Genomic DNA, 72089 nt, shown 5'->3' on the forward strand with positions numbered 1-72089 from the left:
TTTTTGCATAGCTTATTAGCATTTGACTTCGCTTTTCTTAGCACCGACATTTCGTGTCTAATAAAAACAGAACTAAGGGCATCTAGCGCCTTGGCTTTGCACAAGTCAATAGGTAACACGGAAAACCCCCCTCCTTGTCCGAAGTAAGCAATTAAAGCGAATGTTCTTTCAAATACTTCACCGCTCGTCCTACAGGCAGGCTTCTGTTGGGCAGTCGGCAGCGTGCGACCACGTCCACTCCGTCTGAGACGCACCTGGAACTTTCGGACTCCGGTGCAGCCCGCGCAACTCGTCGTGCCATGGCCAGAAGTTCCGGTGCGGTTTTCTTCGGCTCGACGGCGAACTTCGGCCCGTGGCGTAAAACTTCTAGGACTGACTGAGGCAGGCTTTTGACTCCGCTGTGAAAGCGTTTTTCACTGTGAAAATGCACAAACCTGAGTGGCCCCTAAGGATTATAGTTTCTGAGAATAGGCCTGCACGGGTAGGCCACGGATGACCATTGTGGACAAGAGGGCATTGAAATTGCCCTCGTCGGTCACGTTCACGGCCACTACGTTGCGGCGCGGGTTCACACGCACTGCTAGCACGCCAGGACGAGCATGAAGCTCCTCCGCCAGGTCCCAGCCTTGTTCTTTGGTGAGCCCAGTACCGCGGACTGCTGGGCGGAAAAGCACAGTCTTGTGTTGCCGCGCGGTGGGGCCACCACAGCAGACGCAGCCCTAAGAGGGCCGCCTGACGGCGCCGCTGGGCCTTGGTTGTCTTCATTGCCACGGCGGCACGGACGTAGCAATATCACCGAACGTTACCTTACTTGTGCAGGCGTTCGCTGGCTGCTTGCTCTTCGCTTTCGGTGAGCAGACATCGTTCCCTGCTGAGGGATGCTGCCTGCAGCTTGACGAAATCAACACGGCGCAATGGCTCCATGGGTACAGCTTGGTCTGCGCATCTTCATCCGACGACATTATGCTCTATCTTCGGCACGTGGACAAGGACTACGGCGCATCATCTTCGGGCACGCTGACGTCAACAAGCCATCACGGGACAGCTACACCGGTGGATTTAAGAGGCGCTCCTGCAAGTTCCTGCTTCAGTGGACACGGCGGCACGGCCGTGGCAATGTCACCGAACGTACCCCTACTTGTGCAGGTTGGTGACGAAAAGTATGGCTTCCTTTGCGACTATCTTTGTATAATAGTGCTGCAATGTGTCTGTGACTGTTCTTCAATGGCACTCTTATTACTTAAGCTGGCTGGAGACGTTGAATCTTATCCAGGCCCTGTTACTGAACAAATGTGGTATGAAATTATTAGCACACAGAAATAAATATTGTCCAAAATCTTACAAATTCAGCAAAACCAAACATCATGTGACGCACGCATTTTAGAAATACAAACCAGGCTTCAGACTATCAAAAACAAATTTCAGAGTCTTGACGGAACTCACAAAAGGCTTGCTGACTTGAAACTGTTGTTGAGGGTCACGTCATCAACATGGATAGTATCTCCAAGCAGCTTGATAATCTTGAAAACCGATCCCGTCGAAACAATCTCATAATTAGGGGTGTAAAAGAGGAAGGGCGCGAAACTGAAGAGACTTTGCTGAAGAAGGTGAATGATGATATATTTGGAGAAAAACGCGGACAGAAACTGAATTCTATTGAAAGAATTCATAGATTAGGAAAGAAAACATTGGTTAAGGACTGTCCTGTTATTTTGAAGTTATCAGGTTTTAGAGATACAATGAAATTTATGCGCAATGGTCACAACCTCAAGGGCACTGAAACGAGCAAATCAGAAGACTATTCTAACAGAGTTGTTGAGATCCGTAAAAAGTTTTGGGATTCGTCAGTCGTGGAGAGCAGCAATGGCGCGAAAGTTAAATTAATCTTCGATAAGATTAAAATTAGCGATGTCCTATACGTGTGGTTGAAGTCACAGGTGAAAGAGTGAGGTGTAATGCTCCAGCAGAAAGCGAGCATGTGTGACTCAATAATTTTTTTAATGAATCTCTTAAGATTATAAACATAAACGCCAGAAGCATGGTTAAAAAAGTAGCCGCCATTGAAAGTATTATCTTAGAGCACGAACTGCATATTTTGGTAATAACTGAAACTTGGCTTCATCAGAACGTTTCAATTGCGGAGGTCACGCCCCCAAACTATACAATAATAAGAAAAGATAGAATAGAAAGAGGTGGTGGAGTGGCAATTATGGTTAAAAGCGATAAAATACTTTTTGTGTTAGACGTTCCAACTAATATAGAATAAGTATGGATTAAAATTAAGTTGTACAACAGCTCGGTGTCTGTCGGTGATGTTTATAGAGCCCCAGACTCCTCTCTAGATATGCTTGTGAATCTGAGACATTTCATGGACACAAAGTTAAATCATGATAACCCAATCCTGCTTTTAGGGGATTTTAACTTGGCAGATATCGATTGGAATGCTCTCTCCTTTAGTGCAACGGATAAACCTAGCTGTGAGCATTTAGTAGAACTTGCTTTCTGTTATAACCTAACCCAAGTTGTAGAAGGTTATACCAGAATATGTGAAACGACATCATCACTCCTTGACCTAGTTTTTGTATCCTCCGTACTGCTACCATATCTACGTACATGTGAACTCCCCGAGGGTATATCGGATCATAAAATGGTAATGATGGAGTTAGACAGGATACCAGATTATTCCCACAACATTCGTAAGACGGTTCTAAACTTTGCGGCCGCTGATGATGTTGCTGTCTTGGACTACCTCGAGCGTTCATTTGATAATTTTATGTGTCTTGTCGAAAGCGGAACTACAGTTGACGAGCTATGGTTTTACTTCTCAAACGTGGTAGAACACTGTATTAAGCAATTTATTCCCAAGCGCCTAAAATGTACAAGAAAGAGGTCTCCCTGTATCACGAGAGAAATCATACATGCGAAACGAAAACTAAAGCGTAAACGGAGGGCAAACAAGAATAGGTCTGACCCTAATCGGAGTAGTGTCATTAGCCAAATGAGTAAGGAACATAAACGTCTGGTCAAAGTGGCTAAGGATAAGTTTTATAATGTAACACTCAAAACTTTTTTAACTGAGGCACCTAGCACATTTTGGCGATATGTTAATAAAGCGAAAACTCAAACTGTGGGAGATAACGTTAGTCAAGAACGTACCGAAAGCCTTATTTCTTCTTTCTCTTCAGTTTTCACTTCTGACGAAGGTTTGTCACCAAATTTAGTAGACTCACCTGTCTGCCCACCAATTCAAGACATATATATCACAGAGCAAGGAGTTCAAAACTTGCTTCTTCAACTGTCAGTAAAGAAAAGCCCAGGCCCTGCTGAAATCCCAAACGAATTTTTGTTCAGATATGCAAAATGGGTTGCCAAATACCTCACGAAAGTTTTTAAAATATCTATTACCACAGGGTCTTTCCCGTCTGCTTGGAAGCATGCCAAAGTTATTCCGATCCATAAGAGTGGTTCTTCATCTGGTGTCAATAATTTCCGACCAATCTCTCTTCTTTGTACATGTTCTAAGTTGCTTGAACACATTGTATTTAAACAGCTTATGGCGTACCTTGTAAATAACAACATGCTTCATTCTTCTCAACATTGGTTCCGAAAAGGCCTTTCTACAATTACTCAGCTTATAGAAACCGTTCATGATCTTTCCGTAGGAATAAATTGCCATGGCCAAACTGACGTAATATTCCTGGATTTTGCAAACGCATTCGATAAGGTATCCCATCCAAAGTTGCTGCTTAAAATTAACGCCATATTCAGAAACCCCAAAATAACAAGCTGGTTTTCTTCCTTCCTCACCTCCCGAAAACAGTTCCCATATCTAGGAGATTATAAATCGACTTCTTCCCTAGTGCTTTCAGGTGTGCCGCAGGGAAGTGTCTTGGGCCCCCATTTATTCTTGGTTTCTATAAATGATCTTCCAAAATCAATCACTGTTCCGGTCAGACTGTTCGCTGATGATTGTCTGATGTACAAAGCAATCAAATCGCAAGTGACCAAAAAGAACTGAGCACTAACCTACAAGAAATTGAAAACTGGGGCGCTAAATGGCAAATGGTACTCAACCCTGATAAATCTGTAATCATGTCTGTTACCAGGAAGAAATATGTTATGATATTTCCTTACTACATTGCAGGTAACCAAGTTAATAGGGTACAACAGCACATGTATCTTGGTTTGACCTTCAGTTCTGGCCTACGCTGGAATACGCACATAAATAATGTATGCACTAAAGCATACAGGGTAATATGGGGGCTAAGTCGTAATATCAGCAGCGCAACTCCCGATATAAAAATACTCACTTATAGGACCTTGGTAAGACCAGTACTTGAATACGGGAAAATTGTGCGGGACCCCTACACCGCATCTAACAAAACAAAAATTGAAAAAGTCCAAACACTTGCTTCCCGTTTTATCTACAATAAATACCGAAGAACCAATTCACACACCGAATTGTGCAAATCAGCTAACCTCGAAAAACTAGAATGCCGCACTAAGATAGAAAGGCTGAAATATCTCTTTCTTCTAATCCATGGTCACTAAGATTTTTGCAATACACCCCGATGAGTTATCAGGAAATCGGCATAGTATGGACATTCCTGTGCCGCTTTCTCATAATGATTGTTTTAAATACAGCTTTTTTCCTCGTGTGATTAAAGAGTAGAACATGCTGCCTGATTGCATTGTAAAACAATACTCTAGGTGCCTTTCTTGAAAGCCTAAAAACATACTTTGAACATAACGCGCCTATATAAAAGTTGTCCCTCTGCATAATGTTTCCCTTTGTTTCTTTTGCTGTATTATTTGACGTTCTGTTTTACGTCCACTGTATTTGCTTGTATTTTTGTGTCGGACGTTAGTAGTTGCTGAAATGTACTCCTTTGTTTTTTGTGAATTTTGTTTATTTCCACTCCTGTAATAGCCTGCATAGGCTGACAGTACTAATAAATGAAATGAATGATTGTGCAGGGCACCAGGTTGGTGCGGTCAACTGCTGCCTGAACAGGAGCGCTCAGCAGCTGCCGTTTTATGCTGGTCTCCGCCGTTAAACAGGTGCTGGAGGCTGCCGGTCACTCCTGCAGCACCAAAGGCATCGGTCCTGCAGCCAGGATACTGTGCATACCCATGACTAGAGCTGCTTCCCCTGGCGCTGCAGTTCCCTCCGGTGGGGTAAAGCGGTAGAAAGGGACAGGGGGCCGGTGGGCTTCCTTCTTGCCTCCGGCTACCTCTACGCTGTCAGTGTCGCTTCGTCTGGGGCTATGCGAACGCCGCCTCTTGCGCAACACGGAAGTATCCATTCAGGACCCCGCGTCTTCGTCTTCGGACGCCATTTTGTGTACTGGAGTGGGAACTACTGCGTCTGGTAGTGCCTTTCCTGTTTCTGGCACGCCAGGCGAGGCTTGCTCTTGGGCGCATACACTGAGCTCGTCTCACGTTGCGAAAGCAGATGTGATGCCGGGCGAGCACAAAGAGCGGAGTGCGTTCTTGGCGGCCTCTGCTGACTGCGTAGTCAGCATCATTCGTTGTGCAGCGACGAGGAACTGCTGAAGGAGACCTGAACATTCCTCGATCGCCGGGCGGCATGAGCTCAGGGCTCTCCTGGCTGTGGTGATTTCAGCCTTGCTTTTGCGAGCCCTGCCGCGAGACGCCCGGGGAAGCTTCATTCATCATCATCATCAGCCTGACTGTACCCACTGCAGGGCGAAGGCCTCTCCCATATTTCTCCACTTAACCCGGCTCTGTGCTAGCTGCATCCACTTGACCCCTGCGAACTTCTCAATCTCATCCGCCCACCTAACTTTCAGCCGCACCCTGCTACGCTTTCCTTCCCTTGGAATCCAGTTTGTTACCCTCAGCGACCATCGGTTATCCTCTCTTCGCACTACACGTCCTGCCCATGTCCATTTCTTCTTCTTAATTTCCACTAGAATGTCGGTAACTTGAGGTATTTCTCTGACCCACTCTGCACGCTTCCTATCTCTTAATGTTACCCCTACCATTTTTCGTTCCATAGTCCACTGGGTTATCCTCAACTTAAGTAGAACTCTCTCGGTTAGCCTCCACGTTTCAGCCCCATAGGTGAGTACAGGCAAGATGCAACTGTTGTATACTTTCCTCTTGAGCGATACCGGTAAGCTGCTAGTCATAATCTGTGAGTGCTTGCCAAATGCGCTCCATCCCAATCTTATTCTTCTTGTTATTTTTTTTTCATGGTCCGGATCAGCGGTTACTACCTGTCCTAAGTAAACATATTCGCCTACTACTTCCAGTACTTCGCTACCTAATGTAAACTGCTGTTCCTTCCTGAGGCTGCTGAACATTACCTTAGTCTTCTGCATATTGATTTTTAAGCCTACCGTTCTACATATCCTGTCTCGTTCATCAATCATTATTTACAGTTGATCCTCCGAGTTACTTAGCAAGGCAATGTCAGCAAATCGGAGATTACTGAGGAATTCTCCATCTACCCTTATTCCTAACTGCTCCCATTCCAAGTCTTTGAATACTTCCTCTAAGCAAGCTGTGAATAGTACTGGGGAGATTGTGTCTCCTTGCCTAACACCTTTCTTTATGGGAATTTTGTTACTAATTTTTGCAGAACTATGGTTTCTGTGCAGCCACTATATATATCTTCCAGCACTTTCATGTACGGCTCGTCTACCCCCTGATTTCGCAATGCCTGCATCACCGCCTAGGTTTCAACTGAGTCAAATGCTTTTTCGTAATCAATGAATGCTATGTATAAGGGCTGGTTATATTCAGAGCGTTTTTCTATCACCTGATTGATGGTAGGGATATGATTGATAGTAGAGTACCGTTTGCGAAACCATGCTTGATTCTTTGCTTGATTGCAGACTAAGGTTGTCCTGATTCTATTAGCGATTAACTTAGTAAATACCCTATACATAACAGACAGTAAGCTGATTGCTCTGTAATTTTTAAGATCTTTAGAGTCCCCTTTCATATGAATGAGGATAATGTTTGCATTCTTCCATGGTTCCGGTACCTTCGATGACACCAGGCACTGCGCATACAGGGTGGCCAGTTTTTCTAGTACGATATCCCCCCCGTCCTTCAGCAAATCTGTTCTTATCTGATCCTCTCCAGCTGATTTCTTCCTTTTCATAGTTTCTAGTGCTTTCTTGACCTGACGTCTGACTGTTTTTCCCTACCGCTAATCTCATTACGGCTTCATTACCGATGTTAAAAGGCTGGCTTTGAGCGAACGCTGCTCATCTTTCCGCGAACGCCACGCCGCGCCTCCGCGGACGCTACCCTGCGTCTCTACGGCTGTTAGGGTTAGGACTTGTCCCATGTTTTCGAGGAGTCAACAGGCTCAGCGCCGAAGAATAGTCACTCACACGCTCGCTGGAGGTTCAGAGTGATGCCGAGCGCTGAAGGGAGCCCGCTGATTGTGGATATCTGATAATGCACTGCTCTAATCCGCCACAGCAGAAAATTTCAACGGTGTTATGCATCACACGTCCGCTCATGACGACGCTGGAGGCGCTCTCGTTTCCCTGCTGCATTAGAGAGTTTTAGCTGAGCGTTTTTACGGCCAGCGGGGCTTAGCTGGCGAACGGATACACCAGCGGAGAGGCGCGCGAAAAGAGTTTTAGCCGGGTGGATCGCCCATCTTCTCGAGCGGAATAGAGTCGCTTGCTCTGCTGCTCAAACTCTCGGTCACAATTCGAGTTATAATGAAAAGAATGACAATTGAGCCATCTAACAATGCGCTGAAACGGTTTAGTAAAGGTTTATTCTGTGTTTTTAGTTAATTATTTGGTACGTGTTTTGTTTTAAATGTACAAAAGCGCATTCTTTTAAACAAAATATGTTCGCCAGTGCTAGTGAAGTCAAGCCGAAACAAAAGTCAGCTCTTCTCGCGCGCATTTGTGAATTGGCGGCTGCTACTTCTGTTTTAATCATGCTGGTCTGGTTCGCAGCCCACCTCAAACCGTCGCGGACTTCATCAATGAAGCTACCCTCATTGAGCGAGCTCTGCAGCAACGATGCCGGCGCACTGAGTCTGCCTGTGGTCAGCCCTTCAGCAGTGTGGCCACATTGTACGGGTCTGCTGAAAATCACTCTCTGCGGGAGCTGATCCGCGAGGTAGTTCGCGAGGAGCTCCTTAAGCTTAATCTTGGATCGCCTAACCCGACTGCCGCTGCTGTCACCGAAGCCGTACGTGAAGAAATCCGTCAAACATTTTCACCGCCTGAGTCGCTGTCGGAGCCACGTTCTATGAGCTACGCAGCGGCTCTTCGTAGGCCTGCCGTGCCTCCAGCGCAAGAGCTTCGTTTCGAATCACAGCCGCCGCCTCCTCTGCAGCCACCATTCCACCAACCTTCCTACCAACCACCATCCCACCAGAGCATCGTCATGCAGCCGTCCGCTCCTCAGCCACTATACTACCAGTCTTCCTACCAGCTGCCATCCCAGGAGAGCCCCGTCATGCAGCCACCGGTTCGGAAGGCAGACGTCTGGCGCACTCCTCGCCAACGGCCGCTGTGCTACCACTGTGGAGGACCCGGCCACTTGTACCGTCGTTGTCCATACCTTGAGCTCGGTCTTCGGGGTTTTTCTCGTGATTCCCCGCGTCCCCGGGTCGGCGAACGCCCTCCAGAAATCGAGAATACCCCCCAACCCGTGCAACCTCTTCGAGCGACCGTACAGTCTTCTCCCGCGCGCTACTCGTCACCTAGTAGCAGTGATTTTAATGATGCGCCGAGGCGCCGGTCGCCAAGCCCACACCGGGGAAACTGAAGGCGGCGACCTCAGGGGGGCAGGTTGCTGATGAACGGAATTGATGTCCCGAAGACCCCCCCGTGACGACTCAGCCCGATGCTGTGACTACGATGCCGCCGCCGCCGCCGCCACATGAACTCGAAACTCCCAATCAACCTCAAGCCGATCACGTTGTTAGCGCCGACCTTTCCGTTCTCGTCGACGGACACCCAGTAACCGCTTTGTTAGACACCGGAGCAGACTTCTCAATAATAAGCAAGAATTTCGCAGATCGGCTCTCTAAGGTGAAGACTGAATGGCTGGGGCCGCAAATTCGTACTGCTAACGATCACTTTATGACGCCGATCGGACGATGCACTGCCCGAGTAACCATCGCCGATTCAGCCTTTGTAGCCGTTTTTGTTATCCTGCCACACTACTGCAAGGATCTCATACTCGGCATGGACGTTTTACGTGAGCTTGGGGCCATTATTAATGTTCTTCGCCGTACTGTAACGTTTTCAATGCCTGCAACGATGACCGCTGACTCCGAACGACGCCACGCACCTTTACGCATCATTGGCGCGGATGTATCCATGCTGCCACGTTCGTCTGCTCTCGTCACAGTCAGGTGCGACGACCAGTCCTGTGCTGCCGGCGTTGCCGAACAGAACACAGAGCTTCTGTTACATCATGGAGTCTGTGTTGCACACGGTATAGTTCATCTGACGAATGGTCTAGCTCACGTGCTGATTACGAACTTCGGGAACGAACGGCAACGCATCGCTAAAGGCACCACGGTAGCTTACTTTGAAGGTGTCGCAGAAGCAGCCCACGACTGCTTTGTTCTTGAGACCAACACGTCTGCCAGCCAAACGCCCAACTTCGACCCTGATGTGAATCCCGCTCTATCACCGACAGAGAAGGACAGACTCGTCGGGTTACTCTTTCAGTTTCAAGACTGCTTCTCATCCACCTCCGCGGTTAAAAAGACGCCCTTGACCAAGCACCGCATAATAACCGACGACCGCACCCGACCAGTCCGACAGAACCCCTACCGAGCGTTACCGCGGGAACGCGAAGTCATTGCTCAACATGTAGACAAGATGTTAAATGACGGTGTCATACAGCCGTCGAGGAGTGCCTGGGCTTCGTCTGTTGTCCTCGTTAAGCTGAAAGACGGAAGTTTAAGGTTCTGTGTGGACTACCGTAAGCTCAATCAGGCCACAAAAAAAGACGTCTACACGCTGCCGCACATTGATGACTCGTTAGACCGGCTGCGCCACGCGTGCTACTTTTCATCGCTTGATCTTAGGAGCGGTTACTGGCAGATCGAAGTCGATGAACGTGATCGCGAGAAGACAGCGTTTGTCACGCCCGATGGACTTTATGAATTCAAGGTCCTACCTTTGGGATTGTGCTCCGCTCCAGCGACATTTCAGCGAATGATGGACACAGTTCTATCTGGTCTTAAATGGTAGATGTGTCTAGTCTACCTGGACGACGTTGTTGTGTTTTCACCAACGTTTGAGGAACACCTCCAACGTCTCTCCGCTGTGCTACGGGCTATCAGATCTGCCGGCCTCACGTTAAAACCACAAAAGAGTCACTTTGGCCATGAAGAGCTCCTGTTCTTGGGCCACGTCGTCAGCCATCGAGGAGTTCGTCCCGATCCGGCTAAAACAACTGCCGCCACCAAATTCCCTACTCCATGTAACAAGAAGACAGTTCGCCGTTTCTTGGGCCTCTGCGCCTATTACCGCAGGTTTATTGAAAACTTTTCACGCATTGCCGCTCCGTTGACACGTCTCACCCGGGATGATGTCACCTTCACCTGGACGGACGAAGAGCAAAAGGCATTCGACGGGTTACGGCACCGCTTGCACACAACACCTGTGCTTGCCCATTTCGATGCGAATGCCGAGACTCTGGTCCACACAGATGCCAGCAACGTGGGTCTGGGCGCTGTACTCGTCCAGTGGCAAGATGGTGCCGAGCGAGTTATCGCATACGCCAGCCGGACTTTGTCACGTGCCGAATCGAGCTATTCCACCACCGCAAAAGAATATCTGGCTGTTGTAAGGGCGTTGATGAAATTTCGACCCTATCTTTATGGCCGGCCCTTTCGGGTTGTGAGTGACCACCACTCTCTGTGCTGGTTAACGAACTTGCGAGACCCCTCCGGACGCCTTGAACGATGGTGCTTACGGCTACAGGAGTTCGACATGACCATCGTGCATACGTCTGGACGTCAGCAAAACGACGCTGGCTGCTTGTCCCGTTCACCTGTCGAGGCTGCGCGGGAAGACGAAGAACCAGACTTCCCACTTATCGCAGCCGTCGACGCGCTCACTTTTTCGCAGTAGCAGCGTAACAATCCGGCTCTCGCACCACTTATCGATTTTCTGGAAGCGCGCACTACAGAAGTTCCCCGTCTCTTCGCCAGAACGCATTCGTCGTTTTGCATGCGAAGCAATGTTTTATACAAGATCAACTTCGCTCCGACGGAAAGAGGTTATCTCCTCGTCGTACCAGAGTCTCTAAGCGAAGACATCTTACAGGGATATCATGACGAGCCCACCGCGGGTCACCTGGAGTATGCTCGAACTTTGGCCCGAATTAAGAAGAGTTATTACTGGCCAAACCTTGCGGCCGCAGTACTACATTACGTGAGAACGTGCCATGATTGCCAGCGACGGAAAACACCGCCTGTGAAGCCGGCCGGTTTACTACATCCTGTTCAAGTGCCAAGATACCCATCCGAACAAGTTGGCATGGATCTGTTGGGTCCTTTTCCAAATTCTGATTCCGGCAACAGGTGGATCACTGTCGCTACAGATTACCTCACGCGTTACGCTGAAACGAAGGCCCTCCAGCATGGTAGGGCAATCGAGGCAGCGAAATTTTTCATCGAACGCATAGTCCTGAGGCACGGCGCCCCGACAGTTATAATAACGGACCGAGGCACTGCTTTCACTGCCAAGCTACTGGAATCTGTCATGCAGCTAAGCGGTACTACACATCGCAGGTCAACCGCCTACTATCCACAAACTAATGGCTTGACAGAACGTCTGAACAAAACTCTCGCCGACATGATGGCCATGTACGTGGATGTTGAACATCGGTCTTAGGATGACGTCCTCCCGTACGTCACGTTTGCGTACAACACGGCGCAGCAGGAAACAACGCAAATGACGCCGTTCTCCTTATTGTATGGCCGCGAAGTTTCGACAATGCTCGAAGCCATGTTGCCCCACGACGGCCGTGACCTCGAAGTTGGCGCTGAGGAGTTCACTCAACGCGCAGAAGAAGCGCGACAGCTGGCGAGGGCACGCATCCGGAACCAGCAAGGCCGAGACGCCCAGCGTTACGATCACCGCCACAGTGTAGCGACCTTCGAACCGGGCGACAGAGTGTGGCTCTGGACTCCGATTCGACGTCGGGGACCATCCGAAAAACTTCTGAAGCAGTACTTTGGCGGCCCATACAAAGTGGTCCGTCAGCTGAGCGAGGTCACGTACGAAATGCTTTCGAACGGCTTTTCTTCTACTCGTCGCCAGCAGAAATCCGAGGTTGTCCATGTCGTGCGCATGAAGCCGTACTTTTCGCGAGAAAATTAACGCACCGCCTAAAGCATGTTTCTTGCTTTATTTTTTTTCTCTCTGCTTTTGAATTCGTCAAGTTGACATTTATTTTTTTTAGAGAGGGGGGTAATGTAGCGTGTGCAACAGCAGCCGCTAAGCGGCTGCTCATCGAGAGTCACGAGCGCGGACTCGAAGAAGTGGCCCCGTGGCGTTCGAGAAGAAGCTAGGTCAACCTCCTATTAAAACCAACATTCTGGTTACGGGCCTAAACGGCTACGTGACAATATTCAGATGTGATATACAATTCCGAGGGGGTGGAGTTGCTATTGTAGTTAGGGAAACATTACTGTGACAATTTTGCAAACTATTCCTAGTCACGAAAGCGCCTTTTGTAAAATTAATTTTTGCGGTAATTCCATTGCCTTTGAGTTGTATACCGCCCTCCTACAGCAGATCTCACATTTCTTAAGCAAATATACAATTATGTACAGCGTTTCCGGGGTGAGCACGTGAAGTTTGTCTTAGCCGGGGACTTTAATTTACCGAACATTGATTGGTCAACCATGAATACGATGGGCATGAACGCTAGACACTCGGAGATTCTTTTGAAGATTGCATTTTCATGTAATCTAGCTGAGATCGTTACTGGCCCTACCAGAGTCACTGAAACTGCAAGACATATTCTTGATTTGTTGTTTATAAGTTCCGCTATGAAATGTGACACGGTTGATGTCATGAATGGGCTCTCTGATCACAACTTACTATTTAGCACATTTTCCTTCAAGAGGTGTTCTGGCAAAACAAGTCTGTGATTGTTGTGAAGGATTTCAACAGGGCAGATGATGAGAGCATCCTAGACTACTTAGAAATGAATTTGGACGATTTTAATGTTGACGAAAATGTGAATGTTTTGTGGTGTAAATTCAAACAAATTTGTATTCATTGTATTGCCATGTTTATTCCTGATAGGGTTAAGAAAAAGAAACAGAACCGGTGGATTACGAGACAGATGATCACCATGAAAAGAAAGCTTAAGAGAATGAGACACTCAGGCAGACCTCGACACCCTGCTATCAACACTCTAAGCGCAGCGCTGAAAACTGAGGTTAAACAAGCTAAGGAAAGCTTTTTCACTATCACTTTAGGCAATTTTCTCAAAGAAGCGCCAGGGAAATTTTAGAGATATATAGGTGGCAACAAACCCAATAGTATTTCGTTAATGCTTGATGGTTCCCCATTCTCAGAGGCAAAGGCAGTTGTCGATATATTCAACAGCTACTTTCGATCCGTATACACCAGGAAAGATAATAATCTTGTTACAAAGCCTGAAGGGTACATTTCTCCTATGCCTGATGTTATTGTGTCCCAGGAAGGTATTTTAAACTTACTGCTTAATCTTGACGCTAAAAATGCCGACGGATCCGATAGTATACCTACAGTTTTCTTGCGCCGGTACGCGGAATGGATTTCGCACTACTTGTTCCTCATTTTTAACGCGTCACTAGCTCAGTGTTCTCTTCCGGCAGACTGGATAGGTGCCCTTATGATACCCATATTCAAGTAAACTGATCGCCTTTGTGTACCCAATTATCGCCCAATCTCCTTGACCTCAACAAGTTGCAAAATATTATAACATATAATCTGTCGACACTTGACCGTATTTCTTGACGAAAACAAACTGTTATCAGACGCACAGCACGGCTTTCGGCGTGGCTTGTCGACTGTGACGCAGCTCCTTAGTGCATGCCATGATTTTGCTCTCGCGATTAATAACAAGGAATAGATCGACGCTATATTTTTGGACTATGCGAAAGCTTTTGATTAAGTGCCTGATAATAAACTAATACCGAAACTTTACGAGATTGGAATAAATAGCAGACGTATCGAATTCATTAGGGCTTATCTAGAAAACAGGTACCAGTACGTCCAAGTTTACAAGTACTGCTCGGAGACACTGCAGGTAACATCAGGGGTACCGCAAGGATCGGTTCTGGGACCAATTTTATTCCTCATTTATGTTATTGATATCGTGAAAGTCATACACGGTGATGTTAAGATAAAGCTTTTCGCAGACGACTGCGTTCTTTATACCCCAGTTAAACGTGTAGCTGACCAAATTAACCGAACAAATCACTCGCTGATGTTCCAGGCTGGTGCACAAATTGGGATATGTTTTTAAATGCTTACAAATGCTTAGTCCTCCGTTTATCTAGGAACAAAACCGTTTTAAAACATTTTTATTCTGTGGATGGCATCACACTTAAGGAATCACCTGCTGTTAAATACCTCGGAGTTACTATTACACACAATCTCAGTTGGGATCTTTACATTAATACAACTTGCACCAAAGCCTTTAAATCTCTCTTTTTTTATTCGACGCAAGCTCTCAAAAGCACCAATACATGTGAAACTAGCAGCATATAAAGCATTAGTCCGGCCATGTCTGAGGTATACTTCGTGTCTCTGGGACCTTTATACGGCGAAAAGTATTCACAAAGTAGAAAGAGTTCAAAGAACAGCGGCCAGATTTATTTGCAACTAATATAAACGCACTGATAGCATGACAGAAATGCTTGATTATCTTGGTCTCGATACACTTCAAGCGAGACGTTCTGAATGCAGGTTAAAATACATGTATTTAATATATAACAACATAATATAAATCAACAATCGCAATTTTAGTACCCCCCCCCCCCCCCCAGTCTGCGCACAAGCTCGAATTTTGATAACGGGAAAATGATTGAGGAATATACCCTCCTGAGCAATACTTTCAAGTATACATTTTTTCCTAGAACCATACACGCTTTGAATAAATTACCTAGGAATATTTTGGACAGTACCAGTGCCGAACAGTTCGTCGCAAATTTAAAAATGCTTGGGTGAAGTTGTACTTGTATTCCTGCATTGTTATTTGTTGTTGTTGTTGTTTGATATGTTTCATGCTTTGACTTTCTGTAATTGATTGTGATTGCCTTTGTTTATGTATTCTTGCAATGTAGTTTTTATTTGTGTCCACCCCTGCTTGAAGTCAAGCGACTCTGCAGTATTTTTAAATGAATAAATAAATAAAAGATATACTGTTTTTCATTCTTAGAACAGGCATTTTAGTGAAAGCATGTTTATTCCCAGCCAAGTTTCCCCACTGCATATTGAAGGCCATAAGAGTGGCATTTCGCATGGGAGGTTAAAGTAACTAAATAATTGAGTAGCTGAAGGCTTACGCCAATATGTTTTGCGTAAAAACGCTGCAAATAGGTACCAGGGCCGTTTTTTCCTTTTGCAAAAACATTGATCAAAGGTAGTTGCTTGTGCATGTGCCAGCTCTCACTTTATCCATCCAAAAAATAGCGCGAACAAACGGGAACGAAAGGAAGAAACCACAGGAACAAGCGTTGACTCTCACCTGAAGTTTAATCGCAGGAAACACGTTCATATATGTATTAACACACGACTCCGAGAACATCTCAACGAAGTTCCTCACGGAAAACCATTTACATGAGTTTATATAATATGCCTTATGGCAAGTTTGCGTACAAAAAAAAAATTTGAATCTAATCGCTCCACTAACCTACTTGATCATTGCCGTGAGTGTCAATCCTCTTTTCCGTCCTTGCATTTTACTGACATTTTGTACTAACACCCCGACCAGTTGACCAGGGAAATATCGAGGCGTATAATATGGCTAAGAAAGAAAGATTGTGTGTCAGCAAACCTTCCCTACTCCTGCGTGACTGTGAGGTTGCATATCTGGATATCACATAGTAACACGTGCGTTCTGGTTTTAGTGCGTTATTGTTTCTGTTCCTTGTATAAACGTGTTTCCTGCGATTAAACTTCAGTTGAGAGTCAGCGCTTGTTTCTGTAGTTTCTTTCTTTCGTCCCCGTTTGTTCGCGCTGTTTTTTGGATGATGTGTCACTAACTCGCCCGCTTAACTATCCTGTTGAATTTCTTACTTTATGCTTGTCCAACACGAACTGTAAAGTATCCAGTTGACTACGTTGTGCCTGTTTGGCTATGCGCATGCGGTCTAGGGCAAGTCAACTGGCGGGGAAGAAAACCGGGGGGCTTGGGTGGTCCGGATGTAGTGCACAGTGGTGGGCTACACATCGTGTGGCAAAGCGCTAGAGCGCAACAAATCGGGAAATTCGGAGAGACGGAGTGGTACGATGAGTGATTTTCAACACCGAGTACTTTGGTGCTTGGCTGGTGGGTAGTCGCTGTCGCGTCGATGATACGGTATTGGCGCCAGTCCGGAAGTAGGTTGTAGAGCGCCAAAAGTCTGGGCTGATGGTTGGTTCGATGTCGTCGGCGATGACAAAGTTCCAATGAAGGCCACGGCATAGATTTTTAAACTGGACGTGCGGGCGGAGCGGGCCCTAAGTCTTGATTGTGGACCGGTTTGCCGCGCTCAGCTCGAACGACGTAGGAAGACTGGTACCTTCAAGGTGGGCTAGTGAGTAGCAGCAGATGTCGGCACCGCTGTCGACAAGGAACCGCTGCTTTGTAATTTGTTCGGTGACGAAGATGCGACGGTCACGAGGTTGGCAGCTCGCAGCCGTGTCGACGAGCCGCCTTTATGTGCAGCGGAGCAGGGTGGTCGACATTGTCGTGCTCTGTCCCCGAAGCGTCGATGTAAGTAGCACCGGCCGTCGTCACCAAATTGCTGTGACGGGGTCAAGTGTTGATCCAGACGGCGTTGAAGGGAGCTAAGCTGCTGGCTGATATCGTCGATACGGCACGCAAGCTCTGTGGTGTCCAGCGGGGCGGTGCAGCCTGGATGGTGGGCGCAATTGTGGCAAAGAGATCTCGATGACGCATCAGTGATCCCGGAAAGTTGGTCAAGAGGTAGCGCAAGCTGAGCCTGCAGAATTTCCTGGACGTACGGTGGAAGTCGTTGAAGCCAAAGTGCTCGCAGTAAGGAATCCTGGACTTCCATGCTGGCCGCGAGAGCACTCATGTGGCAGAGGAGCTGCGAACGGTTGCGCTCGGCAAGTTCTGCGGGCGGTAGTTGTCGCATCTTCTGGTCTTCTGAGAGTGACAGGCTGCGGCTGAGTTCAGTCTTGAGGTGTTCGTAAAGGTTGCCGTTGGTAGGTTCACAATAATATCCCGGCCACGTTGGCACAGCGGGCATCGAGGTGGGTGACGAGATAATCGTAGCGGGTCCGTCTTGAGTGATGTGTGGAAGGGAGAACGCCGGAAGCTTGACAGCGACACGCCAGACGTCATGTGGGGCAGCGTGCGAGATACCGTCTGCAGGGGTTCTGACATCCTCGGCAGAGCCGGCAGGATGCTGCTGCACGGAAGCGTTGAGTTGGCCGTGCCGTTCGTGAAGTTGTTGCTCTTGCTCGTTCATGTCGATGCGTATTATCTTGTGTTCGGTCACCAGATGTGGGATGTCATTTCTGAGGAAAGACGAATCCCAACATAAAAACGTAACAACTGTTTATTCGATTAACAGTGGCAGCAGACGAGCATAGGTAACTTGCAATGAAGTTTGCTGTGTCGATGGGCGCGCCGTAACGCACATCCTAGCGAGAACAGCAAATACTTCTGAGGCAGCTTTTTAGGACGTTTTCACGCCACCTGTATGACCCAAGTAGCACAAAGTGGGCTATGAAGGGTGGGCCCCGGTGGGTCCGATGTAGCAATTGCAAGAAAGCGCCGGTCGGCTGAATATGGGTGCCGCAAGAGGGGCCAACGTAGGCATTAAGGGGGCTGTCGACAAAGCCCCGATGGGCCCCACTAGGGACCGATGCAGGCAGCCCTTGCGGGGCTGCCCACATTTTTCCGACATTGCCAAAAGGGCGCATCCCACCAACTCTCCCCGATGGTCCTACTTTGGACAGATTTGGGCAGCCGCTCTGGATGAACATTGTTTTTTTATTTCGGTTTGCCCCTCAGTTAATAGAGAGTTCTAGAATAGCGGAACCCAAGGCTTGGGGCCCCCAAGAAAATAGCGTGCCGTGGCGCAACGTTCGAGCCGACCGGCGAGTTTTAGAATAGGGTTTTACCGACGCAGCGGAGCGGGGCTTGCGTTTGTCGATTGCAGCGCCCAGACGGTAAACCGTGAAAAGCATATAAATATATAAAAGCCAGCCAATGCTACTTTGTTAAAAAGAAACTACTGTCATTGTAAAAAACTATCTTAAAAATACCAGTTATAAAAACTATTTTCTTCAGACTAGACGAAATCGGCCATTCTTTACCAATCCAGGCTGAGCTGGGAAACCTCATTTGAACCTTCCGCGCTCTCCAACGCCTGGTCCCCATGGCAACCAATCGAGGCGAACTCGCTAAGCCTAGCGGCTCGGTAAATCCGGAAGCAATAAGAAACTATGGGGCGTTTTATCGCTTAAATTTGGTGGTGCGGGCATCATGAGACATAGAACAAGCTTCGTTGGCCTTTCGTTTGTCGTGAACGCGTGGCACCATGGAGCGCGAACGACGAATGTGTGCCGAGGCGAGCGGCCGCCGCTTGGCCGGACGCCGCCATGTTCCTCGACCCCATCCGGCGATAGGGTCCACGCTATTTCGCCGAGATAGGGTGACCGTCGTCCGCTGACCCAAAACCCCAAAGCACGATTGGGTTCTGCGCATGCGCACTCGTGCCCCGCTATTACGCTATCTCCCTAACCGATAGGGTCCCACTATTCTAAAACTCCCTAATGACATAGGAACGATGCGGGATCAATAGCGCAAGCCGCTCGCGGGCTTGCCCACATTATTCTCATAGGGGTCCGAGCAGGAAATTGATGGAAAGCTCCACTCCAAGTTTTCCCAATCAATATTTATGCACATAATTAGGCATTATTTTATACATGTCTGCACTTTCTAAATTGCCACAATATTAAATTTTACAATAATTCATAGCATTATTCTGGCCTAAATGACTTCATGTACATCTTGTTCAGGCTATACAGATGTGTGTTCTGAACAGTAATATTGCGCTGAGAGTTGCAGGCTGTCCAATGCAACCACATATAAGGAGCAACAGTTAGCAATCAGTATGTTTTAGTATTTTAGCTTAATTTGCATAAGCGCGAGAACTAAAGCCATGAAATATTTCTAACCGATTAAACATGGCAACAACTGTTATACAAATCATCTATAATAGTAATTTAGGGACACATCTAATACAAACAAAGGTTGGAAACAATGATTACGCAATTGCACGCACGCCTAGCCCCATTACGGCCGATGTGGGACCTACAGCGGTTTTCTGTGGGCAGCCCCATTTGGGCTAGATTTTGGTTTTGAACCTAAAGCCCACTTGCTGTTGCACGTGCCTTCAAATTCCCCACAAGGGGCCGATTTCGGTTCATGCGGGCCCTCCCGCCTTCCAGCCCCATTACGGCCTATGTGAAATATAAAGCAGTTTTATGTGGGCAGCCGCAATTGGGTTGTGTGTTGTTTTTGAACCTAGAGCCCACCTGCTGTTGCACGTGCCTTCAAAGTCCCCACAACAGACCGATTTTGGTACCATGCGGGCACGCGCGCCTTTCAGCCCCATTACAGCCTGTGTGGGACCTAAAGCGGTTTAGCTAAGGCTGCCTCATTTGGGCTTCACGAGGGCTTGCCCAAATTGAGCTCTTATTCATATTTCACCTGCCCTCAAGTAACCTACAAGGGGGCGATTGGGGCAGCATGTGGGTGTGTCCGTTTTCTTGCCCCACTACGGCCGACGTTGGTCCCACAAAGATTTAATGGGGGCGGCCTCATTTTGGATCTATGAGGGCTTTCCCATAAAAAGCCCACATTTAGGTTGGATAGCCCTCAAATATCCGACAAGGGACCTTTGTGGTCTGGATGCAGGAATATGCTCTCCATTAGCCCGACCAATGCCGCTATGGGACCCATGCAGGAGGAACAGGGGCAAACCCAAATAGGGCTTGCCCACTTTTGCCCCATCGGGGACCGATGCAAGTTTTATAATGGTTGCCCCAGCTCCTTTTGCCTACATCGGACCTACTGGGGCCCCACATTCTGTGCTACCAGGGGAGTTTACATGGTTCAGATTGCACGCTCTGTCGAAGCTATGCGTGGCGTGTGACAGATAACTCGGCTTCATGGAGAGCGCCTTGTAAAGCTGTTATCTGCCACACGCGTATCTATGATGCTGCTGTACATGGTCGATCGTTTATTGCGAACCAAGCGGCTAACAACAGCATTTTTAAGTCACGTTCGGGGCAATTGCAGAGCTACCTATGCAGTGCAGGTTGCCTATACCAAATCGACACTCATCTCAGAAGCGGAATGAAAAAGGCACCGTCGGTGACGCATGCGTCGGGTGACGCAGCGGGGCACTGTTTTATCGATAACGCAGTCGAGCGTGTTACTCTGGGACGGATGCTAGCAAAGCAAAAACTGCGCGGATATAGTTTGTGTCGCCACAGCAACATCACTGTAAAAGGTGGCATACTTATTGATTACGGCTTTGTGTAACTATTTTTCTAAGTTGGGGTGCGTTTGAGGGATTTCCACGCGGAAAACAAACAGTTCTCGCGATATTTGCAGCATGAAACCAACAATAAATGTATTCCATAAAAAACAGCATATGTTTCTGAAACTATTACGCAACGTTTAGAGCAAGTGTTCGGTCATAAGTCATCTGCTTCATCTTCGTTATTTAACACAGCATCATTTCGAAAATAATCTTATAAGCCAAGAGGCTACCAAGACAGCTCCTCTCGCAGAAGCTCATAGAACCCTTTGTATTTTTTTAAAAGCCTGGCACAATTTAGCTGAACACCTGATGAGCATGTGAGCAGCAGGGAATAATCTGCAGGAAAAGAATACCGCTGCTTGCCCATAAATGAAGCAAATAGTTCCAAATCACATGGAAGTGTGAAACTATATAAGAACCACATAAATCTTTCCAAAATCCACAAAACGAACGCGCTGGTGCACTTACCTTGCCAGCCCCCTGCCGCATCATTCAATCATCAGTTTTCACGCATAGACATCATTACAGCAGCAAAAAGAAAAAAAAAAGCACCTGCCACATAAATATTGTACTCAGGCCCAGCATAGAGCCTCAGCTTGGCAGCAGCGATGGCGCTTGTGCAGCTTCTGAACGCTCTTATGACGAGCGGGCTGCAATATTTATATCAGTCACACTGGAGTATTCTAGTTCACTATAGTGATACCATTTAACAGGATTGCATGATTCTAATTGATGTGAGTCGGATAATGTTCAGTGCCCTGTTTAATGTCGAGCTTGCCTAACAAACTTAGCGCTGATACCTGCCCGACAAGTGTACCGTCATTAAGAAGTGAAAGGCAAGCGTTTTGGTGTAGAGGAGACCAAGGACTTGACTTGAACGAAACGAGCTTCCGAGCCCGTTTCGAGATCGGCTGAGGTCGTCTTCCTGCGCACGGCGCCCACACCAATTATAAGAAATGCATTTATAGTAACAAAATACGCATATCTGAAAACAATACATAATTAGTTGCAGTACATTGTTGCATCGAATAAAACCTGCGCAAATTTGGCTTACCTGATCGGTATAGGGTAGAGGGGATAAAATGGGACATAGGCCAAAAGAGGTGGATAGATGGATGTATAGAATATAGGAGCGTCCCCTTTGAAACGGGGTGGTAGCAGTAGCTATCATGCTCATTTTCCTCCCTATATCTTAATTATTGTTTTAGATTGGTTAACTATACCATCATTCTATTTATTGAATTTTTGTTTCTACATTACTATCATTATGTCACTTTTCTTCGTTTAAGCAATGAATCTTTCATTCGTGTTTTGGCTAGTTTCCACAGCAGGTTCATTTACCTGGCCACTGGTATCTCTAAACCCCAGAGCTTCAGGAAGAGTGACTGCTCCTGCATCGACTTCCAGATGGATACCATTACATTCCAGTATAATATGGTTAATTGTTTCTGTGGATGTACCACATATTGCACATGTGTCATCTTTTTAAATATTTTTTATAGCTGCGTGTTCTAAGGCACCCTGATCTAGCATCAAAAAATAGGCGCTACCTCTAGAGTTATCCAAGAAAGCTTCCTTCCTGATCTGCCTTTTCCACTTTCGGTATAATTCTACACTCTGTTTCTTTCTCATGGAATTTATCAAATTTTTACCTTCAGTATTTTTCACCTGTTGCTTAACGCCCTTTATTTCTTCGTCCTTGTTACCAACATACTTACTGGTTAGTTCCATAGTTCTTTTCCTCCATTGTGAGTGAACGCTTTTTAGGTATAGGTATTTATATACTTTAGCTGAACATCTGCTACTAACCAATTTCCTCAGGCGTTCCTCATAATATTTTACACTGAGCTTCCCGTACTTCGAAAGATGCGCAGCCCATATCTGTACCGCCTCATTTGTTGTTTTGCCGTGGGCACCCAGTGCTAATCGTCCGACGGCTCTCAGACTTATTTCTAATGTCGACTGTACCTCTGGTTTTAGGCACAAAATCGCATTTCCGAAAGCAAACCCGGGCACCATAATTCCTTTCCAGATATCCCTCAACACTTCATACCTGCTATATCCCCACAATGTCCTATGATTCATTATGCCGGCATTTCTTCGCCGTTTTGCATTAGTGATTGCTCCTGCTTTTCAATGTATGCCAATTATTCGTTTACCCATACCCCGAGATATTTAATTCTGAGACATGTCTCGAGGCATGAGACATGTCTCGTCTAGCGACACCTAGCGTAAAATCTTTCAGATTAAGTAGGTTTCTTAAACCACCATTAGCTGCCGTTAAGTGTCTACTAAATGTGTTAAAAACGGCGGGAATCTTGCGTTGTCAACTTCCAGAAAAACTTCCCGAGCGACTTTCGTGGAGTGGCTGTCCCGCCAAAAAGGTGAGAAATTCCGACGTTCCGTTTCTTTGGATCTTTACAGCAGCGTAGCCGTGAACTACTGCGACAAGGTACGTATTTGTTTTGTTACTCCATCTCATTTTGATTCAGTAGGAGCCTGTGGAAGAGGCAAAACGCGGCAGATCGTCGCAAAGCGCGTGGTTTAGTACTTTTTTTGTCTCGTTTTTTGGAATGACCCGAACGTGCAAACGAAAGACAACAAGGGCTGCAGGGAGCGAGGTCAATACTGTCACGGAGTGGTGACAAGGCCGTAGACACCAAAAGAAGACACACGCTTGATGGTACCGAAATTAACCCTTTATTGAGCTGACTTGCACCCGCAAGAGAACTAAGCAACTCGGCGGCGGCGATAGCAACAAACGCGCTCGTGGATCGTCTAAAAAAGAATGCCCGTCAAAATCGTCAACGCTCAATTTAAAAGCTGCTCAAGGCAATCCAGATACGCAAACTGCTACTAGCACAACCTGGAACATTGCAGAAACATACGCCAGTGATCGGAATATTCGAGACAGATCTCGGCGCATCGTTCGCGACAAAGAAAATAATAACGCGTTGTATCGCGACAGCGAGCATGAACAAACACGGGGTACGAAATTGATACGCGTACCAGGATCACAGTGATAAGGCCGCATGCCGGCGGCTTTAAAGAAACAACACAGTTTTGAAGGTTTCACGGCATTACGCCTCCCTTAAAAAAACCGCCTCGATGTTGCAAAATAAACAAAGAAACCTAAATAGAAATATTACAAAGTTTAAACACCACGGATTCTTTACTGCGCGTAAGAAGGCTTCAGACGAACATGTACGATTTCTGGGCGCGTGAGTCGTCGTTGTGATGCTGTCGTACCGTCGGGAATGACTTCATAGTCCAGTGGTCCGACGCGCGAAGGATTTTGTATGGCCCAAAGTATCGATGCAACAACTTTTCACTTAGTCCGCGACGACGAATTGGTGTCCAAATCCGCACTTGGTCTCCTGATTGTACTCTGCGTGGCATTGTCGTATGTTGTATCGTCGGGTGTCGGTGCGCTGTCGGCCTTTAATACGCAGCCGCGCGAGTCGTCGGGCTTCCTCTGCACGCTGCAGGTAGGCGGCGACGTCATAGTTGTCCTCGTTATTTAGGTGCGGAAGCATTGCGTCGAGCGTCGTCGTGGGCTCCCTGCCGTACACAAGCTTGAAGGGGGTCGCTCTGGTCGTCTCCTGGAGTGCTGTGTTATACGCGAAGATCTCGTATGGCAAGATGGCGTCCCAAGTTTTCGCTTTATGCCACTGAAATCGCTTTACATTGTTGTCTAGGTTGGCCTGGAGACAGCCAAGGCTCTGCAGACTGCATATACAGGTGATGTGCTTTAGTAGTGTGTGTGTGGGGGGGGGGGGGGGAGGCAAGGACTGCATAGCACACCTCGCGCAGAAAAGAGGTCCCAATAACACTAATTATGATGCAGGAAAAGAGTAAAAAAGGCTCAGCGTGCCCTCAAGCTTGAGATATGCTCGCAGGTGGCCAGAAGGAGAGAAGCTGAGGGGAACTGTGGGAAAAAAGAAGAGTAAAAGAAAAGACAAACGACATAAAAAAAGATTTGGTTTATGAGGTTTAACTGTCCAAAGCGATTTCGCCTATGAGAGATGCCGTAGTGGAGGGCTCCGGAATTTCGCCCACCTGGGGTTCTTTAACTTGCCCTGACACCGAACAGCGGCCATCGAGGCTGGAATTCAATCCCACAGCCTTGGCCACAGTGTTCGAATGCCCTAAGCACTGCGCCAGCCCAGCGGGGCCAATGTAAAAAGGAGATGGAAGGCAAACGCACCGAAAAACCTAGAACGAGACAAGGAAAAATGTGGGCCAAACAAAAGAAAACCAGAAAAATAACAAGCAGGGACATAGGAAACGATGCGTAACCAGTAAAACAGAAGAAAACAAAAAAACGGAAAGGCGTCATGGCAGGGGCAAGAAAAAGGCACGAAACAGCAAGAAAACAAAGAATGGAAACTAACAACTAAGAGCTATTTGTTCTAAATATATTAGGCATAAGAATGAAAACAAAAATGACTACGATTACACGCAGGACAAGAAAGCGTAAGACCTAATGTCCACATGGCAGGGGCAGGGCCGCGGCCGACCTAGATCGGCTTTACGGTGCCCCCGAGCACATACGACATGTAGGAGACTGGCACGTAGGCCTTTGAACCATCGGGTGGGTTTGGACGCCATTTACAGGTGGGAGTAAAGATGAAGCGCCAAAGCAATGCCAATAGGCCATGCAGGAGAACAAGCAGAGGATAGAAAAATGGGAAGTGTTAAAGGGGAAACAAAGATTCAATAGCCGGGAAGCAGCGCCGTGATGTGCACGGTGAGTGAACAGGTGCTTGGAAAAGGAAGTCACCCACATCAGTGCCTGAACCGAAAGGGGAAGAGCAAAGTGTAAAACTATAATTGTTGAAATCAGCATCAAAAAACGGGACCCGAACCTGTAAAATGTGAATCAACTAAAGGTTTTATATTTTTCTGCCCCTGAGGATGAATCCCGGATTACAAGCGTTCTTGGCCACACAGCCCTTGTCCCCTCTTTCTCCGCCACTCTCATCGTCCAGAGAGGGTGTTGCTACAACGTATCGGCAATATTTGTGGATCTCTCCAGGTTGCTAGTTGAAGAGGGGTGACTCGTGCAGGACGGTGTCCACTGTCTGGGTTCTACAGCTCCACAAGTTGCGTCCCAACTGGTCTTGGCGACACGCCCTTTTTTAGGATTGACAAGAGCCTCATGTGTTCCAAAACAAGCTCACTAGCAAGCCTTGATGGAAGTCAGGCTTGAATGGGTGCGATCGCCGTGTGGTGAAGCAAGCCTCTACTTCACCACCTTCTGGCCAAACAGACATGACTCCCACCACGAATCGTACGGCCGAGTCACAAGAAAGTGCTCCCATGAGTCAAGGGGATGTGAGAGCAAAAGCGCTGAAGCATGCCCTCATAACTGTTACAACCATCAGTCTCGAAGATGCCGACTTAAACTTTGGCGGTCTACTGGTAGTGGCGATGGCAACCTCACGAGTCGCTCCGGTTATCACCTGTTCCACCACTAGCCTCCCAGACCCCGCGGCAAAAGTGTCACGCTTTTGCGGCGGCTCTGATTGGTCGAGACGGGATGATGTCATGGAGGTATCGACCAATCACAGAACACCACCACAGTATGCGCGAATGCCTGCCTTATATGGCTATATTCCAATCAATAATGAATTACTAATTAATGCCTGATTAATTACTATGGATTTATGTATTACTGATTGATTGCCAACTACCAATAATGGCTAATTCATTACTAATTAATGCTATGCACCCAGTAAAATCAACCACACAACAGTAAACGCAGAACAACTGCGAAGATAAATGGAATGCGAACTCGTCACTGCCAATTAGAATTCACTGAATAAATGCACTCGCAGAATCTGAATGAGTAGTCGCTTGCTTTACTCGTAGCAGCACTCATCGCTACATGCGCAACAGTTTGCGTAGCAGAATGCAGCCCTCAAGCTTTCGCCTTTCATCAAAATGTCCTCGAATTTTCAGTTATAGAAAACGCATCTTTCGGTTTGTGCACTTGCCGAATGGGCACGCTGTAGCTTTTATTTTGCAAATAATTCTGTTTCCAGCCAGCAGGAAGTTGGAACATTGCCACACGTATAATCCCTTTGTGATGATTGGGTGCTAAGTCTGTCTCCCGACTGGACCTTTTACTTAGGTTCACCATAATTGGCCTTCCCTTTTGTATCTAAATAAGAAGCTTTTGGCGGGAAAGTTATGTAGCAGTTGTGATATTTTATTCATCGGGACTCATTTCGCAACTAATGGCTCCTGAAGCTCCCTGGACACACGTTTGCATTGCTTTCAAATTTAGTAAAGATGAGACTTCGTGGGAGCCAACAGAAATCAGTCTGAAGCCAGAATTTTGGTAATGACGGCGATTAAAATGACCCGGAGAACCCACGATACCTACCCACAATATTTCAGCAGCTTACAGATGGGTACGGGAGGAACATCTAAACAGTAACGAAGGTAAATTAATTTTGGCGGTTTTCCAGAATTTAATTTCATCCTGGGTAATGTAAATTAGGTAATTGCATGGGACAAATTTTCAAATGAAGCGTTTCACCTGTTACAGATGAGGCAAAAATGCTGTGATGCCAGCCTCAAAAAAAAAAAAAAACAGGCATTTGAAACGCAAAGTTTACCATGAAAGTTGAAGTCAAACAATCACTGAATGCCTTGCAGCTTTGTTTTTCCATACCAAGCGCGACTTGCGATATGTACAAGCTATGCGCATAGGCATCGCTAATCATTGGGGTAAATATTTAGACTTCGGCGATAGGCCACGAAAACTTAAGAAGGTACTTCTGAGCAGCCGTAGTAGCCGCACTCGCTTCTTAAGCTTACATTCAAAAGCAGTTACAGATAGTGCCATAAATTGTGTGTAGTTTCATTTGCCGTGGTGGCGGTTCAATTATGGAGAGCTCTCAACTACAGTATCTAACAGAGCTCGAGAGAGGACAGCATGCGAGGAGGTAGTCGCACCAAAAACTTGCGATACTTAAAATAGTCATGGTTTGAGCTTTAACTATGTGCTCTCGCTATTTCAACGTCGCGTTAAAGCCGTGTCGAATTCAATAAATGTGATGAAAATTGTTTCCGATTAGTTCAGCATGTGTTACTGTACACATGCTGAACATCCTGTCAAAGCGCCTGTTCCGCTCACCTCTAGACGGCCGCTTGATCGGGCACGCAAAATAGCCTCCTGTTGCACTCCAGCTGCTAACTGACTTATCTAACCGACGTTATTAAAACTAACTGACTTATCAGTTTTTCTGAAGCACAGTGCAAACATGGGTATTTTTTAAAATGCGAAAAGAGGGATGGTGTTCATGATAAGCTTTATGACGTAGCGCGTATTTGTGACTTGTTTGCGGCAAGCATATCGCGTGAACACGGATCAGGTTTTCCCACTTCGAGCAAAAGTCCGACTGCGACTTTGGACAGAAGTCCACTTAGGGGCAATTCAATTCATTTTCGAACGCTGGGGCCGTGAAAATAACTGCCATGCACCCGCACAAACGGCACATCATATGTGCGAACTTCTGCCGCGCTTGCTGCAGCAATGGGGTAGCCGGGGACTGCACCCCGCCTGTGGTTCCCGCAGCCGCCGGTAGACGGCTTTCAGTGGCGCCCCTACAAGTGGTGCGCGGGAGGTATAGGTAGTGCCTACTCTCCAGAAGAAGGTCTCGCTGTGGACGAGAGTGGAATGAAATTTCGTGGTTGTCTCAAAACGAGCTCGTCTCAAAACGAGCTCCCTCAAAACGAGCTCGTTTTGGTGCAAAGTTCCACAAGTTGTGTGCATTTGCAACTGGCTACTGCCTGAACTCGGAAGTTTTGCATTTACAGTAATCATCAACCCTTAGTAGGTCTTTTGGGGCATGACAATCCGATTCCCGCCATGTCAGGGGCCAGTTTTCAGCAATGGGCATTGTTGCTGGCAGCCCACAACTACTGGTGGGGTTATCGGAAGTCTAGAGAGATTGCAAACGCTGGCGCACTGTCGCGGCTGCCATTGACAACCCAAACTAACGAACCTGACAGAGTTCATTTTTTTTTCTGAAGTACCTCTCTCTGCTAAGGAAATAAAACTGCAAACTCGCAAGGACAAGATTTTATCAAAGGTGCTCTATTATACACAAACTGGTTGGCTTTCGAGCGCCACAGATGATCTCATCATCATCAGCCTGATTATACCCACTGCAGGGCGAAGGCCTCTCCCATATTTCTCCACTTAACCCGGTTCTGTGCAAGCTGTATCCACTTGACCCCTGCGAACTTCTTAATCTCATCCGCCCACCTAACTTTCTGCCGCCCCCTGCTACGCTTTCCTTCCCTTGGAATGCAGTTTGTTACCCTCAGCGACCATCGATTATCCTCTCTTCGCACTACATGTCCTGCCCATGTCCATTTCTTCTTCTTAGTTTCTCCTAGAATGTCGGTAACTTGAGTTATTTCTCTAACCCACTCTGCACGCTTTCTATCTCTTAATGTTACCCCGACCATTTTTCGTTCCATAGCCCTCTGGGTTGTTCTCAACTTAAGTAGAACTCTCTTGGTTAGCCTCCACGTTTCAGCCCCATAGGTGAGTACAGGCAAGATGCAACTGTTGTATACTTTCCTCTTGAGCGATAGCGGTAAGCTGCTAGTCATAATCTGCGAGTGCTTGCCGAATGCGCTCCATCCCAATCTTATTCTTCTTGTTATTTCCTTTTCATGGTCCGGATCTGCGGTTACTACCTGTCCTAAGTAGACATATTCGTCCACTACTTCCAGTCTTTCGCTACCTAATCCAAACTGCTGTTCCTTCCCAAGGCTGTTGAACATTACCTTAGTCTTCTGCATATTGATTTTCAAGCCTACCTTTCTACTTTTCGTGTCTAGGTCATCAACCATTATTTGCAGTTCATCCCCCGAGTTGCTTAGCAAGCAAATGTCATCAGCAAATCGCAGATTACTGAGGTATTCTCCATCTACCCTTATCCCTAACTGCTCCCATTCCAAGTCTCTGAATACTTCCTCTAAACAAGCCATGAATAGTACTGGAGAGATTGTGTCTCCTTGCCTAACACCTTTCTTTATGGGAATTTTGTTACTTTCTTTATGCAGAACTATGTTTGCTGTGCAGCCACTATATATATCTTCCAGCACTTTCACGTACGGCTCGTCTACCCCCTGATTTCGCAATGCCTGCATCACCGCCGAGGTTTCAACTGAGTCAAATGCGTTTTCGTAATCAATGAATGCTATGTATAAGGGCTGGTTATATTCCGAGCATTTTTCTATCACCTGATTGATGGTATGGATATGATCGATAGTAGAGTACCGTTTCCGAAACCCTGCTTGATCCTTTGCTTGATTGCAGTCTCGCACCGTATTTTGTTCGCCGCCACAAACGTTTTATCAACCAAGATTGTGTCTCTTGTGGAAACTGCGTAATAGTGCCAGTGTGCCTGCGTACACAAGTGCTGTCAATGTTACAGGAAGGCACCCAGGAATGACCCAAATGAAAATGCTGTCGCGTAACCACATGTGGTGGCCGAGATTAACTCAGGACATAGAATAAATAGTGAAAGAGTGGGCCATATGCCAGTTATCGAGAACGCGGCACAGTATTCCCTTGCCATCCTGCAGCTGGCCTACGCGTAGGTGGGAAAGAGTGCACCTACACTTTGCGTATTTTGATGGAGAGTGGTTTTTAGTGCTTGTTGACGCGCATTCTAAGTGGGTGGAAGTGTCTGTGATGAGCTCGATGGACCAGTGAAACGACTGTGGAAAAACTGCGGGGTGTGTCTGCAGCAAATGGGTTACCAGAAGAGGTAGTGACCGACAACGACCTGCAGTTTTCTTCTGCATATTTTGAGAACTTCTTGACCAGGAATGGCGTTCGGCACAGCAAATCTCCTCCTTATCATCCTGCTTCAATGGCTGGCAGTGCGGAGCGCTGTGTGCAGACAGTGAAAATTGACTTCTGCAAGCAGGTCCAGGGCGAGCACCGGAAAGGAGAAACGATGTCTATGCAACACCGTATTGATCAATTTTTTCTCAGATACAGAAACACCCCAGCGGGAACCACAGAGGAAACACCAGCGCAGAGATTCCTGTCGTGTTCGCCCCGAAACCGACTGAGCCTGCTGCACCCTGACTTGAAGCAAAGAATGAGAAGCAAATTGCATGTTAAAAAGCATTCTGCAAACTGAACCCGCGGATACTGGAGAGAGTTCGAGGAGGCTGATCACGTCCTGGTAAAGGGTCTCTGACTTTTGGTTAAAATTAGATAGCAGAGATAATCCGCCGGCGGGTGAGCGTCTACACGTACTTAGTTCTTATCGGGAGCGAAGAACAATACGTTCATGCTGATGACCTCCGACTGTGTACATTTCAGAACAAGGTGACATCTAACCAAACTACCGAGGTTATCCAAGCATCCATCTGCATATGACTCCGCCCGAGGGTACGGGGCTGTGCACCTCGAACAACACGGCAACAACCGAAGGAAACACTTCAGCACCAGAATTCTCGCAATCGGCTCTGAGCCTGCACCACAGCCTTATCCTCGACCTCCACCTGATCCTTAGCTAGATCCTCAATTGCCACCTGATCCCCAGCCTGGTCCTCAAGCGCAATCTACTCCGCAACCGCCACTTCATCGTAGCACTCTTAAGACAAAGGCCCCAGACCACTATCGGCCATAATAACGACAAACACTGTATAGGGGAAGGAGTGATGTGTCATTACTCTCACAGCATGCTTGTGTGACGTCATGGTCAGGTGATAGCGGCTTTAAAAGCAGCTGCACTTTATCTTGGTTTTCTTCATATGCCAGACAGTGTCTGAACAAACCCAGGAATATATCGTGCTCTCTTGTCAAGTGTGCTACTTGGTGAAGACAACACACAGATGAAATGTGGTTCTGCATCCCGCGCTACCCTCTACCTGTGCCATTGCACAGAACACAGAAGAGCAGCTGTTCACGTTGTTGAAAAAAAACAGGTACAACCCTCGAGCCTCTAGATGACGCCGCCTGCACAACTGCGTCAGTAGTAGGCTCTGTGCCTCTATTGTTCTACCTCAACATGATGCAAACAGCCACCCCCTTTTCCTTTTTTCTTTTTTCCTTCGGATAGTGTCAAATGACAGCTAGCAGGATGCGAGCAGCGGTGCTGGCAGAGCTTCGTTTTCCCTTAACCGAATTTACTACTGTAGCCGTCTACCTGCGAAGGTAGGATCCGGGATTCAGTGCTCTGCGTTGGCGGTAACGTCGTTTCATGACGCCATCAGTCTGCGTTTCTGCTGGCAAGAATTCATTGGCGACCTTGGCGTTGTGAAGTGAGACTGCATGACTCGGCGTGCATAATGCTGCGGAGTGTGGAAGGCTGCAGACGAGGGAGGTTGAGGGGGACACGTACGGGGGGTGAGTATTGTGGACAATTGTTTGCGAATTGTTTGCGCATTGGGAGGGAAGGATGAATTGTGTGCAGCTTGGTTTAAAACTGCGCACTGAATCCGCTGTCCCGTAGGAACACGAGCAGCAGTTTTAGGACGTGTTGCGCTCTGTAAAAAAGAAAAAAAAAACGTCCATCCATACACTTCGTAATTGCCATGTTAAATATAAACTGGGCCAAAAATATCTTCTAGTTAAGAAAAACTAAATTACCGTAACGTGTGAAACATTCGCAGCAGGAAAAAAAAAGGGCGGGGGAAAGGGGGACGAAGAAACACACACGACAGGAAGATGTGCCATTTATCAATGTAGAAGAAGAAGAATGCTGGGTTTTGCTTTTTTTTCCTGTTGCTAGCATTTTACAAGACTGATGTATAGCAGCGGGCCCAAACATCTGTGTTGCACTGTAAATTGTTTGGGCCCTTACATGCACATGCATTACCCAAGCCACGAAAACTCTATATTATTTATTCTCTCTGCTCCAACCCATACAGAAAGAAGAGGATGTAGGCCAAACTTGCCGCAATTTATAATGCGGAGTTTGGAAGCAATCTGCCTTCCTTGCAAGTCGAAAACAAATGAAAGTCGCTAGAGCGTCGGTGCAGGAAAACAAAAATAAAAACAATTGGGGCACTCGAGAGCGAACTGCGATTATGAGCAGTAAGTAGCATACAATGTCTTCTTTGCCTGTAGGTTATAACTTGTAACACCTGGGTTAAACTTTCAAGCGAATTGTCGGAGGTGCTTGAAAAGCAGCATCACATCACTGTGACTGTGTTGCTGACGCAGGGAAGAGTCGTAAGTCAGCACGCTCTGAAACAAGATGACACTGGCTCAGGGTAAGTTGCTTTTATTTGTTATTGCATAACAGAAGCTCATTCTAATGCAATTTTCAGTGAAGAAGACATGCAGTGAGAGCCTGCTGATCCTCAGCCACTGCCAAGCGTCAGCAGAAGGCACCGCCGCAAGGACACTTCACTGGAGTCGGCTTCAGATAATGAGAGACGCAGAGGCTGTAAGGGAGAGACGCCACAAAGACAGAGTGGCCCTGCTGCGGGAGCTAATAGCTGTCATTCGCGACAATAAAGAGAAGGCGTAAACACCACACTACTATGGCTACTGCTTCATTGTGCAACTAGGCCGTTTTCAGCACTGGTGACGAGCAATCATTTGCCTTCGGCTCTCACAGCACGCTGGCGAAATTATCCCGATATCTTCATTGTCGTTTCCTATGTCACCAAGATGAGGTAGGTCCGGAAACTCAACTATGAAATCTCTTTCGGCATTACACAAATTGTGCAGCACACAGGTGCCCAGTACAATTTTGCAGCACTGGAGAATTCTTTTGCATCGACTAAATACAGCCACCTGAAGCGCTGTTTCACAAGCCCGAACTTGTTCTCTATGACGAGCCTCTGCTGGCTATGACTCTTGTTAAACTTCTTTTCGCACGATGGAAAGCTTGCTCTGTTATCCCTGTAGGGAGTCAGCAGCCATGGGAGATAATGGGTATGCGGAATTGCGCATCTCCACAATTACCGGCGGCCTTTGAGAAAAAGGGGCTTTCCGTCAGCACGCGGGCGTCGTCCGCAGAGCCGGGAAACCTTACGAACACATCAAGGAGTTCGTTGATTTCGTGCAGATTTCCTGCAGAATGATCGGTGGCCACTTTTTCCTATTGATATAGTGGGAAGCAGTGGATTCTTCAGACTTGCAGATTTCCACGTGACTCCCATCAATACAGCCGACAGTGTTAGGAGTGCCTTTCCCACCACTCTTGCCAGAAAACATGCCTTGCTACAGGCCATCTCAGCATCGCCTGGCCAAGCGATCACATCGTCGCTGATATCGAAAAGGATGTGCAGCACTCTCCGGAGACAGAACAACAAATAACTCTGTAACGTCAAATCAATCTGCCACGGAGTTCATGCTAGTCTAGCTCCAGAGATAACTGAGGGCGGTTGTCACAGAACAGGCGGCATCCATTAATTTGCCCATGTTGCATTTATACACACGCTGAAGTGTTGTTCTGTGATCCCCATATGTTCACGCGACCTGTTTATGTGAACGTCGGTCGGGCGTGCAAGAACGCGTACGTGCACATTGCCTCGGAACAGTATAGCTTTTCCTGTGTTAGCTCCAGCTCTCTCCATCTCGAGCAGAAGAGTATACGTGCTGTCTGTGTCGTACTTTCCCCACTCAAAGTCACCCCTACTACGTCCAATGTATAGAGCTTCTTTTGTATATCCGTATATTCTTTTTTCCTGTAATGTGACCCCCAGAAGAACCGAAGTTGGGGCGTACGTGACTGTTGTTTATGTTGTGCGTTATTTTTTCAAACCTAACATGGCGGCCATGCAGTGCTGAAGTGTGGTGTGTCTACGTGAGCTCTCCTCTGTGAGTGAACTACTTTGTGGGCTATAAGTGCGTGTTTTGTTTCGGACTCCTACCCTGCGCACAACGAATCGTCGACAAGGGTGTAAAAAGAAGCCACCGAGGCCCCAAAATCAGTCCGCCCAGTTCGCTCCCGAAGAAAAAAACCCGAGCTACCGCCTACTCCCGGGGGGTACCCGAGCCGCTGCCGCCGGCACCACATTCACAGACCGCAAGCTGCACCGGAAGGATCGTCGCCTTCGAATGCCGCCCGTCTGCGTCGTCCCGATGACGGACTGCCGCCGTGTTCTTCGGTCAACTGTATGTTCGAAACTGCTATGAACTTTCTTTCCCTTGCTTTTACTTGAATTGTTACTTCCATCCCAGAAAAGCAGGACCCTGTACACGTAATTCGAAGTATTTAATTCGATGGTTTCTTCACTCGTGTCGTTGCCTTTTAGAATGTTAATTACTGCCCTCTAAATGTTTTGAGTATTCCTCGTTCTGAGCCTATACACATCTTCATATTGTTGTTTCAAGTCAACGCGTCTTCGTCGCATTCTCCAAGTTTGCTTACCGGCTACGTCGGGCATCGAACGACCACCCTCCTTTTGTCATGTCTCGATGGTGACCTCTGGTGATTACTGAGCGCGTGACAGTGATCAAGATAGTCTCTTCGGCAGAAATTTGTTGTCGTCTGCTCACAGCCTTCGTATATTAGAAAGAGCCCTTTAAGCGTTCGCACACAGCGTCAAAAGTCTCTCGGGACAATCTAAAGAATTTTTTGAACTTGAAGTCAGTACCTCGAGGTAATTTTTTGAAATAACCACTGATTCGATTGCAGTCCACACGAAGAAGCTTGCACGCTGCGAGAACAAATGCAGCTTCGAACTCGGCGTCGAACTCGTCGTCCTCCACAAGTTTCATGGCTAATTGAACAACGTCACCCATGTTCATCCACGAATTATGCAAGTCGCAAACGCAAAGTCACTAATCCAAGAGATCCGATGCAAACAAAAAAAAGTGGCACGGCGCCAGCGTTCGACTCGGACCCAGCAGGCGACAAGGTTTGCACAGCTGCACTTGTGCACTCGATGTGGCCGTGCCATAAAGAGTGCTAGTGTCGCACTGCACTTGCACTCCTGATACCTGCATGACAGTTGCGTGAACAGCTAGTGAACTACGTGCAGAAAGTGTAGCCAAACCGAGGAGACCTATCATTTGGACTCTACTCTTATGACCGGACATGGGTAAGATGGGAGGCTATTTCTAGGGCCAAGTGCATTTCATTGAGTTGTAGACAGCGTTCTGAAATAACCAACTCAGTTTTTTCTACCAATGCGCCTCCTACATGACCATATCGTCCAGCATTTCAAGGAGGCCTACAAAATACAAAAAATACCACACGACTGCGCTTCTATGCATTTTGAATTAACGAAATGTGCACGCTCACCGTCTCAATATCAGTGGCTGCAGCACTATCAACATAGTCTTGAAACTTATTAAGTGCATCAGCACATTGTGTCCGAGCATAGAACATGTGAGCAGCAATCAGTGGTGAGTTATAGGTAGGCCACCAACAGACAGAAGCTTTAATCAAGCTGTCACACTGACACAGGAACAATGGGAAGAAAAGCACTGAAGTTGCTTAAATTAAAGTAGGGTCCCCTTTCTTTGTATCATTGTGCAGCCCATCAAAATGAGTCGCAGCTGCTCACTTGACTAAGGTCAGCGGGCACATTTCGTTCGTCCCAAATACTGTTTGGAGCACTGCAGTATCGTAGGATATTGGCGTGTCTCAGGTTCTTTTTTCATATTTTGCTGGCTTTACAGAGATGCCAGAAAAAGCAGCCATGTTAGATGTAGTTTGATAGAAAAACCTGCTTAGGTTGATTTTGAACCCCCTGCAAACTGATGAAACGCACTTGGCTCCCAGCTGAATATTTATTATTTTACAAAAATAATCTTAGTACATTCAATAATAGAGCAGAACATAATTATATATTGAGGAATGCTACATGACGGAAAACAATATGTCATTGGCAGGCGTCTCGCCAGAAAACTCCAAAATTCAATTCAGCGGATAATTCATTTCATTGCGATTTTATTTGGTAATATATTGCGTCGTTTTTGTTTTATTAGCAGAAATTGAGAGCCAAAGCACTGGTCGTAGTAACCTGTCTTGGCACGTCACTGCAGAACACTGCCTTAGTGCTACTCCTACTTCTCTGTGTCCTCAATTCACATGCTGGGGCATTGCTCATCCACTTTGACGCAGCTGGCATGACCTTATTCTCGCGTACTGTGTTTACAAGATCAATGATAGGCGAGGATGGAATGAAGTGACTTGAGGGACTTGCAGATATGTTTGGCTTGGGGCATGCGCAGTCTCACCACTGAGTCTCTTCTTTCTATTTTAATCACAGCTTGGTGGGCTGCTGATATATATATATATAGCCCATACCACAGGCCGCCACAACAGTTCTGATGATTCTATCCAACTAGTTTGCCATTCGTTGTGTGGACCTCTCTGGATCTGCTAAATGCCAAACTCAAATACATATTTAGGCATCATCAGCCATGATGCCCATCACAATCTACAAGCAGAAAAAACCAAACTCTCAAGCTTTTCAATGCAATCTTGCAGCAAAAAGACGCACAGAAACATAGCTTTAAATGCCACCAGAAGCCAGGCATGCAACTTGGTTGCGTCACTTAAAGGTCTCCCCCCCCTCACTGTTTGGCCCACGGCCAGATACTACAGTGGGAACATATATGTGCGTGCTCTTTGGCAAGACGGGTGATGAGTTAAATATATGCTTACACCATGAGTTTGCTGCTTTCATTGAAATATGTAATAGTCTACCCGATTTAAGCCTGCGCTTGGATGTTTGAAAATGGGATGAAGATGCTGACAACACGAGTACTGCTGGCAACTGAAAGTTGCAAGGGACCATATTTAGGGAGCGCTCAGACACAAAAGTGACATAGATAGAAATTGCCAAAAACAAGTACAATTTGTAGGTCGAGGTGATTTGCGTGCTATGTATACCAGGTGTTTCAGTGAACAGTGTAAATATTTTTAAAAGATGTATTTAAGTGCTTTTTGTCAGACATCATTCTCATTATTATTTTATTTATTGAGTTCTCGTGAACAACAGATGTCAGTCACAGCCAGTGCAGCCACAATTTAGCCCACAGCAATAAAAAAACGCCCATACTCTTTCATTTTGCCTAACTGCTAAACATAGCGCAGCGACCCGAATGTTTTTGAAGATCCCTTTGTCTATTATTCTGCCGACAGCAGAGCGGCGAGCTGCCACGAGATTGCCTGAAACATTTTCCGTAAGTTGGTTGACTCCTACTTTCTGCGGGAAGCTTAAAACAATGGGCAGGAACTGGGGCATTCAACTTGATTTTAGTAAGAAACTTGCCCTCACAGAACATTAATATGAAGCTCGTAAGAATGCTCAGACCTTGCAGAACGGTGTCACAACATCTAATTGCAGCATTCCACCTGCGATCAATATGTTAGGGGTCAAAGACAGGCTGCATGCAACAAACACAAAGGTGGATGGCAACAGGCTGATATCGTGGTAACATAATAGGGCTCTTTGCTTGCCATGTAGACAGTACATGCTGTGCAATGAACCGGTTTTGGGTGGAGCTTTAGGGAGTCAGATCACAGGGCTATCTCTGTCTCCCTGCTTGCACTGTGGCGGCAGTTCACAAGCGTCGACTGGTGCGGCATTCTGGCCGCGCTTTCACATGTGTGCCCTGCCTAATAAGCGGAGCAATTTCTTCGAAAACATGCGTGTAATTTGGCAGGGCACGTTCAGCCGTTACAGTATTTTTATTGGTCACAACAGAGTGAAGGCTCTGTCTCGTGAAAGCAGAGTAGAGGCAGTTTTATTGCCGTGAGCTTAATTTGTGGCTTCATGTCTGTTACTAGTCCTTCTGTTCACGACACCCCGGCAAACAAAACAAACGATACCAAAATGACGTTTCTCAGAATTTTCGAAAACGCACTTTAGTGCACCTTTAAAGAGCTCAAAATGAAAAATACATATGTCTTTAGGAGCAGGCTCTCAACTGCACCAGAGATAATTTAGTGCAAACACTATTTTAATTTCATAGTTAATGAACTAATATTTGTACCTTATAATATTGACACATATATAAGGTACAAAGAGAGGGGTGTGGCCAAATGCGAAATCCACAGCGCAAATGAGCAATGTGTGAGTGCACCCTCCCTGTGCTTGTCGCAAAAAGAATTGGAATTTCTCAGAGGCAGGGTAAGTGTTTAACTTTTTTCTTGAATGCCCCTCTCCGCTACTGTTGTTAATCACCTTGTGCCACGATTTTAGTCCCGTGTTTTTTTACCGTTATATTTTATATCTTTTACTTGCCGTTTTGGCTATGTATATATCTGGTTTTACCGGTTTTGCCTTCCGTCCCGGCCTCTTACACCGTGGTTTTTATCGCTTTTAGTCTTTTCGGTTTTTCACCTTTTTATCGTTTTTTACTCTTGGACGTGACTACACTGTTTCGGTGATTGTGCAGGATCGCATTCGGCCACACCCCTCTCTTTGTAGCTTATATATGTGTCCTGCTTCGGAATAAAATTACAGTGGTTAGTCAGCGCCTGTGTCTTTGTCTCCTTTCCTTCGTGTTTCGTCCCGTTCCTTGCGCTGTTTTATTTCATTATGCAGTACCAACTAGCCCGGCATCTTGCACTTCTGTACCAGTCAGTTGCCCGTTGCTGTGCAGTTCTTGCCTCAAAGTATGAGTTAACAGTTTTTACTTCGCACACCACAAGTATGCAGTGCTCCTTAGCGCACATACCCATTAGCAATTCTCTTCTTGAAAGTGATCACATGGCCTCTAGCTACCATGCACTTATTTTTCTATTCCAAGGACAGACATGGCATTTTGTAGAGGACCTGAAATCCTACCAAATGCTTGGAACGCATATGTACTAAGCATGCTGGAAGAGGGTCGATGGAGGCCTATTACAGGCATTGGGTACTTTTTTTTTAGAATATCCTTCACAAAAGACACAGCCGAGCCCTGCTAAGCGTGACGACAGCAGTCGTGGACAAAAACAGCAGCGTACGCGTGAGCTCTGTGCTTGGTTGGGTGATTTCTCTTTTAAGTACAGACATCTTTAGTTTGTGTTTTGTTCAACGAGAGAACAAATTTGTTACGCTTGTTTACTATCATTAGAGTGTGCTCGAAAAAACTATTTCCACCTCGTCTAATCCAGTCACTGAAAGAGTTACGAGGAAAAGTAATTTTCCCTGCTGCTAGGATTACCACGCGAAATGGGTTCTGAAGCAAACCTGAAATAAAATCATTTTGGTATTTTGAAATGCAGAACTGCACATAAGGGACGGGACAAGAAAGAAGACAGGACAGAACTGTATTTTTTGGGCATCATGCCGCCCGCAAACTTGTAACTGCATTATAAAGTTACAAAACAATTTTTGTATCGCATAATAGTATTTATTCAGGGTGTACAAATATTCAAAAGTGGACTTCAATGATGGCAATAAAAAAATTTTACGATTGGGACACAACTGCCTTTGAACACATTATACAGTAGAAACCCGCTATAGTAAACTCGGATACAGTAAAGTGAAACTGAAGTCCCAGTCCGTCTTCCATAGACAACTGTACATTTCTCACGCTTTGTAGAAAAGACATTTCTTGTAAAAATTAGTTATACTAAAGTGCGCCTGCATGTGGCGGACGACTCCCACAATATGACATTGCTGCCCGCGCACTACCTATAATTCCGAGGAAAGATTTTTTCTATTGGAAAAAAAAATGACATCGAGTGTCCTTTTTGAGTGGCTTTACCACCATGCTCAGCAGCATTCTGGAGAAGGCTACTTTACGAAGGCATTGGAGTCGTGCATAAGAAAAAAAAAGCTGTCAACAAATATGGAAAGTAGTCGGCAGGGTCCGTTTAGAAAGCAGAGAGTAAAAGTTATGCAAGAAATAGGAAAGGGGAAGAAACGGGAGAACATTCACATCACTGTGCAGCACGAAGCATGAGGCAGCGGAGGCAAGAAGTGGAGGTTGTATACGTATTTCCCTCAAGGAACTTATTGAGGGAAATAGGTATACAACCGAAGGAATACTGGGACACGACAGAGAAAATGAGAGTGGAAGTCCGGAAACGAATTCATATCCCCCCCATTACCAAAGAACATGCACCCTGAATATAATAAGCAAAGACGAGAGAAAAGGGCCGAAACACAGACACGGAGATTCGAGACGGAAAATTCAGGTAGAATTGCATATGTAGACGCTGCATACTGCGGCAAAGGAAAAATGAATGCAATCGTACTCAATGGCAAGCGATAAATGGTTACAGCACTGTCTATAAAAACAAAATCGATACAGACAGCGGAAGAGGCTGCAATAGCACTGGCTCTTGCTCAGACCGAGGCAAACTACATAGTCAGTGACAGCAAAAGTGCAAGCAGGAGCTACACCGCTGGAGTAATAGCAAAGATCGCGGGTAGAATCCTCGATCAAAAGCGAATAGAAAGAGACGTCACCCTTGTTTGGACGCCAGCCCACGCAGGCGTGCCCGGAAACGAGGCGGCACACAAACTAGCCCGAGATCTCACACACCGGACTGGAGGAGTGCCACCGGAGCAAGGCAAACAAGAGGACCTGATTAACAATAGCGAAATAACAATGCACTACAGACTGAGCAGGAGGGTTCTACCACCACCAGACCCACGTTAGGCAAAGAGGAAGCAGTAGCATGGAGAAAGCTACGGACAAATACATACCCGAACCCAATTCTTGTCAATCATATATGGCCACAAATACGATCAGACCTATGTTCATTATGTAATGAAAGGGGATCTCTAGCTAACATAATATAGGAATGTGCGAAGTCGCCAGGCCGGGCTGAAAATATAACTAAAAACACCTGGGAGACCCTTATGCGAAGCTCAGACACAAGAACCCAAAGAGAAATTGTTCGACTGGCCGAAGATGCCGCCGGAGTCCAAGAACTGCCGGCGTGCAACTAAGGCGATTGTCCCACCTTCCAGGTCTAACCCCCGAAGAGCGGGACAGTCACTCTGTTGGGTGAACAAAAGTTCTCTTTCTCTCTCTCTCTCTCGTGCAGATGGATGCCCTAGGTGCCCTGCTTTCAAACATCTTGTGCGTGCTTTGCTTCGCGACTGAGCTGACAGTTCAAGGAGGCACCGAACTTGGACTAGCAATTTAACTTCAGATGGTGTGTCTGCATTGTGGTGTTATATCAAGTGTCTGGAACTCTGCACACCAGAACAAAGGGATGGCATTTGATGTGAATATCAGAGCCATAATGGCAATGAAGCAAATAGGAAAGGGCCAAACAGCCCCCAACGACTTTTGGGCCGCAATGAACGGGTCCCAAAGAGTCCTTTACAATCGGACCTTTCAAAAGCACCTGAAGAAGACCGTCAGAGACCGGAGGCCCAGTGTATGGAAAAGTTTCATGCTGAATCAGCAAGTGCAGTAAAGGAAGTATACAAACAGATGAACCCAAGCTTTTCCAGGGACATCACTGTCATTTATGACGGGACCTGGCTCAAGCGGGGCCACAGTCCCACATTGGAGTTGGGGCAGTCATAGAATATCATACATACCTCATCCTCGATGCACTGCTTTTATCTACCCCGTGCTTTGGTTGTCAGATGGGACCTAAACCTTGCGACTTGGAATACGCAAGTTGGCATGAGCATCATGTGTGCCAAAAGAACACTGATGCCGAGTCTGAGAGGATGTAGGTGGAGGCAGCACTAACTCTCTTTGGACGTTCTGTGACAAAGCACTACCTGAGCTACACAACACTTGTGTCTGATGATGACAGTGACACCGTCTCCGCGCTGGTACAGGAGAATGCTTATGGGCTAGTTCCCATTGCAAAAGAAGAATGCCTAAACCATGTAGAAAATAGAATGGGAACTGCATTACGCAACCTTCTGCAGAAAAGTGAGAAGCCCTTAGGAGGGAAGGGCAGGCTGTCAAAGGCCCTCATTGACAACCTCACAGACTATTATGGTTGAGCCCTGCAAAATAATTGCAAGGATATGGCTGCAGTGCAGCGTGCAGTGATGGCATCATATCATACGTTAACAGACACGGAGCCTCGGCATAAATTTTGCCCCGAGGGTGCCGACACGTGGTGTCGCCACGAAGCTGCCGAGGCAAAAGGAGCAGCGCACCCAATGCACAAGTACAACCTCCCAGGCTATGTGCTGAGTCTATGCTCCCTATATATGAGCGCCTTTCGCAAGGTTCGCTTCTTCAACGCTACCTAGGTGCAAAGACCCAAAGCGCATCGGAGTCTTTTCACTCAGTGTTGTGGTCCTTGATGCCCAAGGAGCCACATGCATCTTTAATTTGTGTGGAGACAGCACTCCATGATGCAGTGATAAAGTACCGTTGTTGCCAAAAGTAACCAGACAGCATGTTTTGCTTCTCACTTGTATTATAAAGCCAGTAAGGATTCCCACATTACTAGAACTAGCTAAGAAGTGAGGACTAGTGCACACCTTTACATTGTAAAGATTTTGAGAATCAGAAGTTGTATGAATCTGCTACCACATGGCTCAGAAGCAGATCCTGCAGCCTGGTTACTTTTGGCAACGACGGTACAATGCTTGTTTGCCACAGGGCTACCAAAGAAGTCTCAATGTCAGTCGGATTCACACCTGACCACCTGGCCATCCAGCGAGCTACTTGGAAAGATGCCTTGAGCATGGCCAAGGCCATGAAACGGAATCAGGAAAAAACTGGGGCGGCGAACAAAAACGTGCTCAAAGACATTTCAATCTGCTGTGCAGGGTAATTTTAGACCCAGAAGTGTCAAAACTGTTCAGGGCCATTTTCTGGGAATTGTCTTGTATGGCTGCGCATCTCAGTATATCAGGAACTGCTTGTCAGATTTGCATGGGGTTTCTTTTATACCCTACCTGAATGAATTTTTGAGGGCTAAGTAAGCCCATGTATTCAAAATAATATGTTCGGAATTTTTCATAATTAATTTGAATACTAAATATAGGTGTAATTGATAACAAAAAATCCAGTGCTATGCTACAATGTTTCAGCAAGGAAATTTGAAAAAGGACTTTGCCTTGCCTCGATAAACCTATCCTGGAATCAGCATGACATATTTCACAATGCTAGTGCTTTTCACAATTTCTTCAGGCCTGGTATAAAGGACCTATCCTAACCAATTTGATATGCTTCTATGACTTGAGAACTAGCTTGCGAAATTCTATGAAACTTTGTCGTTTTTCATTTGTTAATGTTGTGAGCCTGCCCTGATATTTTCATCATGATAACTTAAGAAACAAAAAAGTTTTTGCTGTCTCAACCTTCGAAAGCAGTTTTCTGAAAATCAACATTTTTTGCACGGTGTAGCTGCTAGGGAAAGCCATATCTCAGGAACCGCTTATCGGATTTTTATGAGTTTTTTTTTACATACCTAAGTAGAGTTTTGAGGGTATGGCTGTTCATTTTTTTTTTCAAAAATTTCATGTGTATTTAGGGGTAGTCAATTAAGGTATCGTTAAGTGTAAATTTTAACACTAAATTTCGGGCTGTACTAAAATTTTCCAGAGACTCAATTTGGAAAAAAGTAATTGTCTTTCACTGGGGTAACTATCCAGGAAAGACCATAACAAATTGCGCACTGCTAGCACATTTTGAAATTTCTCCAGGCCTGCCCCAAGGGACCCCTATAAACTATCTTCTATAAGCAGCCAGAAATTTGCCAGCGGTCGGCGAAGATTTGGCCTGAAGGGCCCCTACCAGGATTCAGTTGACTGCAGCCGTAAGGTAGGAAGTTGGGCGAGTTGGTATAGACCCATATTTGAAATTTTGTCACGGAATACTAGCCCCTTTGTGTGTAATATTAATCACAAATCACGGTATGCCCCCGCATGTGTGCGGTTGTATATGAGTTCCCTTTATCTTGCGGTAAGGAGTATGCTCGTCAGACAGGCCTTTGTATAAATGTGCGTCTGAAGGAACATTTGGGGGCCTTGTCATTCGACTCTTACTCGCACGTCGCTGTACGTTGCAGGAAATGAAGAGAAAGAAAAATAAGAAAGGTAAAAAGAATGGGGAACAAGCTCGCTACTCGCTGTTTTCACAAGCATTCTTTTCCGTCATCGAGAAGAGTCAACATAATAAGTTAAGGAGGTCTACTTTATTAGATAAAAGGTGATAGGTGCATCAGCCAGCCTTTCGTCTCTCTTGCAGACTGAATTTTTATATCTAAATAAAACATGGAATGTAATGCCGAGGTCTTTTTTTACTTCCTTGCAGTTTTCGCGCAGGTGCATCTATTTGTGGCTTACTGGTTATTCTGCACATATTTCTTCTGTTTATTCAAATAAACTTAGTTGCGAGTCTGCGCAATTGTCCTGTTCTTTACGTGTTTAGTCTTCGTTTTTTGAAGTGCAGTGCGTTTTTTCAATCACGACTGCGGCCATTATTAATCAAACCTGACGGGGAACATTTGCAGCACAATGCAGCGGTGAAAAGATGTGAAGGTGCGGCATATGCAGTTTTGTTGCGTTTGCCTGCCGCGTGCGTTTCTCATATATTGCCTCCTAAATGACAAACAATAGAAGACACCGTGTTCATGCAAGGCATTGGTTTTCATATGAGACTGAACTCGGCCGTAATCGAATCACGTTGCATGCATGTTAAAGAGGTACTTCCATAAGATGTAAACAAAAAGTCTTATACCTGAGAAAAAACTCCACAGAACCAATGAGAGCATGATGGGAGGTATTTTGGACTGTTTTCTTCATAAAGTAACGAGATGCACTTAGTGAGCAGCCATTTAGTTGTACAAGAACGGCTAATTGGGCGAGTTGGTGAACCATGTTGGACACTAATATAAGTGCGCAACAAAGACGAGACAAAGAGGAGAAGTGGACAATGACGGCTCAGAACTCACAACTGATTTTATGGAAGAACGGAAGAGTATATATGTACACACACTTGATGTACCCACATGATTGATGAATAAGACGATGATGAATAAGATTGGCAAGGTAGGTGCAGCAGTTCAAAGAAAGCTGGGGGCACAAGAAGTAAGAACAGATGCCAGGTTAATCACGCAAAGAGTTTTATTAGTTCTAGCATGGGTGTAGTATATCAAATACCATTGTCCTGTGGCCGTACGTATATTGGGCAGACAGGCCGTTGCATCAACATTAGGCTGATGGAGAATGCGCAGTGCTTAAAAAAGAATGAAACAAACTTAGCAAAACATTGTAACGCGTGTGAGAGTGTACCTTTTTTTGTTGATACTAATATACTGTTTCTTCATAAAGACCGGACTACTCGAGAAATCGCCGAGGCTTTCCATATTAACCGGAAGCAAAATGTTTGTGTCAGTAAAACGTCCTTCGCATTGACAGAAAAAGAGATGGCCATGCTGCACAATCCATAGTGCGTCGGCAGTTTTCACCACGTGCGTGTGGTGGGGGGCGTTTTACATGTGCTGATATATTTTTATAAATTTTGACTATGCGCATGTGGGTACATCAAGTGTGTGTACATATATGCTCTTCCGTTCTTCCATTAAATCAGTTATCAGTTCTGCGCCGTCGTTGTCCAATTCTCCTCTTTGTCTCGTCTTTGTTGCGCGCCATTTAGTTACCCAATAGCATCTTCAGGGCCATGTCATCACCAAGAACTGATAGAGGGAAAATTTTTGCCAGTCGAAGTGGCTTTACTATAAAGGAGTTATACTATTATTACTGAAACATTGTGGTCTCCACGAAAACTGTCCATAATTTGTCTCATACTAATATCGCATCAGTATATCTATTAATATTCATTCCTGCATTCTCTTGCCAACAATTAACAAATTATATAGCTGTAGTTTAATTTAAAAAAAAAACAATCTTGTATGCCACACAATAACAGGCTATTTGAGCCAGTAAGAAAGGACAAACAGTAGCAGCACACTCTTACCTTTGAATACGGCTTTGATCATAATTAGAATCGCTAAAGTATATCATCCTTAATAAATTGCTGTTAGAGACCTTTGCATTGGATGACGAGGATGTCGAAACGCCTCCTGCTGGGCTTTGCAAACCAGCTCCACTGCAGTTTCCTGCGTGTTCGCGTCACAGGTACACAGGAACGGCCCAGCGTACCAATATGGCGACTCCCACAGAGCCCTCGTTAAAAAAGTCTAAAGCTAGAAAAGGAAAGACACGACTTTGTAGCTTACATTCTAGATAGAGAAAACATGCAGTGCTAGAATCATGTTTGCATATTTATGGCAAAATCCCCAAATCAGATTTGGAAACGCTGAAAATCCAAAACACCAACCATGGACAGCGGTAGCTCCAAAATATGAATGTTTTTGAGAGAAAAAATAGCCAAGATAACATTATAGTTTTATTTTATGAAAAGCTCATATTAACACATTCGGAATACCTTTATGTTAAACATCAAGTTTGGCACTTCGACATGCTTTTATGCTCAACCCCATGTGAGGCAAAATCTTGCACAACTGAGTGACCGCGAACGAGTGTGTTGGAAAAGCACATATGTTGAAGCAATTGCCTTTTGGTCACAGCCTCTAACACAGTGCAACAAACCATCAGTGGAATACAACACTGCTCTGCTTGCATTTCTGAGACACATTGGGCTAGTAGCAATAAGCATTCTTGTTAATACACTGCGGCCAACGCTCCCAGCACTTCAAACCATTTCAATGCTCAGGACAATCGATCTTTACAGTGGTACACACACAGGGCTATCAGAACACAGTGAGCTGTTCTGCATTAATTGTCCGAACTGGCACAACAGGACGTTTTAATGCACCAAACGTGGCCTCTATATTAAAGCAAAAGCCAAAAGAAACTGAACAAGGCTTCAGGGGGCGCCTCAGTCTACTAACCGGCATTTGGGCAATTGGACTTGGCTTCGCCTGGGCAGCACTATCACGCAAAATCCGCATGTAAGCCGACAATTGTGTCCTATACAGCACCATCCATTCCTTTGAGTGACTGCAGGCCGCGGGGTCAACAAGTTTATCTTATGTGCACTTGTAAGATTTATACATTGTTATGTGAGAACGTATTTGGTAGCTTAATGCCCAAAAATGAAAAAAAAAGATGTTTAAAAAAAAATCAGTCAGTTTGAGCACACTGAAATGTGAATAAATTACAAGGAAGATGTGCCGATAAAGTTACTTGTTCATGCAGAACCTAACGATGCAGTTAGGTTTATTCATGTCCTGTGTACAAAGAGAGAAAGTTAGGAATAGATAATAATCATTTACCATCATTTTTTCTCAAAGTAAATCAGCTCGAAAAGCTTCACATTAGATAACATAAATTCAAAAATACATGCCAATATTGTTCAGCATTTTTTTAATCCATTACTGTACAGCACATAGGTGAAGTGACACCTGAGACAAATGAAATACAGCCAAATTGCTGCTGTGCTTAAAGTCCGTTTACTGATTTCAGCCTAACAGCTGAACATGCGCATGAAAAGTGAGTGTCTGAATCTAGGTTTCTAGCTTACATATGAGTATTTATATAGTACCGTACTCATTATTTTCGCGATGTTGCATACAATAAGTTTATGTGTCATTGTTTCTCACTTCAGAGCTCTTCTTAAGATGGTTCAGAACGGCCAGAAACCAATTACGAGCAGGCACGGCCTGGCTCCCACGTCCTGTGTTTGAGATACATCTCTTCTCTTTACAATAAGCAAGATAGAAGGTTTTAGAAACAAAGAGACGAAGTCCAAAAACGTGTGGTGATCTAATTAAATCATCACTAAAATAGGGATTGGCTATTTCAAGAAGTGCAGAATGCCGCAAGAGAGGCAGAAGTTGGTCTAGCTCGTAGCTGTTGGGTCCATGAAGGTCCGAGTAGTAGTTGGCAATTATAGAAAACTGCTAGTTTTAGAATCCTTTACTTATTGTTCATTTATTATTTTATTTTTATACATGCTTCATGTGCAATGTACTACCTGCAATTTCTAAAGCGTAGACTGTTATCCATCGCCCCTCAGTAATGCTTTACTAACGCGCTGCGAGTAATAAATAAATTAGCCTAAGAAGAAAGCACTACATTCACAGATATTCCAGACGTTTTGTAATCACGACTGTCTCGGAAATAGTTAAGTAAAATCATTCAGGCATTCAAACTGTTACAAAGCAATATGCCAGAATTAAAACTTGGCAGACTGAGTTGTTCAACATTATGCATAACTTAGTGAAAAAAGAAGCTTTAGTAAATGCCGAAACTAACTTCGACCAAGCTGCTGTTTGCATTGGAAAAGCCGAAGCGAAATTTCTGTACACTGTACTATACATTGCTTCAGTTTAGTATTTCTTGGTCACAGGTCTCTTCTCTATGCTGTACCATGCATTGTGTTGCAATTTGCTCTTTTTTCCTCACAGGTCTGCTCTGAACTAATTTGTTACACGCTGTAGAAAATGAATTGCAAAACGTCTGCAAGAAGGTTATAATCAGGTGTTATTGCCCATACTATGAGAAGGGCTTACCATTAACAGCGCTGAAAATTTTCTCTTTCACAGTGGTATAATAAAGCTGCATGTGTCAAAAGGTTACAATTTGCTAATTTCTTTTTTTCTTATGCCCAATTTTGTTTCTCTTGTGTGGCCTGTAACAAAGCTGTGCAGCAAGCTTTAAAACATACCTTCTTTAATACAGGTATTCCTTAGAAAAAACTACAAGAAAAGCTCACCTTTTGTCTAGCTGTTCGTAATTAACTGTTTTAGCTTGAACACACAGTGTACAATGCACAGGCTATCCATTTTCCACATTTCTGCATGTGTACATCAGTAGCCAAGGTGCCATCCATTAGAGGCATCTGTGTTTGGCTGGTGATTCTGGTTTAACCAGGCTCTGAGCATAAAATACATAACAGCAGAATGGGTACATACTTTCCTCTATATTGATCGGAAGCAGCTGCAGGAGTTTTAGGTTCAGAAGCTTTCAGAGGTTTCAAGGGGTGTTATAAAAACAAAGCATTTGCTTTATTAAGGCAAAAGCCTTTATTGCCTCACCGTTGTTGTCAGCAAGCGTCCCGCTTTTGCGGCGACTTTGATTGGTGGAGACGAGATCACGTCATGGAGGTCTCGACTAATCACAGAGCATCACCACAGTATGCGTGAATGCTTGCCTTATGTGGCATTATGCAAATCAATGATCAGTTAATGATTGATTACTAATAATTATTTGATGATTATTTAATGACAAATTAATAGCAAGCCTTGATTATTGAGATGTGCATAATTATTTATTACTAATTATTGCAACATTATATGGCCATATGACAATTAATGATCAACTATTACTTAACTAATAATTGCCTGAATAATGAATAATTAAATGTTTATTATTTAGTAACTAGTTAATAATACTAAGTTCCAATTGTGTGGATAATTCATTACTAATAATGCCACACACCCGGTAAATTGCGTAGCAAAACGCAGCACTCAGGCTTTTTTGCCTTTCATCACTTTAGTCGCCAAAGTGTCCTCGAATTTTTTTACTTTCTTTTCAACACAATGAAGCAATAAGTACTGTGAAATCAAGCATGGGATTTCCTAGCATGAAGAGCTCCAGCAGTTGTATGTATATGGTCTGATATATACCGCATAACCTGCTTGGTTAATTTTGTCTCTAAGCAGGGTTCTCTTGCATGCACCAAAGCCTCGGCAAGTGAATGCCTTTCATACTGCTGGATTACCTATTCCAAGCCAGGACAGGAACAGCTAGTCCCTCTAGGCCCTTGGCACACATTAGTGCAGCTTTTCAACCATTTACTATTCGTATAATGCATACGTCCACTCGGAATATACATTTAGACTTGCAAACAATGCAGCATATATATGATGCAGTTGCATTTTTAGTACAGCTGAATTAAAATTCCATTGCATGAGACTTATTTCTTTTACAATACTGACAAACCTCTTATTTACTGACAGTATAATGTTCACAATGATAAGCTGATAGACAGGCCAGCTTCTGCAAGTATTTATTGATTAAACTATTCAATAATGCAGCTGAGCTATCAAGGCATGAAGCTGAAGTTGTGTTCAATTCTAAGGACCTAGAACCTCGGAACGAGAAGCTTGATGCACCGTTAAGAACGGCATGTCCCGGTTTAAGCTGAGCTAAAATGCAGTGTGTACCTTGCAAGCTGAGACAAAAAAAAAACCCTTGCCACTCCTGTTCAGTGCAACGTATGCAACACATGAAAGTGTTTTAAATACAGAAAAAAAAGGCAGGTACACAACTCATCTTGGGATTTGTATGTGCCCAGCTCTTCGCACACGCTGCCGCAAATCGTATTGCAGTCCTTGTATGTAATTGTAGGCTACGGCTGCTATAGCGGCCTGGACATTCAGCTCCTAGTAATGCAGAACCAGCAGAGTATGTTTAATCTAATATATATTAGACACACATCTAGCGGCTGCACGATAAAAGCACCAACCAACGAACATTTAACATGTGATTGAAGCATATGCTAAACTTGACCGCAAACAGACGATACTGCTGAAACGGTCAAACTTACGCCATTCCCCTGTTTTTCAAGTAGACAATCATGCTGACCTTTTTATAGACTTCATTAGTGCTTAAAACCTAAATTAAAGGGTGAATTCAAGCTTGACCGTGCCGTGTTTCAAGCACAGCACCCTAGATGCGCTCATTGCCGAGTGGCCCGAAAGTCTGAGTACTCAGCATACTTTATGCTTCATTCTTTTTGACCACCAAATATTTCTTGACTAAAATTATGAAAAAAGGCAGTTTTCCCGCATTTTATTAGGATGGGCATGGATTTCACGAAAAATATTTCAGAATGTTTGTCAAATAGTGTCAAACACTTCGACCTGCATTAAACCCTTCAATGCAGTTCTATGCTACATAATTCTCGGCTTGTCGGAGTATGAGCAGTGCAATGCTACAACCAGTTGCAACTTCAAGTGCAATTAAATGATGAAGCCTCAGTGCAGCTCAAGGAGCAGTGTGACACTTCGTCACACAGTTGAAAAAACAGTTGCATGCAACTCACCCTGCATGCAATATAGGTGACATTTAAGCTTCCACTTATGCTCTCCTTACAACAATTAATAAATGTGTTTGCAAGTGTAGGTTACATTAAAATTCAAATATACAGTTTATGGCACCAACATCCCAAACGGTGCACTTAAATTGCAAAGGCATTTTGAAACCCTTTATTGCTCGGCACTTTTTCTTACTGCACTGTATATTTGCATATACAGTGGGGCCAAAAGCTTTTACCAACTGCTCAACTTTTCTTTTTCAGCGAAAGAGAAAATGTGCCCCCCCCCCCCTTCCCCAAGTGCTGAATTATGCCTGAAACAAGGCCAGAGATCATCGACGCACCTGTAGAGGAGCCTGCAGATGAATCGGAGGAAGTTGATCTTACAGCTGGAGTAACGTCACCGAGCAAGGAATGGTATCAAAAGTCAGAGAAGCAGAACACGTGAGTCTGCTGGGAAAGAAGGTGAAGACTTTGCACCAGACAAAACGAAGAGTAACGACGCGGTGTAGTACTTCCCGCGAATTGGCCAAGGAGCTCAGAGACAAAAGCTATTTTCAGAAAGTGGCCTTGAGGCTTTTGAAACCTCCTTTTCTCTTGGCATACAGCAACTACTTGGCAGATTCATTGAGAAGTCAAGCAAGGAATATTCTCCAGAACTATGTGCTTTTGCGCTGACTTTGCACTTTTATTATCCCGCTGCATATGAATATGTAAAGGCTAACTTCAACAATGCTTTGCCTGCTAAGCGCACGCAGCGGGAGTGGTATAAGGTAGTGAATGGTGAACTCTGCTTTACAGCCAAAGCATTCTCGTTGTTGATAAATGTTATGAAAGGCAGGGGCAAACTGTTGTTTGCAGCACTAATGGTGGATGACATGTCCCTAAAGAAGCACGTCCGGTTAGTCGGCAACAAGGTAGTTGGCTACGTTGCCCTCGGAACAGAAATGACTGATGACACACTCCCGGAAGCAACCAATGCTTGCTTGTTTATGCTTGTGGCTGTGAACATTAGGCTGAAAGTTTCTCTAGGCTACTTTCTCATTGAGTCCCTTTCTGGAACTGAAAGGGCAGCCTTAGTGAAGGAGTGCATATCAAGGGTGGCATTAGCTGAGGTAGAAGTTGTTTCCCTTACATTTGACTGAGCAGCTTCAAACTTCACTAGGGCAAAGTGCCTTGGTGCAGATCTTCGATACCATTCAAGCCCCTTCAGCACGAGTTTTCAGCATTCGACAGAGCCTTCCAAGAAAGTTTTTATGATGCTTGACGCATGTCATATGATCAAGCTGATACGCAACTGTCTGGGATCTGTGAGTCACCTAATTGATCTTGAAGGCTGTAATGTCAAATGGTGCTATACTGAAGCTTTGGAAGCATTGCATCATAAAGAGGGGCTCCATTTAGGAAAAAACTCTCAAAAGTTCATCTCTGCTGGGAAAAACAGAAGATAAATGTCTGGCTTTCTGTACAAAGGATAAGTTCGTCAGCTGCTTACACACTTGACTTCTGCGAAGTAACATTGAATCTTCCGCATTTCCGAGGTGAACATGCCACTGCAAAGTTCATACGCATCTTGGACCGCCTCTTTGGCTTACTGAACACGAGAAATCCCCTGGTGCGCTCATTTAAGGCTGCCATAGCCAGAGACTGCATCATATAGCAAGGCATTTCTTAAGCAGGCCGAACACCACATCAAGAACCTGAAAGATGCAAATCGACCTCTGACTGACGGACAAAAGAAAACGGTTGTGTTGTGTTGAGTTGGGTTTAATGGCGCATGAGCAACTAAGGCTATCATGCGCCAAACACGAGATGTATTATGTTTGTGTTAGGAATACGACCTACAGACATCAAGGATATTACAACTTGTTTAGAAGCATTGCCTCCTCTAAAAATTTAAAAACACTTGATGTATAGATAATTGGATCCTCTTCGAGGAGTAAGGCGGGATGAAATGGAATTTGCTCTCTGTATAAGTGTGTAAAATATTTTTCTCTCAGTTTCTCAAATTTATGCAGGAGAATTAAGTGGTTTACAGTGACCTCTTCTCTACATACTTCACATATCGGCCTTTCTTTTTTCCTAAGAATGAAGTTGTGCCTCAGATGGGCATGTCCGGTACGGAGGCTGTACAAAATTACTTCAAATAAGCGCTTCTGATGGTTACATGACTTCCATTCCTCGAGTTTTGGTTTGACGGCATGCAGTTTGTTTTTGCTTCATTGTCCCATGAAGGTTGCCATTTTCTTCTCAATTCTGTTTGTACAATTTTTTTTGCTTCTCGATACGGTATTCTTACTTTCTGAATTTCTACACTGCAGGCAGCTGTAGCAATTGCATCGGCTCTCTCATTACCTCTGATCCCTATGAGGCTTGGTATCTAGCAGAAATTTATTTCCTGCCCCCGTGTTTCTGCTGCTACTATGTATTATGTCTCCCACTAAGGGCTCTACTGCATTACTGGTATGTAGAGCTGTCATTGCACTGAGGGCATCAGTGAAGATAATGCTCGTTTCTAAGTTTTTCTTCAGTATATGTTTTACTGCTACGAAAATGGCATAGCTTTCAGCAGTGAAAACTGATGATCATTTAGGCAGTCCTACTTTTTTTCCCCATTTATCTTGCACTATAACAGAAGAATTGGCAAAGCAGTGCTAGGGTACAGCCCCAAAAACGACCGAATTATTTCACTTCGGATCCAAGGTCACCCTTTCAACATAACAGTTATCCAAGTCTATGCACCGACCACTACTGCTGAAGAAGCTGACGTTGAGAGATTGTATGCGGACCTACAATGCCTTTTAGACCGCACCCCATCATCAGACGTCGTTTTTCTCATAGGAGACTGGAATGCTTAAGTCGGGAGTGAAGAAATATCCGGAATTATAGAGAAGTTCGGTCTTGGCGAGCCAAATGAAGCTGGGCAGAGGCTAGTGGAGTTTTGTCAAGAAAACAACCTGACCATAGCGAATACTCATTTTCAACAGCACAAGAGGCGCCTGTACACATGGACTTCACCGGACGGTCTGTACAGGAATCAGATCGATTATATTCTTTGCCGGAAGAGATGGAGAAGCGCTATTCAAGCAGTAAAAACAAGGCCTGGGGCCGATTGTGGCACCGATCATCAGCTTCTTGTTGCCAAAATTTAGCTTCGATTGAGGAAAACGCAGAAAACTAGAAGGCCTTTCAGGTATGATCTGGATCAAATTCCATTAGAATATGCTGTGGAAGTGAGGAATCGATTTCAAGAATTAGATCTAGAAGACAGAGCCCGAAGAGATGTGGACGGATGTTAGTGATATAATACAAGAAGTTGCTACTAAGGTAGTTCCAAAGCAAAAGAAATGCAATAAAGCAAATTGGTTATCTGAAGAGGCTTTGCAAATAGCTGAGGAAAGGAGGATGGCAAAAGATATGGGGGAAAGAGAAAGATAGAAGGTTCTCAATGCGGATTTTCAGAAAATAGCAAGGAGAGATAAGAATGCCTTCCCGAACATACAGTGCCAAGCAGTTGAGGACAACAGCCAATAAAGGTACACGAGAGCTCTGCATAAGACAATCAAAGATATCAAAGGAAGCTTCTATGCTAAGCTGGGCGTGATAAAGGACAAACGAGGCAAGGACATCACTGAAGCCTCAGAGATAAAGAAGAGGTGGCAGGAATACACAGAAAAACTGTACAAGAAGGACCCGAATGTGCAAACCCAACATAAGACGGTTGTGATTACTGATCTCGAGCCAGGCATCCTGAAGAGTGAAGTTGAATGGGCCTTAGCCAGCCTTGCTAAGAACAAAGCTAGCGGAAATGATGGCATTCCCGCTTAATTGCTTCAAAACCTCAACCATGACGCCGTTAACATTCTGCATACATTATGTCAGAAGATTTGGACAACCCTGCAGTGGCCACAGGATTGGAGGAGTCAGTTTACATCCCCATTCCAAAGAAAGTCAGTGCCAAAGATTGTTCTAACAACCGCACGATTGCGCTTATTTCGCATGCTAGCAAGGTGATGTTGAAAATCCTCCAAAGTAGGCTGCAGCAGTATGTGGATCGGGAGCTTCCGGACGTGCAAGCTGGGTTTCGCAAGGGCAGAGGAACTAGAGACCAAATTGCCAACCTTCGCTGGATCATGGAAAGAGCAAGAGAGTTCTGGAAACCTATCTACTTCTGCTTTATTGATTATGCAAAAGCATTTGATTGCGTAGATCGCAGCAGATTGTGGCAAGCTCTCCAAGAGATGGGAGTTCCAATTCACCTCATCTGTCTCCTCAGGAACCTGTATGAAGGGCAAGAGGCCACAGTCAAAACTGAGCATGGTCTTACTGATTGGTTTGCGATTGAGAAAAGAGTGAGACAAGGCTGCATACTGTCGCCCTGCCTATTTAACCTATATGCACAGTGCATCATGAGGAAGGCCGGTCTGGACGAGTCTTCAGCTTGAGTGAAGATTGCTGGAAAACGTATCAACAATCTTAGATATGCGGATGATACCACTTTAATGGCAGAAAGTGAAGTGGAACTCAAGAGACTTCTGATGCGCGTACAAGAAGAGAGTGAGAATTTTGGGCTTAAACTGAGCATTAAAAAGACAAAGATCATGGCGTCTTGCCCTATGAAGTCCTGGAGCATCAAGGGACAAGAAGTGGAAGCTGTGACAGACTTTCTGTTCTTGGGCTCCAAAATTACCTCGGAAGGAGACTGCAGCCATGAAATTAGTAGACGCCTGCTGCTGGGAAATAGAGCAATGGTTAGCCTTGACCGCCTAGTAAAGAGCAGAGACATTAGTCTGCCAACCAAGATCCGTATAACTCGTGCTATGGTCTTTCCAGTTGTGATGTATGGATGCGAGAGTTGGACTGTGAAAAAGGCTGACCACCGACAAATTGACGCGTTTGAAATGTGGTCCTGGCTGAGTCTGTTGAGAGTTCCTTGGTCTGCCAGACGAACAAATCAGTCGCTATTGTCGATCAAAAACCGTGTCTGCTCAGTGGAAGATTAAATTCTAAAATAAAGCTCAGCTACTTTGGTCATCTGATGAGAAGAGAGGAGTCCCTGGAGAAAGGTTTGATGTTGTGAAAGGTTGAGGGTCGCCGGAGAAGGGGTAGGCAGCGAACGCGATGGTTAGATGGCATCCTCGAGGCACTGCAGATGAATTTATGTGATGTTAGGAAGATAGTGAGAGACCGGAAAGCATGGCGTGACATGGTGCATAGGGTCACGAAGAGTCGGACACGACTGAACGACTGAATTGAACTGATAGCGCTTCCCACATGATGTGCCGTCTTAGAACCATTAGTATAAAAAACCCTGTATCTTTATATTTTTCCTTTTGAGCCAAGAACGCTTGTAGCATGTGTTCATGAGGAGAAAGCTCTTTTGAAACTGTGTGAGTGTGAAGCCACATCAACAGAGGAGACTGTACCAGGGTGGTATTGGCTCTTGTCTCGGGGCAATGTTTGGCAATGCAGTACTGCAGTATTCCTAGTTCTACGCATTTTTCCTCAAAATGGAGAGATAAAGATTTGATTGAGTGTGGCTTGTTTTGGAACAATATTCTGGAGGTGCACTTCGTAACTATGGGGTAGTATATATGATTTGTCAGGGGTTGTATTTTCAAAACATACGATCAAGTATGTAAAGATCTTCTGTATTCGATGGAAGGCTCATTTGTATCTACATAGAAGATGTTTGTAGGAGATGTGCGGTAAGCACCAGTTGACAGACGTAAGCCTAGGTTATGCACCGGATCTAATCGTTTCAAATAGGATGGTCTTGCGGACCCATACACTACAGAGCCATAGTCAAAACAAGACCGTACAACAGATCGGTATAGGTGTAGCAGAGATTTTCTATCAGACCCCAGTAGTTTCGTGAAAGTACTTTGAGTATGTTTAATTATTTTAAAGCTTCCTTTTTAAGGGCGTTGATATGAGGTAGGAACGTGAGTTTTCTGTCGAAAGTTATCCCTAGAAACTTATGTTCACTTTTTACTGGTACTTCATTCTCATTTATGTACAAAGTGGGATTGACGTTTATGCCTTGTTTTAGCGAAAACGTAACCGCCACTGTTTTCTGAGAAGAGAACTGAAACCCATTTTTGTTTGCCCATGTCACTAACTCTTTTTATTGTTAATTGTACTTGTCTTTCACAGGTTGATACATTTCAGGAGGATCTGGCTATCTGGAGGATCTGGCTGGAGGCTATCTGGAGATCATCGACATAGGCTGAATACATAATAGATTTAGGTATTACTCTGTTAACTGACGTCATTTTTACAATAAAAAGTGTGTAACTAGAAATACAACACTGAGGGACACCGTTTCCTGGGTAAAGGTTTTTGACAGGACTCAGCCAAGGCGAACTTGAAATTTACGGTCGGACAGAAAGTCGCTCAAAACATTCAGCATCCTGCCATTTATGTCTAAATCTCCTAGGTCCCGCAGTATTGCATATCTCCACGTGGTGTCGAACGCCTTCTCTAAGTCGAAAAAGACAGCAACGCAGTGCTGTTTGTGTATGAATGCATCTCTAATTGTATTTTCGAGTCGGGCTAAGTGATCTGTAGTTGAGCATGTTTTTTTTAAAACAGCACTGATGATTATCGAGACTAAACCGAAGGTTAGTCTAATGTTTAAAATGGCTTCAAAAGATTTTGCCAGACAGCTGGTGAGAGCTACGGACCTGTAGCTACCAGGGAAGGTTGGTGGTTTTCCGGCTTTCAGGAAAGGCGCAATAAGAGCCTCCTTCTAGGATTCTGGCATTTTGCCATGTACCCATATCTTGTTGAAGAATTTTAAAGGAGGAGGAGGAAGATGAGGAGGAAAGGCAGGGAGGTTAACTAGTAAAAGCAACCGGTTTGCTACCCTGCACTGAGGGAAGGGGATGAGTGGATATAAAAGTTTTGAGAGAGGGATAGTTGAAGTTAATACAGTCACATAACAGACACGCCACATCACATCACGTTACAGTCATGTCATAGCAAACTCAGTCTTTCGACTAGGCCTGTGCTTCTCATAAAGCGGAGCAGTGCCTGGGAGGCCTTCAACTGACGATCGCCGTGGCCAGGGACATAAAATCTTAGTTTCACTCAATGGGAGTCCATCTTGATGCTCCAACGAACGGCACAGACACTGCCTTTCCTCACTGTATATCGGGCACTCACAAAGAATGTGGCCTACAGACTCGTCGCATCCACAGTTTGTACATGTAGGGCTTTTTGCCATGCCTATCATAAAAGAATGCGAGTTTGTGAATGCTTCACCAACCCACAGGCGGCACAGCAAAGTTTCTTCGCGTCGGGGTAGGCCAGGTGGAAGGCGGAGCTTGAGGTCAGGGTCCAGGGATTTTAAGCGGCAGTTCGCAAACTGGCCAGAATTCCACAAGGAGAGTGTGTGTTCCCGCGCAAGTGCGCGAAGCCTGCTCGCTGCGTCTGCCCTGGAAAAGGGAATCAACACATAAACGACAAACGCAGCAGTATGACAGGAATGCTTTCTGTGAAACATGTGTTCTAAAATTCGTACCCACCATGCGTCAATACATAATATACCTTACCTTTCGAGGTAGGTCGAGCATCATGGCAGGCGGTACGTTGACAACAGTGAACGAAACTAGACACATCTGCAGTTAAATACGCACAAAGAACACTAAGTTTCACTTCAATACGCCGAAAATGCCTATGGTGTGGCGTGAACGCTACACATGCACACTACAGCGAGCACGCACTGATCATATGCACTGACGCTCTCCGGGCATGCCGGCCAATGGCTGCTGCCATGCAGCGCACTAGAAATAAAAAAAGGGGCTTGCCGCACATCCGCTTTTGGTTAGTACTGCCGCGACCTGTTAGCACATTATTCTTTTCTGTACAGTGTGGTATTATTCTTCTATTTATTTGCAGCAATGAAATATAAAATTAGGTCGCAATTACTGCTGACTGGCCACCAACGAAGCTGCGTCAAAGCCTTTGCCAAACAGCCGTATTGCAGGAAATATGCCAGGCGCTCTGTAAAATGAACAGTTATTTTGCTTCATACAAAAATAGAACCGATAAAATTCTGCACAATTTAGTCATACATGGCAGTAATTGAATTACTATAATTTAATTAATTTTCTCGGTAATTGATAATGTAATGAATTTCTTTTTGGGAGTAATTTCGCAGCAAAATTAATTAATTCCTTTCGAAATTACTTTTACTAAAATGCGCCACTACTCCTTCAATAGACAACGAAGTAGAGTGCCGCGAAAGCAGGAACGGCGTGCGGCAAGCGAAGCCAGCGTAACGGATCGGCAAAGGGGGACAGAGTTGTGCAGAACAGTGCGTCTGAGACCTCAACCATTCTCCAAGCAGCAGGATACAAGGCGTCAAGGGAATGCTAGAGAGATGGTGCAAGAAGGCTGCAGCTGAGAACTAGTTTGGAGCGCGGCGTACCGGCACTCCCTGTTGCGTCGGCTAGGGCACAGTGCATGGTGCCTGGTTACACTCAACACCATGGGGCGAAGGAGGATTGGGGTTGGGGGAGATAAGCAGACGGGTCCATGACATGAGGCACCGTGGCTTGAACATTACTGAGCAGTGAGCAGAGCACAAATGTGCTGACATCTATTCTTGGGATTGCGGAAGCAACAAATAACCTAGCTTTTCGGGCGCTTCAAATGACGGAGACAGCTCCGGGCCAGCAAGACGCTGGGTTCGTCGGTCATTTCAGGACAGTTCGACCATGTTCTTTTTTTTTTTTGCGGTAGTCTTGTTTTTGTAATCGCACGTACTGTAGGAGAGAGAGAAGGAATAGCTTTCTGGGATGGAATTTGGCGGGAAGACGAAAGAATGTGGGTGCTTCGCGTCTGGAGAACAAGTTGTTTTGCTTGCTAGCTTTGCTTAGTTTTTGCATGGATGGAAACTAGAAAGTAATTTCAAAGTAATTTAATTACTCAGTGGAAGTAATTGTAATGTAATTTCATTACTTTTTGGGAGCAGTAATGAGTAATGTAATTTAATTAGTTTTCGGCGATTTTCAGCAAAGTAATTAGTAGTGTAATTTAATTCCTTTTCAAAAGTAATTTTGCCATGTATGAATTTAGTGCACAAAATGAACCAGGAAGACAGACAAAACGTAGGATACATCAGCCGACGTGTACATAAAAAAAAAATATTGCACAATGCTATATTTCATTCCTCCGGCAAATGTAGCAATGCATGCATAAATACAAAGCATTGAAAATTGTACATAATAGACGTACATTATGCTCACAATACACTCGCAGCTCCCACAGAATAGCCTATATTATTTTAAACACAGATTTCAAGCAATTATAGTTCAAGTCGACTTCGGTATTATGCCACAGAGACAACATTGCTTTCAGCTTATTGCGCACCCTTTCCCCATACCATCATGTGCTTTGGCAGTAAATGTCCAGTAGACGGTCACGTCTTTCATCCTCAGCATTATGGATAGATCCTCAGCAGATGGATGGATGGCTGGAATATAGGAGCGTCCCCATTGAAACGGGGTGGTAGCAGTTGCTATCATCCTCATTTTTCTCCTTATATCTTAATTATTGATTTAGACTGTTTAAGTATACCATCATTCTTTTTTATTGAACTTTTGTTTGTATATTACTAACATTATATCACTTTTCTGCTTTTAAGCCACCAATCTTCCAATCGTTTTTTGCTAGCTTCCACGCCGGTTTATTCACCCGGCCACTGGTACCTATCACTAAACCCCAGAGCTCCAGGAAGAGTTACTGCGCCAGCATCGACTTCCGGATGGTTACCATTACATTCGGGTATAATATGGTCAATTGTTTCACTCGAGTTACCAAATACAGCACATGCGTCATCTTCATTGTTAAATTTCTTTTGTAGCAGCGTGTTCTAAGGCACCCTGATCTAGCTTCAAAAAGTAGCGCACTGCCTCATGAGTTACCAAAGAAAGCTTCCTTCCTGTGCTGCCTTTTCCACTTTCGGTATAATTCCACACTCTGTTTATTTTCCATCGATGTTATCCAATTTTTACCTTCTGTGTTTTTCACCTGTTGCTTAACGCTCTTTATTTCTTCGTCCTTAAGACCAGCTTACTTACTGGTTAGTTTCCTAGTTATTTTCCTCCATTGTGATTCAACGCTTTTTAGGTATAGGTATTTAAATACTTTAGTTGCCCATCGGTTACTGTCCAATTTTCTCAGGCGTCCCTCATATAATATTTCACTCTGAGCTTCCCGTACTTCGAACGATGCCCAGCCCATATCTCCCTGTACCGCCTTATTTGTAGTTTTGCCATGGGCACATAGTGCTAATCGTCCAACGGATCTTTGATTTATTTCTAATGTCGACTGTATCTCTGATTTTAGGCACAAACCCGCATTTCCGAAAGCTAGCCCGGGCACCAAAATTCCTTTCCAAATACCCCTAAAAACCTCATACCTGTTGTATACCCACAATGCCCTATGCTTCATTATTCCGGCATTTCTTCTATGCGAATATCTAAGACAGTCTAGAAAAATGGCACCGAAAGCTAGAAGTGCACTATTCAGAGAAAATATAACTGTCACCTGGTCTACAGGTAGCGCGGTGACAATAGAGGGAAGCCTATATAAAAGCTTTGAAAGGCGGGGAGAGGGACGAGGACAAGCGGACGGAAGCAAACCAGGTGTCAGCAAATGTTAAAATAATGTTTAAATATATATCTAAGTTGCCTGAATGATGCCTAACCTTTTGGGACGCAAAATAACATTAGCTGAACATTCAAATGCAACACCTAATGTTGACGTTTAAATGTTATGTTTTTAATGTTTCATGTTGTACTACAAGCATTACTTTATTGTTGCACGGAGACCTTGTTTGAGTATGATATTCTAAATGTTATTATAATATTTTAATCATCACTGTAAAACAACATAGCAAATATATTTCAAGCACTCAGTCCAGCACTTTTCAACCTTTTCTTCAAATAAACATGTTTCTAAAATTATGTTTTAAAAACATGTTTCATCTCAAAATCTTTCAAATGATGCCTGCTATAGAGTGCATGATTAGCACTATTATTTTGTTAAGAAGCTTTGATTGTCATCCATTAGCCACTATCATTCATGGCACACCCATCGATGATGGATATGAAAGCTTGACTAAGCTGTTTGTTCAGAGGTGAGTGTAGTTGTACTTTATTATCGAGTTGTGCTCTATTGTCTTCGTTGCAAATCGTGTAATTTGTATACTGTCACGAGTTGTGGTCCTACATGATCGTGCAAGGTTAATCTATCATTTTCAAGAATGTCACATTTAAAGGACTATAGACACCTAATTTTTGGATTCGTGTGTTATCATTTGTAACGATGCCTAGGACCTTACTGTACATGAATCATCACGTCACATTCTCCTCCGACTGCTGAATAATTTATAGTCGAATTTCGTTTCTCACCTGTTTCGGTTTCAGTTTCAACAGCCGAGCGATGGTTTTAACGTCACAGTCAAGTGTATTTTAAGCGAGGGACGCAAATACAACGGTATAATTATTGCTGTGTCATTTGCATTCACTACAATGATAAAACCAGCCCGCCTCAAGAACTGAAATCATTACAAGTGAAGAATGAGCGATTATATCGCTTCTTTTTTTAATACTGCGCATCAAGACATGATTGTGACGTCACAGCCATCTCTCGATATCGAAACCAAAACTTGTGAGAAGAGAAATTTTAATAAATTATTTAGCGGTCATAGACGAAAACTGCGTGCAGATCGACGGATTGATATACAGGAATGACTTCGTTAACAAGAAAAATGCCACCGAAATTTGGTGTCTATAGTTCTTTAAGTCCCTTGCGGCGGCTCTTTCGAGACCGCCCCAAAGGAAGGCAATTTTGCTAAATGTTTCAAAATATTTTATTGAATAAAAGTTTTGCACTGTTTGTTGAAACATACATCAAACTGAATATAAATGATTGGACTTTTATTGTGGAAAAATTGAAATCACTTAACAGTATGTAATATAAAAAAACCTCAAAATACAAATTTTCGCTTCAAGGAAACAAAAAAAAAGTTACAAATGTTTGCATCCTAAAGTAAAAACCCCTAAAAATGGCATAATATGCAATATGTGCTATAAACCTCTATAATACCTCTATAATAATATAAAGCAGATCCCAGGGGGTCTGCTTTTGAGCCACTTCGTGAAGCTTGTAATGCATTTTCAGGGTTCCAAGTCCCTTCATGATAAGATTTTTTGCCCTACCTTCTCCAGTGGGAAGAACTCCTTTAATGCTATATCCGCTCCACTACAGGGCTTAGAAGCAGACCTCCCGGGGCTCTACACTTTTGACAAAGGTTGTACGTTTTTTCAGTGCGTGTGATTTCTCACACCCCTGCTGGCCACTCACTTCTGTGCACTCTCTCTGTGCCACTCGAGGAAGCAGTTCTGCCAAGCATTGGAGCACAAACGTGCACTGCAGTCACTGCAGAAAACACCAGTTTTCAGCTCATTATTTGTGTGTTGGTAGCAGAGGTTACAATATTTACGTCTTGCAACTTTTTGGGGCTTGAGAAGTCGGGGTTTTGCGGGTAGTGGTGGAGAAGCACGATCTTACCCAGTCACATGGCACTTCTCCAAGGTCTTTACTGCAAAGGAGCTTTATTACTCTAAAGGGGCAAAACCAAAAAGGAGCAGCGAAGCTGCTGCACGGCAAGCGAAAAGGAGATAGATACGATGATGATGATGATGATGGTGATGATGATCGATGCAACTCCCATTAGCACCTTCTGTCAGTCTGCAAAATCACTTTAAATATTGTCACGTAGTGGTGACAAGGCCGTAGACAACAAAAGAAGACACAAGCTTGATGGTACGGAAATTAACTTTTCATTGGGCTGACTTGCTCCCGCAATAAGATCTAAGCCGCTCGGCGGCGGCGATATCAGCAAACGTGCTCGTCGATCGTCGAGCAAAGACTGCCCGTCGCACTTGTCAACGCTAATTTTAAAGGCTGCTCAGAACAATCTAGATAACGTCGCAAACTGCCACTATTACACACTGGAACACTGTAGAAACATACGCGAGTGATCGGAATCTTCGAGACAGGTCTCGGGCATCTTTCGCGACAACGAAAATGATAACGCGTTGTATCGCGATGACGAGCATGAACAAACACGGGATACAGAATTGATAAGCGTGCAGAATCACAATGATAAGGCTGCATGCCAGCGGCTGTCGTACAGGAACAAATAACGATTTAAACAGTCCGCGGCATTACTCCCCCCTTAAAAAAACATCGCCTCGATGTTTCAAAATAGACAGACATGAATTAACATAAACACTGCAAAGCAAACATGAATAGCCTTTAGCGCGCATAATATGGCTTAAGGCGTACAACATGCACAAGTTCTGGATGCACTCGGCGCAGCTGCGATGCTACCGCGCCGTCGGGAATGACCCCGGAGTTCCATTGTCCTTGTCGGCAAAGCACCTTGTACGGGCCGAAGTATCGGCGTCAGGGACTCCGGAACTTCTTTTTCAGGGGGGGGGGGGGGGGGGGGCAAATTTTTCCAGGTACCAATTGTTGTATTGCTACGAAGATGACGAAGCGGGCAGTAGCGCGGGGCGGAGCGCTCGCGTCTGGCCCGCTGGCCATTAAAGCCTATTTCATCGTCATGTCATCACGTCGTTCTGTTTTTGTTGTGTCGCCGTGTTCCATCGCTTGTGATGCCACCACGTAACATTTGGTTGGAGGTGCAGTACATCCCCATCCTCGCCTTCCACCGTCGAAGCCAACCGTACGCTGGGTCCATCTGCCGAAAGCCCGTGGAGATATCCGCCCAGCTTTTTTTGCTCAGACCCGACCAGCCGCTGTCCCCAGCCTCATCCCCAGCCCTGACCACAGCACACGACGACCAGGAAGAGCCCAAAGCCGACCCTACCGAGCCCACGACGAAGCGGCCTCACGACCACTCGAGCGAAGACAGCACCCCCGCCCAAGCCGTTCGGCGTGTCCACGTGTCTTCGCCTTCGGCAAACGGTGAAGATTGGACTTGATGCTCCGGAGAAAGCATTATTTCTATCTTCGCATTCATTGCTCAGCGTTTCATGTCCCAATCCTGTGTTTGTGTTCATCGTCACGTCATGCATTGGATTTGTAGCAATCGATTGGGACGATCGCTTGGTGGCCTCGGGTAATGCTACGAATGTGACAAAGCGGGCAGTGGCGCGGGGCAGAGCGCTAGCGCCAGGTCGTTCTGTTTCTGTTGTGTCGCCGTATTGCATCGCTTGTCATGCCACCACGTAACAATATTACACACAATTTTTTTTTTATTTTTTATTTTTGTTTTTTATTGTTCTAATATTTTATATAAATTTTTAAATATAATTTACCCCAAATATACACATTTAAAATTTATTCGTACGCAATTTGAAAGCGTGTTTTACCCCTAAAAAAAAAAATGAGGCATGAATAGTTCGCAAATACGCCCTTATAAAGCACTATCGCACTTCCATAATACTCATTACTCTACTTACTGAATATTGCCAAAAATGCTCGTCCAAGCAGTCGAAAAGTTTGTTGGAGAGTTTTGTAGTTCACAGATCATAGGAATGGATATACGAATGTACAAATATACAACTGCAAGAAGAAAATGTCCCAGGGAAAAATGGCCCCGGAATTAACGTCCCTGCAAAAAATGGCCCTATTTGCGAAGTAGGAACAAAAGTACTCGAAAAGGGACTGAAGTCTGGCGCCATAGGACGTAGAGTGCGTTTCCCCGTGGCGAGTTGCAGCGATGAATTATGCATGTTAACTTTTTTACAGCGGTTTCACCTTTCGGCTTGGAATTTACCGCGAACATCAAACTGATGCTGGCATTCATAACAAAATAAATGTTGGCAGCGGTAAACAGTGACAGCGCCTCGTCATCGCTTTGTTTGCGGGGAAAAGGTGATCTGACAACCGGCTTTATTGGAGAAGCTTGGAGCAATGCTTTAGCATGGATATGATGCACGATCGGCTAAGTCTCCTCCTGCTTATACCATCATCCCCTTTTCAAAATTGTATACCATCATCAGAAGAACGGTTAAATCTGAAGAAGGTCTGGAAAGTAATTCTAGTTACGTCTTCTTTGGGCACTTCCCCGAGACTACCATGCGCCGATACACGTGTACCTTTTCAGTGGGCAGTATTGCCCAGCTTATTAGATATATGATTGCTTAACGAGCTGAGGAGCTGATCCTCGCAACGTGTAAAGGTGGATGTTCGCCACCTGCTGTGGACTTGTGCAGGGACAAGGGCATCAAGGACACAGATTCTGCGCGAAGTGGGACTAACCACAGCAAGTGAAGAAGACTTCTCTAAATAGCTCACCGACAAGAGTGGGAGCCTACTCCGGTTCCTTACCGAAAATAATTGACATGAGTTCCTAAATAATGCCTTATCACAAACTTGCGTAAAAAAAAATAACAGCAAGATGGCTCTTTCACCATACTTTTACGAAGCTCTTGTAAGCATTTCGGGCTCCCAGAGGACGCAGGTTCCAAATGTAAACATAACTCAAAGCCAAGAAAGAATGGCATAAAATGTGTATTCTTTTTTTTCATGACGATTCCGGAAGAAATCATTTTTAGGCCGTTTTTTTACTTGGGGACTGCCGCTTCTTCAGGGACCGTTTCTTCCGGGGACGTTTTTTCCGGGGCCGTAACTTCCGGGCAACTTTTTTCCGGGGACGTTTTCGACTACACCCGTGAAAGGTGTCCTCGCTAATGAGGACACCGCAAGCCGCTCCGATTCATCTTGAAATGCATCAATTGGTGGTTCATGATCAAATGAGCTGATTGACGAAGCTGACCGACGTTGTTACGTTCCAATTTGTGTAATTGTGAAGCATCTGCGCTGTGACTACGTAAAATAGCTGGTTTACCTTGCTTCTTTATAGTAACGCAGGCCTTGTCCAGGTGTCTACGTTAATAGCATTTAAAAGTTACACGTAATTTTTTGAAACTGACATGTCTGTGCATTTTGTTTGTCACTGCTAGCGGCAACAGCGGCGAACTTTTTTAAGATTTTCTAAACTTACCTTCGTGTTGTGGCTTTGGTTGTGCGAACGGCTTGTCTGGTGCACTGTTTCGATCGGTCGTCACATGCTTTCTAGAACGCGAGGTCTTTCCAGCGAACCGACGCTCTAGGCTTTGTCACGAAGCATGACCTCCAATGGAACATAGTCGGCTAAAATACAACTTACTGACACACACATACCTACAGTAGTAGTGTCTGAACGCTACTCATCACTATGGTTCAACGCATCTTTAAAGCGCCTTCGTAATAAAAAAGAAACGTCTATTCAGAATAGTTAAACTCACTAATTCGGCAGCTGCTTGGTCGAAATATGGTACCGCTGAAAAATTGTTTCAATCACTATCAGCGAACACCAAACGAGTATTCTACTCATCCACTTTGCCCGAAATGCTCCGCTCTAATCCCAGAAATTTCTGGAACGTTGTAAACCCAAAATATTCGAAACCTTTATCTCTGAATGACGCGCACAACTGCCCAGTTCTTGATAAAGAAGCTGCTGAGTTATTAAACAATGCTTTTCAGCAGTATTTACAAATGAACCTGATGACGATGCACCTGAAGTTAGTTACCCCGACCATCCCACGATGCCTGACATTACGTTTGACTCTCATGGCATTATGAAGTTCATCGAATCGCTCAAGCCGACGTCATCATCTGGCGTCCATAAAATTAATTCCAAAATACTACAAAACACAAAAAACGTCATGAGTGTCATCTTATCTCACATATTTCAGCAGTCCCTTTCTTCTGGAGTGGTGCCAGCCGACAGGAAAGTGGGCAAGAGCATTCCGGTTCCAAAAAAAGGTCGGTCTTCTTCATGTGAAAGCTACCGTCTAATCTCGCTCACTAGTGTTGTCTCGAAGTTAACTGAACACGTAATATACCCTAGAACAACTAAGTTCCTAAAATCCATCAATTTTTTTATCCTAGCCAGCACAGTTTTTTAAAGGGTCTATTCTGCGAAACTGAACTAGCACTATTTACTAATGACATAAGCTCTTACATTATTATTAATATTCTAATAGACGCTGTGTTCATCGGCTTCGTGAAGGCATGCGACAAGGTTCCTCACAAACGTCTTTTTTTTCTTAACTTTCATGTCTAAACATATGTCCCTCGGATCTAACTTGGATCCATTCCTAACTAACCTTAAGCATTTCGTTTAAGCCAACAAGTATTCATCGAAATGGTTCCAGGTCGTCTCCGGAGTGCCTCAAGGTACTGTTCTTGGTCCATTACTCTTCGTTACCTATAATAATGATTTGTCAAATAATATATCATCTAACATTTGTCTATTCGCAGATGACTGTGTAATGTATCGCCCTGTCAGTAGTACTGCCTACATAACCGCATTACAAAACGATGTAAATCACAATGAATCCTGGTGTAACAAGTGGTTAATGTCAATCAATACTAACAAAACATGTCATATCTTTTCATCGAAAACAATATTTTCCTCCGCCTAATTACATATTTTTGGTTCAGTAGTCTCCTGTGCTTCTTCCTGCAGATACTTAGGCATTAACGTAACCCACGACCTTTCGTGGCATGACCACATCTCTACAATTACAAACGATGCTAACCGCTGCTTGGCTTCCTTCGCGGTCATTTAAAACTTGCCTCTTCCTCTATAAAACCTACGGCCTTCATAACCCTCGTTCGACCAAAGTTAGAATACGTATGCACTATTTGGGACCTGCACCAATCATACCTTGCTAACACCCTCGAATCAGTACAAAATCGAGCCATCCGCTTTGTTTACTCTAACTACAGCTACTTCACTGGTGTATCTAATCTAAAGTCTCAAGCTCGCCTACCGCTTCTCGTTCACCGACGTAAAATGTTTCGACTTTGACTTTTTCATAAATTTTATCATTCACAGGTATGCGACTCCGTCATTATGCCCTCTCACCGGACTTCGCAACGTGTCAGCCACAAGTGTTTATCCATCATCTGCCCACACTACTGCGCATCTTTTTTTTTTTTTCATTTTTCATCCAGACTGCGAAAGACTGGAATGATCTTCCTCCTCAAGCCGTGCTCCATTCCAATCCGCAATCTTTTAAAAAGTTCATAGAGAAAATAATTTATGTTTGATAACTAATGTAGAACTTTGATTTTATGCCACTATTCCTCATGTAATACCGTACTCCTGGGGCCTACGAGGTGTATTCTAAATAAATAAATACAATGGTGAGTGACTCTCAGCAAGACTGCAAGGCGTGCCACAATGGGGAACTCTTCCAAGCAGCCCCTCACATCGTGAGAAATCACGCTCCTGGTACACACACCCACCCCACTATTCTGTGGATCCCGGCACACGAAGGCATCGAGGGCAATGAGGCGGCTGACAGGATAGCTCGAGGTCATACATTCCGAGCTCCGTCGCCGTCCGCTTCCGAACCTTCATCTCCACTAACAACGAAATAATACACTACCATCGACTTTGTTGTAAAAAAAACGCAGATCTCCACAAAGACCTCACTCGTCAGGAAGCCACGATATGGCAAAACATGCAAGCCCGCACACTACAAAACCCAACCCGGCACAATAATATTTGGCCTCAGTAGTACCCCACAAATGCATGTCCGACCCGCGGAGAGATGTCCGACATCCTCCACATGCTTGGAGCTGCCCTGAACAACGTAAATTATACGGTTTACAAAAACTTAGCCATGAGTAGTGGGATGCGAACCTGGCTCACAGAAAGCTCCCTTTGAGCGCCAGCTGATTGGTCAGGCCTGTGTAAAGATGTATAAAGACTGGTATAAACATGTTCATTCTTTATACCAGTTATTGAAAGCCTACTTGAATGCCCTTGAAGTTTGGTATGGTAAGGTAAAATTAATTCTTAACGAGAAGAAATTCTCAGTACTCGTTTTCTCACCGCTAAACCCTCTTTATATCTCCCTTGCGTATTGCGGTTAACAGATCCCACAGGTTGATTCTTTAAAATAATTGGGCGTATTATACCACTCCCAATTAGACTTGCGGCCTCATATCAAAAGCAATTGCCTAAAGGTGACTGAGCCCTTGGTCACCTGATTATAATTAGCCACAAGAAATTCGGTATATGCAGGCTAGTCTTGTGTTTCTCTATAAAACCTATGTGAGGCCAATTCTGGAGCCCGGTTGTGTTATTTTCTCTGGCATCCTAAGTAGATACTATGACCCTTGTTACTTCTGGAGAGGCGCGCTTTATGAAAATATTTGGTGTTACCAAAATCGGTTTCAAATGCAATCCTCTATTTAGAGGCCCGTGTACGAGACTTGAACTCTCGGTTTGAACTCCACACTGTGCGAACCTCTTTAAGAGCACTTGATCCCCTGTCTGGAGTGGCTTGTCATATTTTTATTATACACCAAGCCCAGTTTCTAGATTATCATTGGCCGCAGTATAAGCAACCGCAATTGGTATTTACTCAGTTCTTTTTGTCCAAAATTGCAGTTGCACTTATCAAAGTAAGACGTGTTGGCAATGTTCAAGCTACTGCACTGTTCTTTGACCAGTCGTTGCCATCTAACGCAAGACACTTGATAACTACTGTAATAAGTAGGCACCTGGAACATTATCTATTACAGTATCCACGATACGTAGCTATTTTCACAGATGCCTCACAATGGGATGAAAAAGCAGCACTTTTCATTTATTCCCAGGCACTTGATTGGAATTTCTCTGTACGGATCACAGATTACAAACCAATATTTACTGCTCAATTGCTTGTAATTGTTAATTTTAGCAAGCCAAAGGACGAGACATAGGGCAGAAGAGGACAGGACAAGGCAGGACTAGAAACTGAATGTTTATTGAACGGAAGAAAACAACGAAGACTCCTTCCGAAAAGCACGCGCACAACCCAACCGATGAAATGGCAGGAAGTTGAGAGGAAGATGAAGAAGAAAATTCATGGCCTGACTAACGACTTTTCTAATAGAGGGAATTCCTTACAATGAAGGCTAACCGATGTCTTAGCCACACAGACGTCCTCAGCCTTAGCAATGTAATATGCCTCAACCAACTCTCGACATAATTGTTTACCATTGCTGTAAACTACACACGTATTACTGAAATCAGGCGTGCAAAGAGACGGGTCATCCTCCGATTTACACTCCCGGGATCGCACATGTAGCGCCAGATTAGAATTCGCCTTCCCTCCGAGAGAATTAGAGTGCTCCGTCAGGCGCACATTTAGACATCTGCCTGTCTACCCGTAGTAGCACCGGCCACAATTAAGCGGAATGCGATAAACCACATTCTTTCTGCAGATGGTGAACCTTTTCTTATCTACACTGCACAACGAAAACTATCACGAGCTACATTGTCGAGCCCCTTTCTAACTCTGGCGCACAAGCCTCCTATCTTGTTTTTCCCTG

The 72089-nt window shown here is 44.9% G+C and overlaps 1 pseudogene; it reads left to right on the forward strand.

Moving 5' to 3' along the window:
* Positions 1–41901: 41901 nt before the first annotated feature.
* LOC146200923 (uncharacterized) lies at positions 41902–43480 on the forward strand (annotated as a pseudogene).
* The last annotated feature ends 28609 nt before the right edge of the window (positions 43481–72089 follow it).

Source organism: Amblyomma maculatum, chromosome 2, assembly GCF_055883805.1.
Source record: "Amblyomma maculatum isolate TAMU_Amacu chromosome 2, ASM5588380v1, whole genome shotgun sequence".
Classification (NCBI taxonomy): domain Eukaryota; kingdom Metazoa; phylum Arthropoda; class Arachnida; order Ixodida; family Ixodidae; genus Amblyomma; species Amblyomma maculatum.